The sequence below is a fragment of the Coffea arabica genome, chromosome 9c (assembly GCF_036785885.1).
Source record: "Coffea arabica cultivar ET-39 chromosome 9c, Coffea Arabica ET-39 HiFi, whole genome shotgun sequence".
Lineage (NCBI taxonomy): Eukaryota > Viridiplantae > Streptophyta > Magnoliopsida > Gentianales > Rubiaceae > Coffea > Coffea arabica.
In genome coordinates this window covers 7,969,482-8,041,570 of record NC_092326.1, presented here as the reverse complement: position 1 = coordinate 8,041,570, position 72,089 = coordinate 7,969,482, and the positions used below count along the sequence as shown (strand labels likewise).

The window sequence follows — 72,089 nt, the reverse complement described above, 5'->3', positions numbered from 1 at the left end:
TGGAATATAGGAGAAAAATACTTCTCGATTTGAACATATGTGCCAAGTAGCCCCAGAGTCTACTACCCACTCTTTCACATTGGCTGCAATGTTGGCTTGAGGGATGACTGCAGCAATTATATCATCTCCTTCGGTTAAATTAACCTTAGGAGGATTGCCATTTGTTTTGCCACCTTTTTTTGTGACTGCATTGAGCGGCATGGTATCCTGGTTTTCCGCAAACATAGCAAATGTCTTTCTTGTTCTTAAAGTTGGGATTATTGGACTTGTAATTCTGAGATTTATTGGAGTACCTTTAATTGTTGCTTTGAACCAGATTAGCTTTGAGAGCCATTTCCTGAGTTTTGACAATCCTTAACTTCTTCCTGCTGGAGTCTTCAATCAGAATATGTTTCACGAGCTCATGAATGGTGTAATTTTTTTGCTTGTGCTTCAAGTTGTTTTTGTAGTCAGTCCACGGCTCGGGCAACTTTTCAATTAGCATGCCAGCAACAAATTTTTCAGACAAATTTATGTCTTCATTTTTGAAATCTTCGAGTAGCATTTGGTACTTCGTGATTTGCACTTTCATTTCTTTGTCTTCTGTCATCTGTCATTGGTTGTATTTTTCCACAACAAATTTTTGTTTGGTGGCGTTTTTAGTGGTAAATTTTGTTGTCAAGGCTTCCCAAATTGTCTTAACTTTCTTACAGGTACAGTACACATCAAATAATTCTTTTGAAAATGTTTGTAAAATAGTATGCTGACATACCTTATTAGCATATTGCCAAGATTCTTGTGTCTTGACATCTGTAGTTGCAGTTGGTTGTGCTTCTGTCAGTGCGAAGGCAACTCCATGAATATCCAGTAGAGAGTGCACACGTTCTTGCCACCTTTTGATTCATTGATAAAAACTTCAATTTTGGAGACATCTGGAAAAGGTCTTGCCAAAGGTAGCGTGATAGCAACTAAGTCGGATGCAGCTTGTGAAGTGTTAACATTGCTGAAGGCCATAGTTTCTTAGATTGTAGTAAAAAATAGCCAAAAAAATAACATTAACTAAAACTAACAAAATGTAACTTGAGTCGTGTTTAAAAATACTACCCTAAGAAACTATTTCATGAAATTGAAATATTTCTTCAGAATTAAACAAAGCTTCTTCTTATTTATAACAAGAAAGATCAGAACTTTAACAAGTGTTGGCTAAATCCAACAGAAAGGGAAAGAATGAGAAAAAGAGAAACAGAGGAAGAAAGTTGTCAAGAAGGTATATGAAAGCATAGCTGCTATTTATACGCAATAGAAAATGTATGTAAGTCCCAAAGACAACCAAGAGGGGGGGTGAATTGGGTTGATTAAAATCCTAACCAAATTTATGCACTTTTTCTTTAATAAAAATTTACCTTCTTTTCTAGTAATGATTAACCAAGTAGATTAGAAGACAGGAGCAATATTGATCAGAAAAATAAGTATAGAAAAGCAATGAGAATTTTATTAAACAGAAAAGTAAAATAGGGAATCAAACCAGGTGTCTACCAAGCTATCCTCAAACTTGAAGACCAAACACTAGGAAGAGCAACTTCTCTTTGATGAAAGAAGATCAACTAGATGTACAATGGAGGGAGCACTTCCTCCTTGCCCTAAGCCTCACTTAGTCAACCTAAGAAGTTTTGCAATCACTCAGAAAACCCTCAACAAAGCTACACTAAAGATCCTTTCAACCACAAAAGAAATGCTCAACAGAAATTCACACCACTTTAATACAAATCTGCTTTGGAGACTATTTTCTAGCTAAAATATCTCTTGAGAACTTGTAAACAAAGTGTGCAAAAGTCTTTTACTTGGTTCAGACCAGTTTGATTTTAAAGGGATCCAGAAATGGGCTTCATCAATGCTTCCAAAGGATAGAAGGCAGCTGAAGAGTCAACTAGCCGTTGGGGCTGTCGGACGTCCGACGATCGAATCATCGTCCGAACCAATCGTCCGATGATAGCCAAGTTGAGGTTCGGACGTCCGATAAGTTTTTTGTCGTCCGACAGCACAGCGTCTGACCTTGGGCCGAGAGCTAGCAAGTTATCTTGGAATTTTTCGGACGTCCGATGCGGTTGATGAGCGTCCGATGGCAAGCGTCCGATCCTTCCGGACGTCCGATGCTTCCATGTGAGCGTCCGACGGTGCTTTCTTCCTGATGTTCTTTATCTTTTCGGACGTCCGACAGTTTCCTTTCGGCCGTCCGACCTGATTGTCCTGTTTTTGCTTCTCATTTTGGTTGTTTTGCATTTCATGACATATTTGAACCTGATTCTTGGATGGACAAAAAACACTTGTATTTGAAGAAGGTTAGACAAATATTTCAAAGTACCAAGAATGACAAACTAGACATACTTAAAAGACAATATCTTTGATCGAAACAAAACAATGACTAAATTCATTCATATTATTCCAATTTTGTTTGCCACATCCAAAGCAACGTAGTCAGGAGATAAACAAACATATGCTTTCTTTGTTCCAACAGACCTGATCAAGGTGTTCACTTTCTTGGTCTGTATAAACAAACTTTTGTGATCATCAAAACCAAGAATAACATTCTCCCCCTTTTTGATGATGACAAAACAAAAGTTTGAAATGAATTTTGATTGATTGCAATGAAAACTCCCCCTTTCTAAATAGACTAGAACTCCCCCTTTCTTAGTGAATCATAAAAAATTTGAAAACCTCCCCCTCACTAGGCTGCCCAACCGAGTTCCAAAAACATGACAATTAAGCAACTCACAACCAACATATTACCAGTTCAATCCATCATCAAAATCCAATTTTAATTAAACCATCAATCAATTCAACATATCCAACATCATCAAATCCAACATATCAATCATCAATCAGATCTCTCCCCCTTTTTGTCATCACAAAAGGGCAAACCAAAAACATCCATCTTATACACAAATACATCTTATCCACAAATGCACACCAAAAACAATTCATTCCATTCACACAAACAGAATAGACAAACATCACCAGTACTTAAACATCAGATGACTTAAACATAAACAAGAATATCCATTATATTACACCACAGTACTTAGAACATCCATCAAAACACACCAAAAGAAACTTAGAATATCCATTACATAACATATTCATTGTTGAATTCCACAAACACCTAAAAGAGACAAACAAAATGCAAATGTCCTAAATGATGATCTAAGTAGATCCAGGTGTCCTCCGAGAAAGCTGATATTGGTCGAGATCCTCCTCTTCAGTTTCTTCATCATCTTCAGCAGCTTCTACAACTGGTGCCTTGCCTTTGTCTGATGTGGAAGGGCCATGAGGAGTCACAGGAGTTGATGGATTCGGATCTGGAACAGATGAACCTGGATCAGTGGTTCGAGGTTCTTTGACATGTGAGACTTCCTCAACCACAGGTGGAGGAAAAAGAAGGTTCTTTTTGTCAAGAAAGGCAGTTTGTTGCTCAGAAGACATGGTGAGCATTAGGCCATGTTCTAGAAGAAGAACATGCTGTTTGAGTTCATTAAGAAGCTCAATTACTTCATTACTTGAAGATGAAGATGCTTTAGTGGCAGACCTCCTAGGGTGAATAGGAGTGAGTGAAATGGGAGAAGGATCATGTACAGTCTTAGACCTCTGTTCACTAGATTGTGCCCCCTTATATGCCCACAAATTATCCTTATAAACAAGATTTTTCCTTTCAAAATATGCCTTGGTAAAGACATAAGAAGATGCTTCTTTTGGACAAACACCTAGAGTTGGAACTTTGTAAAACTCAAAAATCTTTTGAAAAAACTTGCCATAAGACAATTTTCTGCGAGAATCAGTGGTGTAACGAAGTAAAAACTTGCACATGACAAACCCAAAATCAATGCGAATTTTTTCTCGAAAACAATAAAACAGATACAACTCCATTTTATTTGCATCAGTTCTGTGTCCATCAGTGGGTACAAGTAGGTTTGAAATGATTGAAAAGGCAATAAGATTCACCGGAGCAAGATCATTTAGTTTAGCATCAGTGGGTGAGGAAAAACTTCTTTTGAAATAAGTTAACATTTTTGTCCCATCAAAATGATTAGCAGTAGTAGGGAGCTCTTCATATGAAAAGAAATTAGCAACTTTATCTTTGCATAAACGTTCAATGGTAGTATTTAAAATTGAATTCACAGTATCAGAATCAAAGAGTATGTCTACCCCATTTACCCTGGACATGATCTCAGTTTCATCCGTGCCTTTCCTAAGATTTGCAAAAAATTGATGCAGCATTTCAGGATAGTAGACATTGGGCATAGAGATCAGATGAGACCATTTTTGAAAAGCAAATAGACTCAGAATGGAATCTAAACCTATGGAGCGAAATTCAGAGGGGTTTACAGTTCGTTGAGGAATGATACCCTTCTGGGATATCCAGGAGTATTTTTCTTTCGCCGCATCATCAAAGAAAGTAGGGAGAGTGGCTGATTTTGGAGGCGGTTGAGAAGATGTTCCCTGACCAGATTCAGGCTGAGATGAGGGTTGTGGTGTAGGCCGTGACATTTGACCCTTGATAGCTCCCCTTTTGAAGCGTTTGGATGTCCGTTTGACAGTAGGAAGATCCTCATCTTCATCCCTGAGTGGATGCTTGCGTCCGGCAGTAACTTTTCCTCCTCTAAGATTCACCATTGTGTGAAATGTATGGAATGCAGGATGCAAATGATGCACACAGTAGTAAGGAAGCGAATCGCACAGAAATTGTTGGACAAAAAAGGGTTTGAACAAGATTTGTCAGAGCGGTTATAAGAATGTAGGGTTTAGAGGAAAATTTGGGAATTTGTGAAATGATAGATGATTCTGTGAAATGATCAGGAAAAATGACTCGCAATTGATCAGGAACTGTTTTGGTTGAGTCAATTTTGAAATGAGGGTCTCAGAATGATGTGAATTTGAGAGTGAGAGATGAGAGGGTTTTCGTCCGAGAGGAAATAGAATAGGAAAAGTCTGAAGCAAATGAGGAAGAAAGTAATTTTAAAAAATGAGCCGTTGCACTGTCGGACGGCCGAACGAAGTTGTGCGTCCGACAGTTGCGTCCGAACAGGCGCAATCTGGAAAATGGCTGAAGAACATCATCGGACGTCCGTTCATCCTCTTTCGGATGTCCGAAGACAATGAAAAATTTATGATGATTTTTCGAACATTCCTAATTTTGATCTTAGATGAATGAATTGATCTAATGGCAAAGCTTTTGTAAAAATATCAGCAAATTGATCTTTAGAACAAACATAATTTACACAAATTTCACCTTTTTGAACAAGATCACGAATAAAGTGGTGCTTTATTTCAATATGCTTTGTCCTAGAATGCTGAATAGGATTTTTGGTCAAATTTATAGCACTAGTATTATCACAGAATACAGGCATGCAGTCATACAACAATCCATAGTCATTCAGGGTATGCTTCATCCATAAAAGTTGAGCACAACATGCACTAGCGGCAATATATTCCGCTTCGGTTGTAGACAATGAGATTGCATTTTGTTTCTTGCTAAACCAAGAGACTAAACAATTTCCAAGAAAGTGACAAGATCCACTAGTACTCTTTCTATCTACACGACACCCTCCAAAATCAGCATCCGAATAACCATATAGTGCAAACTCACTGGATTTAGCATACCAAAGACCATAGTCTAATGTACCTTTCAAATACCTAAAAATTCTTTTTACAGCATTCAAATGTGATTCTTTTGGACACGATTGAAATCTAGCACATAAGCAAACAGCAAACATGATATCCGGTCTACTTGCAGTTAAATAGAGTAAGCTTCCGATCATACCTCTATAATGCTTTTCATCCACATGATTACCTTCTTCATCTTTGTCAAGCTTTGTAGAAGTGCACATTGGAGTTCCAACTTGCTTTGAGTCCTCCATGCCAAACCTTTTCAGTAATTCCTTGGTATACTTTGCTTGATTTATAAAAATTCCCTCAAGAACTTGATGTATTTGAAGTCCAAGGAAGAAATTTAATTCTCCCATCATACTCATTTCAATTTCATTTTGCATAGTGGTGGAAAATTCCTTACATAGATACTCATTAGTAGCACCAAAAATAATATCATCAACATATATTTGCACAATAAGAAGGTCATTCAACACATGCTTAGTAAACAGTGTGGTGTCCACAATACCTCTTTTGAAACCTTTTTCAATCAAGAACCCACTTAATCTTTCATACCAAGCTCTTGGAGCCTGCTTTAAACCATATAAAGCTTTAGAAAGTTTAAACACATGACTTGGAAATTTTGTATTTTCAAAACCGGGGGGTTGATCCACATACACTTCTTGATCAATAAAATCATTTAAAAAGGCACTTTTAACATCCATTTGAAACAATTTGAAACCTTTGAAGCAAGCAAAAGCAAGAAGCATTCTAATAGATTCTAATCTTGCTACGGGAGCAAATGTTTCATCAAAATCAATGCCTTCTTCTTGTGCATATCCTTTAGCAACTAATCTGGCTTTATTTCTTACAACAACACCTTTATCATCCAACTTATTTCTAAAAATCCACTTTGTGCCAATGATAGGTTGATTTTGAGGTCTATCAACAAGTGTCCAAACTTCATTTCTCTCAAATTGATTAAGTTCCTCTTGCATTGCCAAAATCCAGTTTTCATCCTTTAAAGCATCATTGACATTTTTGGGTTCAAAAAGAGAAACTAAAGCAAAATTGTCAATCAATTTTCTAGATGAGGAACGAGTGTTTACCTTCTCGGATGGATCACCAATTATAAGCTCTTTTGGATGATTTTGGCTGAATTTCCAAGCCTTGGGAAGATCTTTGAGTGGATCATCATTTTTGTCTTCATCTTCCACTTCTTGATCATTATGAACTTCATTTTCCATTTCAGTTGCTGCTGGTTTAGAACTTCCTTCATTTCCAATTGATAGTTTTTCCATTCCTTCTCGAACACCTACATCATCATCCTCACACAAACTTTTGGAATTATCATCATTGGCTTCATCAAATGTTATATGTATAGTTTCTTTAATCACAAGTGTTCTTCTATTAAAAACTCTATATCCTCTTTTATTCTCACAATACCCCAAAAATATTCCTTCATCAGATTTTTTGTCAAACTTACCAAGATGTTCCTTTAGATTCAAAATAAAACATTTACAACCAAATGCTTTGAAATAACCAACCGTAGGTTTCTTATCAAAAATCAGTTCATAAGAAGTTTTCTTCAAAATAGGTCTCAAGAGGATTCTGTTCATCACATAACATGCGGTGTTTACCGCTTCAGCCCAAAGATATTTAGGCAACAAATAACCAACCGTAGGTTTCTTATCAAAAATCAGTTCATAAGAAGTTTTCTTCAAAATAGGTCTCAAGAGGATTCTGTTCATCACATAACATGCGGTGTTTACCGCTTCAGCCCAAAGATATTTAGGCAACCTACATTCATTCAACATAGTTCTAGCAGCCTCTTGGAGAGTCCTATTTTTCCTTTCTACAACACCATTTTGCTGTGGAGTTCTTGCAATAGAAAACTCATGTGTTATACCATTATGATCACAAAATTCTGGAAAACCACAATACTTGAATTCCGTCCCATTATCACTTCTAATCCTAACAATTTTTAACCCAAGCAGATTTTGCACTTTAGCAAACATTGAAGTAAAATTCTTGAAGGCATCATCTTTATGAGCAAGAAATATCACCCAAGCGTATCTAGAATAATCATCAACAATTACAAAACAATATTTCTTACCTCCCAAGCTAGTGATTTGAGTGGGACCAAATAAATTAAGATGCAAGAGTTCCAAAGGTTTTGAAGTAGATACACACATTTTTGGTTTAAAAGAAATTTTAGTTTGCTTCCCAAATTGACATGCATCACATATCTTGTCCTTGTCAAAACTAATTTTTGGCAAGCCTCTAACCAACTCCTTTTTCGAAATTTCCTTTAGTAAATCCATGTTAAAATGACAAAGTCTTCTATGCCACAACCAAGGATTTTCATTTGAAGCTTTAAGACATTTTAAGCTAGAAGAATCAACTTTATCGAGAATCACAATATATATGTCATTAAAGCTCTTACCTTTGAACACAACATTATATTTGGAATCAAGTACAATGCATTCATGCTTTTTAAACAACACATACAAGTCTTTATCACACAATTGACTAACACTAAGCAAGTTATAACCTAAATTATCAACCAAGAGCACATTATGAACAAAAGTTTCACCATCCTTACCAACATCACCTATTCCAATTGTCTTAGCTTTCACATCATCACCAAATGTTACCTTTCCACTTGATTTTGATTTCAGCTTTATGAACAAGGAAGGATCACCGGTCATGTGCCTTGAGCAGCCGCTATCAATGAACCATTTGGACTTGTTTGAGCATTTTTCCTGAAAAGAAAAGGTGTTTGGTACCCTTTTTAATTTTTGGGTCCATAATAGTTAGCATTGTATCTAACTAACCACATGCACTTCATCCCTTTGTTCAGATTTCTTTTCACATAGCAATTACCTTTCAAATGCCCTCTTTGACAACAAAAATCACACATAATGGAAGAGTCCTTAACATGTACTGGTTTGATATATCTCAATCCACCTCTTCTATATGTTGTGAAATCATGTGCAATTTTGTTGTGTGCAAATGTTCTTTGAAAAGTAGTAGGATGGGTAAATAACATATTCCTTTTGCTAAACTCCTGCTTTCTTGCTTTCAAAGTCTCATCCAAGTTGTCCATTCTTTTTTTCAAATCACCCTGTCTTTCCTTCAGCATTTCACAAATATTTGTCTTTCTATCAAGTTCATCTTGAATATTACATCCGGCTCTCACTAGACTTTCATTGTCGGTCTTTAGTTGTTTATTTTGTTGAAAAAGACTTGCATTTTCTTGAATGAGAAAAGCCATTTTCTGTTTTAACTGCTTGTTTTTATCATAGGATTCCTTCAAGGCATTATGCAGTTTTTCAACAAAAGATTCAAGATCATCATCTTCATCATTATCACTTTCAGATTGAGAGTGTGTGGAAGTTACCTCATTATTTCCAATAGCCATGAAGGCCATTTGAACTGATTCTTCCTCTTCTTCAACTTCCCCTTCGGAGTTGCATTCATTCCAAGTAATCTGAAAGTTGTTGAATCTTGGCTTCCGATCAGCTTTTCCATCTTTCATCTTCTTCATGGGGCATTCGTTTGCATAGTGTCCAGGCTGTCCACATTCGAAGCATTTGTCCAACTGTTTTTTGTTGAAATCTTGTTTTCCTTTGTACTTTGTGATAGATGGCTGATTCTGGAAATGATTGCTAGGTCCTCCCCTTCTAAACTTTCTTTTATTCAAGATTCTCTTGAAACCTCTGGTGATGAGAGCAAGATCATTATCATCACCATCTGAGTCTTCATCATCCAAGTGAGCTGTATCATCTTCACCTTGAGTAGTCTTTAAAGCAATGTTTCTCTTTACTCTAGCATCCTCTTCCTCCTGCACTTTAGATTTCAGTTTCAACTCATAAGAGGTTAGTGAGTTAATGATAGATTCAATAGGCACAGAACTTAAATCCTTGGCCTCCTCTATTGCAGTCACTTTATTTTCCCATTCTTTGCCCAAGGCATTGAGAATTTTTCTGTTCTTCTCTCCCAAGGTGTACTCTTTGCCCAACGCCTCGAGATCTTTGATCAAGTCAGTGAACCTGCAATACATTTTGTCAATATCCTCAAGAGGTTCAATTTTAAATGATTCATATTTCGTGACCAAGATGGCCTTTTTCTGTTCTTTCACATTGGTGAAAAATAATATCTAATAATGTAAAAAACATGGCTAATTTTCTGTGTAACTGAAAGTAACGTTGGAAGATAATATCTGATAACATAAAGCGTGTGTAACTGAAAGTAACATTTAACTTATGATAACAGATGGTAATATTAAAAGGGAAAGTTACAAAACATATCAGTCTTTCGTAACCGATGAAATAAATAATGTTAAAGGTGAATGTTACATAACGCACCAGACCTTCGGTTACGATAAAAATTTATCTTCTTAGGGAAGAGTCAAATTTTGATATGTAAAATCAGTAAAACTCACTTGGGTTGCGTTTAACCCACGCTCAGGAGGGGGAAATCCGTCAGTTTGTACTGAAATGGCCCAACTCAACTTCTCTCTCATGCGCGCAAGCCCACACTAGTTACCAACTTAACATAAACCCAATAACAGACTACACATTATAAATGATGAGAGACCCTTTTAGTTTTTCAATGTGGACAAGATCTTTTGAAATATCCCTTTTATTTACAACATCGTATGCATCCCTATTCATGACTGTATGAAACACACAATTATGTGTAAAAAAATAGCCAAAAGATAAAACTAATTATGGTTCTAATACTTGATACAATCTTAAGGGAAAAAAATAAAACAAAGAACCTAAAAATGCATCGATCAACAGTAGCAATAAACTACATCTAAACCAATTACATCCAGCAAAAACCAAAAAAAGTCGCTAACATATATGCTATTACGTATGTAAAATTATCCCTACAGTTAACATTAGGGCAAAAAGGAAAGGTTAATCCTCTAGAAAACAAAGGCAAAAAACTTCATTAGACCAGTAAACTATGCTTGGTATAATTTGGTAACTAAATTATTCTTGATATCAAACGGTCCACTCAATTCACAAAAGTGATATAGTAATGGTCATTTCATCAGTTTTTGCTATTAGGTTTATGTTTTATAGTTTGTTTTTAAAATTTTATTATAGTATTTATCTATTTCTTCTTTTGACCTTTTCCTTGTTCTTAATTTTTATTGCAATTGGACCCCTATTTTTCCTCCTTTTCCTTAATATGTGTGTAAATTTTATAATACAAATGTAATCAATTGACCCAAATACCCTTGAAAACTAATGAAAAATCATACATCTAATCGCAATTGGCACTATTTCTATGAGTTGAGAATTGATTTGAAACAAAAATTATTAGTGATCAAAGGTATACTTGTGAAACAATTTAATGGCTATTTATTTTTTTTCCTAAAAAACAAACCTATAAGTGCAATCCAAACAAAAACTAATGCAAGGGTGAACAAAAAAGTGACCATTCAATCCTAATTAAAAAGCAAAGTGATATCCACAGAGAAAGGGAAAAAAAAACACTGTGAAAATAGCTTACAGAAATGGATTAAAAAGAGAAGAGATTGTAGCTTCAAGGCTAGAATTAGAGGTTAAAAATAAAGGAGGTATAAGCAAACATGAATGAATAAAGAGAATTCAAATTGTAAAACCCACGTTCTGGCACATATGTTTATTATTTTATTTTTTCCAATTAATTAAATATATATATATATATATAGAAAAATTACTATGGGTAAAAATAATAATGATAAAAGTAATTTATTAGTAGGATAGGGTAAAGGATTTGTTACGGGTTAGTAAGGGGATAAGAATTCATAATAACCTTTCCTTTTTGCCCTAATGTTAACTGTAGGGATAATTTTACATACGTAATAGCATCTATTACGTATAAGTGCAATCCAAACAAAAACTAATGCAAGGGTGAACAAAAAAGTGACCATTCAATCCTAATTAAAAAGCAAAGTGATATCCACAGAGAAAGGGAAAAAAAACATTGTGAAAATAGCTTACAGAAATGGATTAAAAAGAGAAGAGATTGTAGCTTCAAGGCTAGAATTAGAGGTTAAAAATAAAGGAGGTATAAGCAAACATGAATGAATAAAGAGAATTCAAATTGTAAAACCCACGTTCTGGCACATATGTTTATTATTTTATTTTTTCCAATTAATTAAATATATATATATAGAAAAATTACTATGGGTAAAAATAATAATGATAAAAGTAATTTATTAGTAGGATAGGGTAAAGGATTTGTTACGGGTTAGTAAGGGGATAAGAATTCATAATAACCTTTTCTTTTTGCCCTAATGTTAACTGTAGGGATAATTTTACATACGTAATAGCATCTATTACGTATAAGTGCAATCCAAACAAAAACTAATGCAAGGGTGAGCAAAAAAGTGACCATTCAATCCTAATTAAAAAGTAAAGTGATATCCACAGAGAAAGGGAAAAAAAAACACTGTGAAAATAGCTTACAGAAATGGATTAAAAAGAGAAGAGATTGTAGCTTCAAGGCTAGAATTAGAGGTTAAAAATAAAGGAGGTATAAGCAAACATGAATGAATAAAGAGAATTCAAATTGTAAAACCCACGTTCTGGCACATATGTTTATTATTTTATTTTTTCCAATTAATTAAATATATATATATAGAAAAATTACTATAGGTAAAAATAATAATGATAAAAGTAATTTATTAGTAGGATAGGGTAAAGGATTTGTTACGGGTTAGTAAGGGGATAAGAGTTCATAATAAACTACGACTCTTATCTAAACCATCTACTAGTGGGTAGTTCTAGGGTTTAGAGTTTTATCAAAACAATAGAGAGAAAAAAAATAACACCATCCCTACCTTTCTTTCATCTGCCTCCCCTAGAGCAAGAATCAATTAAGAGTAGGGGAGAAGAAAAGGACGTCGCCGTCGAACAAGTAGACGATTAAACGCTTAGACCTGTAAGTTCCGAATGCACGCTAAAATTCTTTTTCTCTTAAGTTTATTTAATTCCATGAATTATTTTGAAAATTTCATGTATATGTATGCATGATGATATATTTAGGCTTGTAGGAGAAATTTAGAAAGATTTATATTTTGATAGATAGGAATAGGGTGCTAAAATTTAGCTATCGAGTAGGATGGAATTGAAATCTTCATTTTGTTAAAAAAAAAAAAAGGGAGAAGAGGGGGTTGGAGTAGCGGCCCCGCCGCCTCTGTTGTGCGCCGTTGTTGAAGCGCAATGCAAAAAATTTGGTGTGTGAAGGCAAAGCTGCCAGCATTTGCTGGCGAAATGAAAAGGTTGGCCAATAGGACAAAAAAAAAAGAAGCAAGGGAGGAAGTCGCTAGCGCATGGCTGGTGACTGTAGCCATTCCAAAGGTCGGCCAGGGAAGCAAAAAAAAATTTGAAGTCAAGAATTGCGGTGCTGCCAAAGCTTGACAAAAGCTTTGGCAACGCCAAGTGAAGTAAGAAACAAAAAGGGCCAGGCAAGGATGGCCAAGGAAAAAAAAGTAATAGTATAATATATATATATACACATTTATAGATAATAGAAATTATATTTGGATTAGAAAGATAGCATGGGCTTAGTGGATATGCAGTAAATAAATTGTAGAAATAAATGGACTTCTACGGACTAACAAAGGAATTTAAAATTTCAAACCCAACCTAAAGATAATTCTGATCGGTATCAAATGGTCTAAGTGATCAAGCCCACCTCGGCAAAGCAACCACGAAAGAATCTCTTCCTCTGCTACTTCAACACTTAAAGATTAGTTATCTGAAATTGTACTTAATTGATTAAGTCTAAGATACTTAAATAGAAATTTAAAACATCTTAATCTAACCTTATTAGATTAATTTAGACAATGTAAGATGAGTTTTAGATTGTTAAACAAAATTCTTAAACTCATAATAATAATAATAATTAATAAAGCAATGATAGTAATAATAATAACAATATAGATATGGTTGAAATAAATTAAGGTTATAACCAAAATAAAAAGATAAATACAAGTGGAATAACTTAAGACAATAATTATAATAATAAGTCAATATATATATGTATACATAAATGATAATAACACCTACACATGCACAAAAGTGGAAGTAAAGAAAAAGATAATGGTAACTGATTAACAAGTATATATAAGTAGTAATAATATAAAATAGCTGTGATGAGGTTGATAATTTTTTTTTGGCAAACCCCGTCTGCGGGAAGGGACGCCACCCCCACTCTTATTCATAACAAACTGAGGTACAAGAGACACCAATTTGAGCCCGTTCGAGGTCAAGGGTTTTTGCACCTTCCTAACAGAAGGTAGTCCCATGCTATCGAGTCGAATTCTCCCGTGAGCCAAACGTGGCCAGTCACTTCAATGCTCATATATCTCAACAGCTTGGTGAGGGTGAGCTACCCCTACATTAGTCAAAATATTTGCCACTTTGTTTGCCTCCCTAAAACAATGAGAGAGCCTAGTCGGTTATGCTATCAACTTCCATATTTGCCGGACCTCCCACCGAATACGCCATGGACAATGCAGCCGACGTTGAAGAACTAGAGAATCTAACTGAATGCTAAAATTTGTAAACCCCCTCTGAGCACATATTCGAAATCCTATCAAGAGAGCCAGTGCTTTGGCATGGAGGCTAGACGTCTCCCCGAAAAAAGCTAAAAAACCCAACAAGGGGCGTCTAGTTGCATCCCGCAAAACTCTTCCGCCACCACATGTCCCAGGATTACCCTTGGACCAACCATCTTTGTTCAAGGTTAACCCCCGCCCCCACTTCAACTGGCTTCCAACAAATCAATGTGAATCCAAACTTCCGGCCCGACTGAGACGACTAGTCATACAACTGCATAAATGACTGAGTACCACTATGCTCCTTAAAGTGACCTTCAAGCAGCAATTTAGTCTCCAAAATGATAGCCTGACAGATAGAAGCGGAATGCAGCTTGATACCTTTAAATACTGCCCTATTTCTAGCCTTTCAAAGATGCCAACAAACAAGACTCGGGAGAATATAGTAGATAGCCCACTGTCTCTCCGAGTTAGGGGAGGCCAACCACCCAGAGGCCAGGCGGGCCCGCACCAATGGGGCTAAGCTAATGTCGCATAACCCTCCAAAGTATGCCCAGATCTCCATAGCAACCTGACCCGTTGTAAAAAAGTGTTCAAGTGATTCAATCGACGTGCACGGACAACACACACATTTTGAAGGAACATGGAACCCAAACATTTTGAGCACAGCATCTAAGGGTAGACGCCCCAATAACAATTGGGCCATGAAGAATGACACTTTCAACGGAGTTGGATTCTGCCAGACCCTAGATAGCATAATAGAAGTATTACATACTTGACGTACATCCTGGAAGGCCGAGTCTAAGGAGAACCTCCCAGACCGTGCGGGCATCCATACCACCTCATCCGCCTGCTATTCAGTCGAGATCGGCTTTCCCAAAATAGTAGGTATAACGTCTTGTGGGAGTACTTGAGACAACAGTTGTGCGTTCCAATGACCCTGAGTGATGAAATCTCAAAAGGAAAGATTCAAGACAACAGGAACACGGAGGAATAACGCTCCTCTATCCAACCAATTGTCATACCAGAAGTGACACGACCTATCCTGCAACAACCACAACATCGAAAGCTCCACCTGTCGGCTAACATCCAGCATCCATCGCCAAGTCGCTGAAGCAAAAGGCTTGAGATCCACCTGGCAAGGATGAACTCCCCGGCAATACTTCTCACGTATAAACGCGGCCCAAAGCGATGAGCCTGTCCAAAACTTTCACCATAACTTATACGAGAAAGCTGTATATACATCCCTGAGTCGTCGAAAACCCGTTCCTCCTTCCTTAGGCGGAAAACACAATTTAGACCATCTAATCTAATGGTACCTCAATCCCTCCTCCGAAGAACAAAAAGTTGGCACAAGCTCTCTCTATAACTCTGAACACAGACTTGGACATAACTGCAGCCGAGAGCAAGTGAATCGAGATAGCTGCAAGAACATGCTTAATCAAAGTGAGCCTTCCCCCCGAAGATAAAAACTTAGACTTCTAAGACAAGATTTTTCCCAAAATACTCTGACACACCTCCGTAAAGTAGGCCGTCTTACACCTCCCAACATACAGGGGGAAGCCTAAGTACCGAGTGGGAAACACCTGCCGTGACAAACCCGTAATACGCTCAATTACCCTACCTCTTGCACTGGATAAGGACGGGTGAACCAAGTAGCCACTCTTTTGAGCATTGAGCAGTTGACCAGAGAGCGCTGATACATATCCAATACCCTCATACGGTGTAACGAGGCTGTGGACCCATTAGCTAAAATTAGCATGTCATTCGAAAATGCCAAATGAGTTACCCCAGGGCAGTCCTAGGGCACCTCAAACCCCTGGAAGCATGGTTGTGATGCAAGGTTGTTCAACGCTCTCGATAGAACTTCCGCTCCTATTACAAATAAGGCAGGAGAAAGCGAGTCCCCCTGGCGGAGACCCCTGCTGGATTTAAAGAACCCATACGCCGCCCCGTTAACCATAACTGAAAATCAAACATTTGAAACCAACCACCAGGTCATATCAATAAAACACTCGCCAAACCCAAACTTCCGCAAAACCCTAGTCAGATGAAACCATGAAACTCGATCATAAGCCTTGACCATGTCCAGCTTTAGCGCTACGTTCCCCCTCTCGACTTTTTCCCAATGCTTGCTAAAACTTCCTGAGCTAACAGATAGTTCTCTGTAATATTCTGACCCCTGACAAATCCTGATTGCTGGGGAGAAATAATTCTCGACAGCAAAGCCGCTACTCTATCAGACAAGATATGCGAAAACACCTTATTAATGAAGTTGCAATGGCTTATAAGCCGAAAGTTAGAAAAATCTTAAGGGTTTGGGATTTTCAGAATGAGAACAATAGAAGTCGAAGTAATAAAACGCGATAGCTCCGCCCCACAGAAGAAATTCACCACAGTATTACACATATCCCGGACAATAATATCCCATGCAAAGGTAACTTACCAGTAAAGCCATTTGAACCCGCCGCACTGTCCCCATCCATGGCATGTACCACCCGTTTCACCTCCTGCAACGAAGGGACGTCCTCCAGGGCCAGGTTGTCCTCCAGCATGAGTACGGGTGGGATAAGCTGAAGCAACTCAAAATTGGGTGCCACAGACTCGGAGTACAAGTCGGAGAAAAATTGAATAGCCTCAGAGGCAATGTCCCCATCACCTTCTACCTAAATTCCAGCCGCCGTTTTAATTCGATGAATCGTACCTTCCACTCTTCTTTGTTTAATCGCCGCGTGAAAAAACTTAGAGTTTCGGTCCCTACATGAGAGCCATTTGACACGAGACTTTTGACTCCAAAACTGCTTCTCTATTGCCAATGCGTGACGAAATTTTGCCTTCGCCTTTTGCAGCCTGATGTGAGCCTCCTCCGAGTCCTCGCTCTTCGCCTTCATTTCTGCCTGTACCAACTGAGACTTTGCCCCCTTAATAGCCTCAAAGACATTCCCAAATGAGCACTTATTCCACTGCTGAATTGCCCTCCTCGTAGCCAGTAGCTTGGCACACAACACCCGCCAGGGAAAACCAGTCACGGGCAACACCCATGCATTTTGGATCACTTCCAACAGTGAGGCCTTTGACTTCCAAACATTCAAAAATCAAAATGGGTGTGGCTTATTATCCTAGCGAGTGGCAAACATGATTTTCAGAGGCGCGTGGTCCGAAGGTTGTCTAGCCAAATGGAGCACTGAAATAGAGGAGGAAGATCTGCATATTTGCCATTTACTCGGAGCCGATCCAACCACTTCCAAACCTGAAAGTTTTCTTATTTTTATCTTATTTTACTGGTTTAATTAATTAGTTATTCACCCATTTTCTTTGAATAAATTATTTTAACCCTTTTTGAACCATTTACATGGAACTATGATTTACATATATTTTTAAAAAGTTCCGTTAATAAATTTAATTTTTGAAAGCTTGTTTAGTGAGATTTAGCGAGTACGCGTTTGGAGGCAATATTCGATTTGAGAGTACAGTGATTTTGGAGATTTGAGAACGCATGCGTTAGTCTTAAGATAGTTATTTTTATGATTAAATACCCTAGTATTAGTTAGTTATACTATCGTTATAAGAATTTCTTAGAAATTTCACTTTATCATGCACAAGTCGGGAGTTCGCGTTTTCGCATGCACGACTAATTGAAGGATTTTAGAAATTATTGTTAGACTACTAAGAATGGATTATAATAGTATTAAAGGAAGTGTATTAGAGGTTTAATGTACAAGTGAAACAAATCCGAGAGAAAACGGGCACGAAACGCTCGAGTACGCCCACTATTGAGAGTTGACTTTTGTGCTCAAAAAGGTCACCAACTCCCAAGCTTCCTCAAGAAGCCACACAACACTCTCCACTCTCTTCTCTCTCTCTTTCTGGTCGGCCAACCCAAGGAAGAAGAAGGAAACTTCATCTCATTTCACCTCATTTCTTTCATCAAATTCACTCCAAATTCACCACACAAACCCACAACAACTTGGAGCTTCACTTGGAGCATCATTTCCACGGTTTCTTGGAGCTTCTAGGTGACCGAAATTTCTGAGTTTCAACACCCAAGAGGTAGTGAATGATCTAACCTTCTAAATTTGATTTTTGTAAGCTAGATTGGACTTGGAAGCTTGTAGCTTCATGTGGGTAAGTTTGGTTGGCTGGAAATTACTTGAGTGGGCTCTATGAAATCCCACAATGGGCATGTTAGACTGATATGATGATTTTGGATATTATTTATGTTGATTAAGTGTTAAACTAGTGGTTATATGTTGAAAAAAGTGAAAAGAAACTCAAAGAAAACCAAAGGGAAGAAGGGCCAGATTCTGCCCTGTTTCTGCAGAGGCCTTGGGACGATTTTTTTTGTGGTTAAATTGCCTTGATCTTGATGTAGATATGTTGTATAGGTTGTGTGAAAAGTTTTCACCAAAAAACACTTGATTTGGTTGGGTAAAAGTTGCATTTTCAAAAACTGTTCAAATCTGGAAAACGTGTACTGAGGTACTCTGGAACTTTAAATGATCATAACTCTTTGCTCCGATGTTGAAATCAAGTTGTGTTTCTGGCATTTGAAACTAGACACTTACAGTTTTCTAATGGTTTAAAATGCATCCCTGATTCTACTTGAGTAAGCCGTACCAGTTCTTCAAATTTACCCATCCTGTTTCACCCTTGTGTTAGAGAGTCAATGAGGTGCTGGGACTTGTTGCTTGAATTTGAGCTAGTTATGGACTGAATTTCAGAACGATTTCTTTTGATGAATTGTAGATTTATGAATGTAGTTTTCAATTCCACCAACCATGCCCAATTCCAAATTGAATTGACTGAGTTATGGCTAAATTACAGAACTGCATCAGTGGTAGAAAACCCTAGTTTTGGGCTAGCCGATGGCTTAGCTCGAATTGGGACTTGTTATTTTGAAACTTTTGGTGTTAATCACCTACCAAATGTATTTTTAATGTTTCTTATACTTTCCTTTCATAAATGAACCATGTTTGAGATGATTTCTTTGGCCAAAGGTTCGAAAAAAAGGAAAACAAAAGCATAAGGCAGAATTGCCTTGTATATTCCTAGAACTTTAGTGGTCTTGTTAATTGACTTCCCATACGAATTTGTACATGAAATTTGACAGAGAAGTAGCTCTTATATGGTAGTGTAATCATACCAAATTTGGTACTATTCCAAGTCTATCTCGATGCTCAACTGAAGTCCCAAAGTTTGTGTTTCAAATCTGGAAAATTGCCCAATGATTTTTATTTTGAACCAATTTTGAGCTGCTATATCTTGGCGTTCAAAACTCCGATTCATGTTCTGTTTGTTGTGTTTTAAACTTTGATTATAACTCTAATTGAGTTTCAACTTTGAGAGGCCTATTCGCATTCTATGAATTTTGCCGAATTTCCAAATTTTACCAAAAACCAACCCCGAATCTGTCTTGGGAATCCAAATCAGCAACTTGAAGCCAAAATTTGAGTGTCTTCCATTTAGAATCATGGAAAAGTGTCTTCTAGGAACTTTTAGTACTTTGAAATTAGTTTCTAATGGTACCAAGTTTTCAATTTTGGACCTACGAAGAGTGAGATGTGATTTTTCAAAGAATGCACCTCAAATCTGAAATTTTCAAAATTGACGGGAATTGAGTTTTTGGAGACTCTTCCCTATCCTTCAATACTAATTGACCATTTTGGACTTGTTTTCATGAAGGAAATCAGTTTTTCCTTGTGTTATTAAACACCACCTTTGAACCTTGAATTTTGAGCAAGTAAAGCTCTACTTCGTGATATTTTCTTAGATTGTACAAGTGTACAATCTCTCTCTTGATAAGAGAGGATTTATAAGTGATAGTTAACTATTGTTTGCTCAGGCATTCAAGAGGACCTTCAAGAGGATCTCACAAGGGACGTTTAAGTACTTGATCTGTGCAACATACTCTCCTTTTGTCTAGGTGAGTGTCAAGCGTATGTAAACTTGTTGCGTGCTTAATCATTATTAGTGATTGAATATTTTGAAAATCCTGAGTCGAGTGTGTACTTTACCATACTCGTTCTCATTTAAGTAAAGTGTACTTGAATTACTTGACGTGAAATACTTGAAATAAATATTTACGTGAAGTGTACTTGAATTACTTGAAGTGAATTGCTTGAAGTGACTTGTTAAGTGAACTGTTTCAATGATTAATTATGCTATGGCTGCATAAGTCGATTGGAGTGAATCTTCTCGACTCCTAGTGATACTAGTGGGAAACGTTCAAATCTCATCGGCCGACCTTGTGACTCGAGCCGGCATGGGCACGGTTGAGATGCTCGGTGAGCCATGAGAAACGTGTATAAGCTTGATCTAATAGGAGATCTTGCTTGGCATATTCGAGCAGTATCACCTCATATAAAAGACAGGTAGGCCTGGTACAGGGGTATGTAATGGTGATCGGGGAACGAGTAAGTGAAGTTCTACGGATTATAACCTACCCGATTGACGAAGTGTCAACTTGTGGAGGTTCTGGATCATGCAAGTGGGAAATAGCTCCTAAGAGCTCTTATATCCTTGAATTGTTTTTATTTACATTTTCTAGGCCAAATTGTTATTTACTTGAATATTACCGTTTTACTTGTTAAATCGGATTGTTACTTGGACAACATGCTAGCATGTGTGTTTCTTGGCCTCACGAGCAATTGCTCACCCCGTAGATTTGTTTTCCTTAACAGGTTAGATTGGAAGATTTTGGAAGAGCCGGCTAGTTTATACCCCTGATTGGAATATTGGTTGTAAATGTTTAATCGGCTTTTAATGGTTGTATTTTGGGACTTGATGTATTTTTTGAGAACATGATGTAAGATTTGGATATTCAGTTAAGGAAGCGACTTCTCTTCATTTTAGACTTGTATTATTTGGTATGTATTGTTAAGTTTGAATTGAATTGTCTTGAGTCATGGCGAGAGTTGGTCAGGAGTTCCGCGGATACTCTTGGGTTCGCTCTTAGGAAAAGTGAAAGTGTTACATCCGAGCTCTATCTTGCCTATTGTTACACCAAGTGAAGCTGGACCCCGAGAACCTTGCATCAAACACCTCAGCATCCTCCATGAATGACATAAGGTCCAACCCTTCAGTAGGAACAAAAGAGCACCCCCTCGCTTTTCAAACGGGGCCAAGACCACGTTAAAGTCCCTGCCCAATACACCATGACGGCAACCGTGGCTTGTTAGCTAACAAATATCTCTATAAGTCCTTGCGAGCCTCCACCAAGCACCTCGCATGGACCCAAGAAAACACTAGAGAGCTAGGCAGTAATAGATGGTGGACATCTAACGTAATGTGTTGGTCAGAGATTCCAACAAATGAACAAACAAACGGCGACTTATAAAAAACCCAAATATCGGCTGACGGGTTGACCATTACATAGTCAAATGAAATCTACAACCGTATGGTTTCAACTTTTGATACATCTAGCTTAGGTTCACAAATGGCAAGAAACTGAACACCATGCATACGAATTAATCTACGCAGCCTTCTAAGATTAGGAGCTTTCGAAACTCCTCTAATATTCCTAAACAAGGCATTAACCATGATCCAACACATTAAACATATTTTGAGAAGATGTTGAAGAACGAAGTTGTCTATCTGAGGGGAATTTAGCATGAATACCTTTTGAATTCACCTGTGTAAATCCCTTCTCAATCTCCATGGCCTGGTCAACATTAAGTGCCATCAGCAAATGAACCTCTGGACATCCAGGCAGCCTGCCTATCCTTGGAGACAAATTTCTAGCAACGCGCGGCAACGCAACATCCTCCTCCCCCCGCTAAAAAAGGATGCACCGCACCAAACAGCAACTCCACTAGGGTGTCCAGCCCACGCTCCAAATCTCTCTCACCCTCGTATTCGTTTGCACACGCAAACCTCTACTCCCCCAACTGCATCAGGATTGTTCACCCCACCAGAGCATTGAGAGACTCCTTCCGACTCTGCAGCAGAAATAGTGCCCGTCCTGTCCATCATCTCCTCGATAGGCCCATCTCTCTCCACAGCAGCTAACTCCCCCACACCGTGCTTGTGGTCCGGAGCCACTGCATCCACAGGAAGCAGAGCCTCCTGTTGAGCAATACCATCAAAAGGCACCTGTTCTACTACCTCTTTCAACCTTCCACCCATGTCATCATTTTGCATAGGAACATACATCTTGGTTCCATCCTTGTTGCAGGGTCGCGGGTTATCAGCCCCTACCAAGATACATGCATGTTGAGACCGATGCATAGCTGCCATGCTATCCTTTTTACAATCTTTATTGGAGTGGCCGAGCCTCCAATATGACGAACAGTACGAAGGCAGGTTCTCCACCACAATGTTTTGCCAGAACCCAGCCTCTCCTTCCACAGCCACCCACACACGCGGGCAAATGGGCTTTAGCAAGTCCACTTCCACACAAGCTCAAGCCACGCTTGGCAGTGTGCCTAAAGTAGTGGCCGAATCCAGAAACAAAGGCGTTCCTACGGGTGATAGAATAGAGAAGAGCAAGTGCTTGTCATAGTAGTGGATGGGTAGCGCTAGCAACGAGACCCAAACCGGCACCAGCAAAATACTCCCTGTGGACGTAAAAGTCTCTCGTCCAGCGAAATACTCTCATAGAAAACTTCCCTAATTGCCACAACCCACACGTCCAAATACGATTGAAGTCGGCTTCAGCCGAACACTTCAACAACACATGTCTATAGTCCAGCAACCCAATAGAGATGTGGTCTTTCAGATTTAGCGTTGGAAATAACTTCCGCACTGCCTCCAGGGAAGGGTGGCCATGCGAGAATTTGCCCACAAGAGCCCAGCGAAAAGGGGCAGCCAGCTTGTCAGCCTCCTCCTTAGAGAAGACAACTGCTGCCTCCTCTTTGTACATTGTTGTTGGCCGCAGATTGATAGGAGAACCTGCCGGCTGTGAAAAGAGTTGAGAGAAGAACTTCTTGGCCGTTGGAGTGACCGCCTGTCCCTCAACCTCCAGCTGAAAGGCGGCCATAGGCTGCCAGCCGCCTGTGGAACCCTAGTTTTCTATATCTGCCAACCAGTCCTCAAACTACGAGGATGATAATAAGAATGGATAATAATGAATTATAAATATGTATAGTAAGATAATAGTCAAGATAATAAATATGATTATGAATAATTATTTTCTTCTAAATTAGGAAACTTTACAAAAAGGAGAACTTTCCAAATTAAGAAACTTTCTAAAATTAGAAACTTTCTAATTTAGAAAACTTTCCAAAAATAGAAATCATTCGATTTGGGAAAATGCTACTAGGGTTCATATTATGGTCTAGACATAAATCTTCGACTTGCTCAGAGTCTGTTTATTTATGTATCTATAGGAAATATCAACTAATTAGGAAACCTATGCATTTGATAGGTACGACACAAATTTAAAAGATCTAAAGTAGTCCCACTCGAGCAGCTAGACAAAGGTAGGTGGTACTTACCCTTCTGAGATTTCAAAGGTGCAAAATGAAATTTTTGTTGTCAATCATATTTTGTTGTGTTGACTCGAAATATATTTGATTGAACGTTTTACTTGGATATTTATAAAAGTTATATTTTTATTATACGAAAATGGACCATGTGACTTATTTGAAATATTTTTGATATGTTATTATATACCAAACGAGCTATATCTTTTATGAAATCAAAGAACTATGTATGTGATGTGTGAAATAATTTTATGACAAGTAAAGCTCAAAACAATCATGGAATAGACGGTAGGGGCTATAGTCCTGTCTAATGGTCATGGTAGTCTAGTATAGAGTCTGGTCGATTGACAAAATCATGATAGCCTGGTATAGAGTCTGACTGATTGACAAGATCATGATAGCCTAGTATAAAATCCAGCCGATTGACCCATATATGTAATGAGGCCAATCGGTAGTCATGAAACCTATTGGTCGCACACCTAAAAAGGGTTTAATCTCTAGGTTGAGTACTTAGTAGCCGGTCATTACATGTATTTGTTATGAGCTGATATGAAATGATTTATGACACTACAAGAAAATTTCCCTATTATGGCATATTTGTTAGGGCACTATTTAGTAAATGCCTCAAATAAACACTTATTAAGGCATTAGGTAGTTTCTGCCATATTAGCACTTATTAATTAAATAAAAAAGACAATGTATAATGGACAAATCTTATAAGAAAAACTGAAAATAAAAGAATATAAAGAAAATATTTGTAGAGGCATTTTAGAGATGTACCTCAACAACTATTAGAAGGAAAAACAATCGCAAATTGTCCCATGAAAAGAAGTGGCAAATTGTTTCATCAAAAAAAGAAAAAATGCCTCAAATTGGCGCCTAAAAGTAGTAGCAAAATTGTCCCAAATCCCAAATCCCAAATACCCATCTTTCTCCCTCACTCTCCCTCTCAGTCCTCTACCAATCTACCATCTCCAACACTTTCATTTTTCATTTACCCATCTCTTTCCCTCACTCTCTCTCTCTCTCGGTCCTCTACCCTCAAATTTTCCTAAAAATCATTGTCGGCTCTAACTAGCTCTCTATCCTCTCAATCTATTTTCTTTTGATTTCTCAAATTCATGTTGATTATGGTGGATCCTAACTCAATCTCATGAAGTTGCTCCTAATTCTGTTGATTGCATGTTGTGTCGATTGAAGGATTGTAGGACTATCATCACTCACTCTATTGTGCTTGAAATTAGAGGTATGTTTATATATTCATTAATTTTAAAATTATTGATTTTGGGAAACTTCAATGCAAATCGGCTTGTTTTGAATTTGTCTTCCACTTTTTTATAGTTTAAGTAATGTAAGCAAACAGGTATGCTTCAAAAGAGCTTATAGCTTAAAAATACAGAATTAGCTTATTATAATCCCACAGAAACAATCCCCCCAAAACAAACTACTTTGGATGCCTTTCAGTTATTAGGTCCTCTAATTAGAGTAACCATGTCGCATAGATGACTTGCCAAGTCTGGAGGTGTAAACAGCCATTAGCAGAATTTTTTTTTTTTTTGAGGAAAAATCTGGATCAATTGGTTCGAAATTTGGGGAAAAATTAGCCATCATCCGATAAATGTCTTCGCTTGTCAACTGGTTACCTTTGTTTCTATCCAATCCTTCATTTGACCATATTTGCACTACTTCCAAGCCCATTTGCTCCCTCTGCTTGTTCATGGTGGCTCCATAATCTCATTTTGCAGAATATTTGTTGGCTTTGAATTCTACAGGAGTAATTAAGGTGCATCATTTTCGTTGGTAACCTCCTTAACAATCTCCTCAATCTTTCAGGTCCCAGATCATTTACACGGCTCTCAATGACCGTTTCCCTCACATTCCTTTCACCTTCAAAAGTTCTGAGAAGGTTCTTTTGTGCCTCAGCAAGAAAGTCCTCAACAGCCCTCTTGGTTATAACCTTCACAGCCACAGGAGTCGGTGGGAACATGTTCAGCAAGTCCTCATATGCAGTGGCATAAAACTGTTCCATGCTCAGGTGTCTTCTCCAAATAGGCTCCAAGGAAACTTCTTCTTTGCTTGGATTCTAAGTTCTGCTGATTCCAATTGTTTTTCCTTTTGTTTTCCTTCGACAATGATGCTTCCGATGGTTTAATCCATTCAGCTTCTAGCTATAGTTGTAGTAGTCCCTCCATCAAGTACCATTGCTGAACCGCAAATTACTACTCAATCCGCTATTGTCCTTATCAAAGTACTAGAAGGCAGAGTAAATGTGCTCTTCTCTGTCCATTCTATTCAAGTAAAGGTAGAGTGAGTCCGTAATGAATTTGTCTTCTACTTACATGTATATTTCCATTTGCATATGAGAATGAGCTATTTGATTATTTGGATGTTGTGTTATATTTGACTTTATTTTTATTAGGATTTCTTTTTTTCTGATGCAAAAGGGGTTCCTGGAATTTCAGTCTCATGTCATTCCACAGCTCATTTATTTATTCCAGAGTCTTTTTTCAACAAAATGTTAAAATTACCCTTTTCAAGTTTAAAAGCAATTTGGGAGAGAGCATTTTACTATTATTTAAGCGTAAACTTGCTGTGGAAATAAAATATGAGCTGTGGCATTTTGTCATTTGCCATTAACATGTCGCACTTTGACATATAATGAAATATCTGTATAAAATCTTATATGCTCAGATTGTCACTTCTCTTAGGACTTGGATGCCATGGGAGTTCAATGTTTTGCCTAGTTGCAGCACCGTTCACCATGTGAAATAATAGCTAAGGCAACAGATGCAATGAATTTTTTTAATTCTGTATTTGTTTGATTTATGTATTTTTTGAAATCGACCTAAAGCAAGATGAGGATGGGTTCATGTTAGCCAACTTTTTTAATGTAAAGCGGCACAACGAACCTTATATTCTTGCTGTTCAAGCATCACAAGTATTTTATGTGGAAGATCCCCTTCAAAATGGGTGGCATGTTGTTATCACCACAAGACCAAGAGCTGAGTACAACATGGATCATGCGGGTGATGTGGACATGTACTTGCAAAGTCCAATTTCAAACATACAGTTGGAAGATGACAATGGAGATGTTAGCTACATCTGTGATGATGTTCAAGGAGTCGAACATGGACTGGAATTTCGATGTGACTACTTTTCTTATAGCTAGTTTTCTGATGTTTTGGGTTTTGCATTTTCATGTAGGAAGGAAACTGGATTTCTCTTTTTACCTTAGATGAGCCAACAAAAGTTGTGGCAGTTGGACGGCTTCAATCCCTTGATCCTTCTACAATAGTTGGGGGCCAACCACTAGGTTTGAATTGGTGTGAAGTGCTAGTTCAAGTTGTGATTGAACGTGATGAGCATTTGATTAGGCCTTATGTGCCTTTGCAGACAATTGCTGATTTAATCGGTGCTCCTATAGCTTGGCCAACAAAACGAGTATGTTTTTCCTTTTCTAGCTTTCAAATTATGTTAATTGTTAATATCTCATATGTTTGTCTCATTCGATAATTATGATGGATTTTAATACATAATATACTTATGCTATAGGTAAAAATTTGCGAGGATTGATGTGCTAAAATTCAAAAGTGGACAAGTTGTTGCAGCATATGGATACTTATCCATTAATATGGAAGTGCTCTAACTGTAAAAGGACAAAGTGTTGCTGCATATATTACAAGAAGTTGGTCTACTAGCAGTTTAGTTGATTTTAATTTTTCTGATGCTATTTAGGTGAAATCATGGCAAACAATCAGTAGGACATTCTAGCTATTTCATGAATGTTGCCTCAAATTTTTTTTTTTTTTTTTTTTGCAAAGATGAAGGTTTAATTGGTTGGTTGAAAAACTAGTAGAATTTATGAGTACTTTAATTGTAATCATTGGTTATGGCGATAATTTGAAAGTAGTTTTTCAATCAAATATTGTTGGTTTTGGTCATTGAATATGAGATGTCCAATATGAATGTATGATTATATTGATACAATAGGAATGTTATATTCACAGTAGTACCTGTGACTGGGCATAAAAAAAGAAAAAAAAATCAAGTCTATTGAGGCACTTGTAAGTGTCGCAATAAGGGTTTTTCATGGGTTAATACCACTTTGTCCCCCCAAACTTTGAACGATTACCCACTTCAGTCCCTAAACTTCAAAATGGGACACTTAAATCCTTAAACTTATAAATACCTCCCACTTAAGTCCCTAAACTTATAAAATGGGACACTTAAATCCCTAAACCCTCATAAAATGGGACACTTCGACCGCCAACGGCATTCAGGATTTGTTAACAATTTTCCTTAAGTAGGAGGTATTTATAAGTTTAGGGACTTAAGTGTCCTATTTTGAAATTTAGAGACTGAAGTGGGTAATCGTCCAAAGTTTGGGGGGACAAAGCGGTATTAACCCGTTTTTATAGTAGAAATTTTCTTGTTACACAGCAAGTTTTTGAGGCATTTTAAAACACCTTTAAAGGTTAATATAGAGGCACTTATAAGTATCTACATTAAGAAATATAGTGAGATACTTGCATGCGTCAATAACAACCATTTTTTGACATTTACTACTATCTCAAGAATGGACTGTTAAGGCATTTTTAAGCGTCAACTTAAAATTAAGATGGCATTGTTTTGTGCCCTCTAAAAAGTTGAGTTTTTGAAAGTTGAATCCCAATTAAGGCATTTTTAGGTGTTAGCATTATAACCTTGTTTTGGCACCTCTAGATATCTGAATTATTTTCTATGTCGTGGCACTTAATTGTGCCTACAAAAACTTTTGTGATATAGGTTTTACATAGCACACTAAGTATGTGCCTCAATATATTAAGTGCCTCAACAAAGTGTGACTTGTGACATTTTGATGCGCCTTTATAAGCTATTTTTCTTATAGTGGTTCATGAACTGATATGAAGAGACCTATAAATTGATATGAAATGATTTATGATTTTATGATTTTTCATGTGTAGTTTTCAATAAGATGCTTTTAAATTACTTGTCATTCTTTACTACTGATTGTTTCATAAACAACGTCACTTTCATGATTATGGATGTGAATGATGTGCAAATGATTTTATTTATATCTATATAAGTATCTATAAAGTTATGAATATATGGTCCAACAGAGGGATAGATACTACCTACTGAGCGACTTATCGCTCAACCCATTTTTTACCATCTTTGCAAATTCTGAAGAGTATGAGTTGATTTAAGTAGAAGACCCTAAGGATGACTTTTATTAGTTTTTAAGTGAACAGAAGTTAGCAGGCTAGCTACTTCTACTTAATTTTATTTACTTTGTTTCTGCTGTTTCAACCAAAGAATAAATGTATGAATTTATTGGATATTCGTAGACTACCTTTTATATGATGTTTATACCGCACTTTATTTAGTCATATTATTTAGTAGTTTTAAAGTGTAGTATAGTTAAATATTGCCTTGTATTCTTGAGCGGAATTTGATAATAAGGCGGATGTCACATGACGGGAGCGTGCGGGTTCGGGACGTGACATTTTTAGTGGTATCAAAGCTTAGGTTCAAAATAATACCATAAGGTAGAATAGTTTAAGAAATGAATGGTAGTAATTAGTAAATTAGGCTTGAAAAGATCTGTGTACCTTAGAGAAGAAGAAATCATGACTGATAGTGTTCCATTTGGCATTGTACGAGATGGCCAAACCGATACACAAGGAGCATTAGGATTGCGACTGCCCAATTCATATGACGGGATGCAATGTGGCCCGTCTTAGGAAGAGACAGAGATTCTATAGGGACAGGTACCTTGAGGAGTTAGAGAGAGCCACGAACGAAGCTACAAAGGCTCATGCGTTGGCTGATTGAGTAGCTGACCAAATGCACGAGATCTCGATGTTAATAGTGTCGAGGGAACACATGAGACAAAACATGGAAGGCTGGCGTGGAGAGGTCCTCCGTCTACGAAAAAAGGTCAATAAGTTGAAAGCGGAAATAGAAGTACAGAAGGGACTAGCTGATATGTATAATGAAGGATTTGAAGAAGTAATTTCCTTACTCCAGAATTGAGATGCGGAGTACCAAACTTTAGCATTAAAATATGAAGAGAGGAGACAGCGCATGATGAATTGGATAGATGACCATAACCCCTTGTACTCCAAATGCCTGGGTGGAATCACCTGTGACCTAATAGTGACGTAAAACTAGATGACGACCCCGAGGAGGATCTTGAAAATATGCCCGTAGAAAATCATCAGGGGAAAAATGGAGTTGAGGACCAGGACGATACTGAAGGGGGTGTAGGAGACGGAACAGTTGTGGATGCAGACCCACCAGCGGATGAGTAGTAGAGTTGGTCTAAGAAAGATTCTATTTAATGATTCATTTGTTTTATTAGTGTTATGGAATATTATTTCAAGAACATTAGTAGGTTGGTTAGTGATTGTTCGCATTGATTAGTTTTTCTATCCAATCATAGATTATAATTAAACAGTTTGGACACTAGATTCATTAGATATTTTTAGACTAAGTTAGGATATTGACTTTGATGTGTAAGAAGTCGATCGTTCTTTTCATCCCGAGTGAGTGAATAAAATCTCTATTTTAATTTTATTATTTATTGTATTTTTTCATTCATCTATTTTATTTATGAGATAGTATGCATAAAATATACAAGTAGATAACTTTAGTTGTGTCGTCTTAAAATTATATATTCATATATATATGTAATAATCATAAATAAGAATAGAATACTTACTTTAGTATGGAACTTATCTGTTTGATTTAGGAAATGGTCCCAAACACTAGACGTGGCGGAAATCACAATGACAGCCCTAATGGTAAGAACGATCACGATAGTCATAACTAAGAACCATATCAAGAAAATAATAATTAGAATATGGGTTACCAAGGAGTTAGATCAAGTAGGCATCAACCCTACATGATATTACTCGCATAATTAGTGACTGTACTAACCGTGGTAGCCCAAGCATTACAAGCCCAGACACAATTAGCACAGATTCAGGCTGTTCAAATCTAGAATCATGGGTAAGAGGGATCAATCATATTATGAGAAAATGAAAAGGGTCCATGTCCCTACCTTTGATGAAACTCTTGACCCGGATTTGGTGGAAAAGTGGTTAGATAAAATAGAAAATAATTTTACACTTTTCCTGATGAGAATATAAAGACCAAGGCCCATTCAAGCACATGGGGAATTGGAAGATTCAAGTGAAAACTAGTTGATTGCACGAATGCTTGAGTTTAGTAGGATTATATGATTTTCCTCGTTGATTTTGGTTATTTCTCGTTTTAAAAAGTCTAGGTAATTAAGATAGTTTAATTGCGGCCCATTTGTTAATAAGTAAGGCCCAAAATCTTTCTTAAGTATGTAGGGTAGTTTGGTCAACTTTTGGATTAGGGTTAATGCTTGTAAGCGCTATAAATAGCCTCACTTCCTCTTTGTTTGGGAGGAGTTTTTGGCTATTAAATACAATTAGTGAGTTTTCACTTTCTCTTTGGCAAGAGAGTTGCCTTTGAATACTTGAAAATTTTCTCAAGTTATTCACCCGAACTTATCAATCGAGTATCTCCTTGATTGTGGCGTTCTACTACCTCCAATTTGGTTCGTTAATTCGAGTAGTTACGGGTTGAGATAATATCAAAATTGTTCGTGATTTCTAGGGATTAGTTGGGTCAAATTTCCGCTGCCTAAGCCATGGTGTTTTAGTTGTCTAGATCAGGGTTTCACATCAGTTGGTACCAGAGCTAGTCGACAACCACCAGGTTATATCTTTTTTTTTTCTCTTCGTTTATTTCGAGTCATATATGTTTATCCCAATCTGTTCGTTTGTTTAGAACCAAAAAAAAAATTTATTACTGTTCATCGTACTGTTCACCGTTATTGTTCACCGACACTGTTCACCGTTACTGTTCATAGTTACTGTTCATCCGAATACAAATCTGTCCAGCCTTGTTGTTTGTGTTATCCAACTTGTTTACTTGGTTTTCAAATCTGAATTTGGCAAAACTTGTTGGAATTTTGTGAATCTTGAAGAGAACTTACAATAATCTTGAGTTTCTTGCATTCTTGATCACAATTTTGAAATTTATGAAGTTCCTGACAACTTCCTTGAAAGTTCTTGAAAGATCTTGGAGTTCTTGGTAGTTATTATTTGTGGACTTCCTTGTTTTGTGTCGTGGTTGATAGTTGTAGTCAAGAAAAAAAACAGAAAACAAAAATGAAAAGAAAAAGAAAGAAAAGAGGAATCGGTTGGCAAGAAAAAAAAAAGGAAAGAAAAGAAAGTGGCAACCGAATTGTTTTAAATAGGGGACCAAATCTGATTTGTGCAATCTTTCTTGGAGTAGAATTTGGAAGTTACCTAAAGGTTGTTTCAAGAAGGTTACCAAAAGTTGTTTCAAGAAGATTACCAAAAATTGTTTCAAGAAGGTTACCAAAAGTTGTTCAAGAGGAAAAGGATTTTCAAACGGTTTCCAAAAACTAACTTGTTTCCAAAATCAATTAGGAAACTAAATAAAGCACTTGGATAACTCTTTGTACTCATTTGGACACTCTCTCTCCTACCTTTTTTAGGAAGATTTCCCAAACTCTCTCATCCATTTTTTTTTTTTTTTTTGAAAATTTTCCTAAATTCTCTCATCCATTTTTTTAGGAAATTTTCCTAAATTCTCTCATCCATTTTTTAGGAAACTTTCCTAAACTCTCTCATCCATTTCTTTTGGAAACTTTCCTAAAGTCTCCCATCTATTTTTAGGAAACTTTCCTAAATTCTCTCATACATTTTTAGGATCTTTCCTATATTCTCTCATCCACTTTAGGAAACTCTCCTATATTCTCTTCCTAGATTTTAGGAACACTCTCTTACACTTTCTCGTATATTTTCTCCTATATTTTCTCTTAGTTTTTAGGAACACTTCCCTACACTTTCTCCTACATCTCCGTGATTACTCTTGAGGAAGAAGTTGGTGACAATTATTTGGGCTTGAGCAGCATTTCTCAAACTACCTAACCCAACAGGTAAAGGTGTTTGGTAAGTCCATTGGAGCGCTTTGAGTGACATACACGAGGGCGAGTGGATACACGTAAGGGAGCGTGAAAGGCAATATCTTCGGTTTCGTTGCTAACTTTTTGCAGGTTTCCTCATACGTCATGGCGAGTATAAGACGCATAAAAGCTAGCCCACAACATTGTCTTCTTGATCCTAAGGGAGTCAAAGAAGTGGCATTACGTGGTGTAGATGAGCAATTGGATCTCGTCAAATCTCAGTTTCTTGGTTGGTTTTATACTCGTTGCGGTGTCAAAGATAAAATTTGTAGCTTGGCCATTGATGGTAGTTGTGAAGTCAATCTTACAAGTGCTATCATGGTTGAGAAATTAAATCTTCCAACCATTGATCATCTTCAACCGTACAAGTTGACGAGCACTCATAGGGATGTTTGGGTTACTAAGCACACACTTGTACCTATTCAAATCGGCAAATATATGGATGGGGTGTTGTGTGATGTAGTCCCAATTCAAGTGACACATGTGTTGTTGGGCAAAGCATGGATGTCGAGGCGAGAAGTTAAAATTGATGGACATACTAATAAGTATTCCTTCGTATTTAATAGTCGTCGTCTTGCACTTGTATCACTTACTTATGACCAACTTTGTATTGATCTAGCATGCATGAAAAGTGAGCTTGAGAGTTATAAAATGGAGAAAAAGCTAGATGAGGGAATTGTGCCTGCAGAGGTAAAATCCGAGGAAGTTGAAAGTAATGAGATAAAAGGGTCAGCTGTTGAACTAGAAAAAGAGATGGAAAAATCTAATGACATGGGTGGTAAAAAGGAAGAAAGAAGAGAAAGTGGGCTGATCTTGAGCAACCCGGTGAAGGCCTATTATTTTCTTAACAAACATACATTTGCTTTGTTTAGTGTTTCTTCTTTTATACAGATCAAGCAAAGGCAAGTTGAGCTGATCTTGGTGTGTTCCATTCCAAAATCAATTGTAGACGTTGCAAGCCTCCATGGAGTTGGTACTCCAAGAGTTAAACCCCCTTGGTATCCATTCATGGAACAATGTCAACTCAAATCAGTCCACACCAAAGGGGAGTTGATTCGAGCTCATCTTGAAGGGAACACTCCATATTTTAGGGATGGTTGTGTACCAAGGGTTCGTTTAAAGAACAAGTACCTCAATGACCATTATGATTTTCGTCTTGCTCTTAGTCCACATGCAGCTCCAACATCACCAAATCCGCCTTGGTGCCTTGCAAGTGTGTTCGAGCCGGAGTTCGATTTCACGGGATACACTTCATACCACTTTGAGGACCCTTACCTCATGACCACAAACAATAAAGTTGAGCATACATTGAAGATGGTTTGTGAGAGTCAAGGTTCGACGAGGGTTATTTTCCAACTTAGCACATGGGCTTTGCATTGGATGCCATCTGTAGCCATCATAACAAGATTGAGTCGAAGGCATGTAACTCGTCTTGTCACCATTCGTGCTTCAATTTGTGGGCAAATTGCTTTTAAGAGGAGGGGAATGATGAGAATATAAAGACCAATGCCCATTCAAGCACATGGGGAATTGGAAGATTCAAGTGAAAACTAGTTGATTGCACGAATGCTTGAGTTTAGTAGGATTATTTGATTTTTCTAGTTGATTTTGGTTATTTCTCGTTTTAAAAAGTCTAGGTAATTAAGATAGTTTAATTGCGGCCCATTTGTTAGCAAGTAAGGCCCAAAATCTTTCTTAAGTATGTAGGGTAGTTTGGTCAACTTTTGGATTAGGGTTAATGCTTGTAAGCGCTATAAATAGCCCCACTTCCTCTTTGTTTGGGAGGAGTTTTTGGCTATTAAATACAATTAGTGAGTTTTCACTTTCTCTTTGGCAAGAGAGTTGCCTTTGAATACTTGAGAATCTTCTCAAGTTATTCACCCGAACTTATCAATCGAGTATCTCCTTGATTGTGGCGTTCTATTACCTCCAATTTGGTTCGTTAATTCGAGTAGTTACGGGTTGAGATAATATCAAAATTGTTCGTGACTTCTAGGGATTAGTTGGGTCAAATTTTCGCTGCCTAAGCCATGGTGTTTTGGTTGTTTAGATCGGGGTTTCACATCATTTCCAAGTGGTGGAGAAGTTGAAACACTTAATCATCAAACCCTTTTTAGTAGGAAAAATCAATAAGTGGTAGGCAACTCTGAAACCTATCGCCGCCCCACCAGTAAGTTGGACAAAATTTAGAGAGGAATTCCTGAAATACTTTTTTCCACCGGCTATAAGGATGCAGAAGGTAGATCAGTTTGAAAATTTGAAACAAACTCCATGAATGTCTGTGGTGCAGTATTCGAATAAATTCACAGCGTTAGGAAGGTTTGTTTCATCAATAATGGCAGATGGAGAGTTGAAAAAGTATAAGTTTATAAGTGGGTTGTCGACTAGAATTCACACTAGGGTGAACACCTCTTACACCCCTATGTTTAATGATATGTTGGACGCCAGCGTTAAAGTTGAGACTGATTGCAAAAGATTAGATGAAAAGGGTAGGAGTAAAAGACTTAGACTAGGGAATGAACTTGCAGTGGCGGGAGCACTGAAATCTGGAGGACGGTTCCTGGAGGAAACACCTTTCCTGTGTGCAAAACTTGTGGAAAAATGCATCAGGGAGAATGCCGGCTTAATGCGACTGTCCCCACATGTAAAACTTGTGGAATGATGCACCGAGGGGAATGCCGAGTTGGAACAGGAGCTTGTTTTGAATGTGGACAGCAGGGGCATAGGGCTATGAATTGTCCAAATAGGAAGGTCGAAGGAGATAAGAGCGGAAATCTCACTGATAAGAAGCCAAAGGTTAACGCGAGGGTTCATACCATGACCGATGTTGAGGCGGAGGTGTCAGGCAACGTGGTCACAGGTACTCTTCTAATTAATTCTGTGCCTATATACATGCTATTTGATTGTGGAGTTAGTCACTTTTTTGTTGTTAAAAATTTTACAAAATACTTGTGCATTTCTACTGAATGGACGGACCACCCTTATCAAGTGGCTACTCTAGGAAATAGAATCCTAGTGTCTCATACTAGATATCCAAACTATAATGTGAAATTGGAGGATAGGGGATTAGAAGTGGATCTGGCACAAATAAATATGAGTGATTTTGATGTTATCTTAAGAATGGATTGGCTAGCTCGATATTTTGCACAAATTGATTGTAAGAAGAAGAGGGTGTTATTCATGAAACCGAACGAGAAGGATTTCTCTTATCAAGGAAATGTTGGTGATAGGAAAATTCATAAGTTACCTCTTCTATCTACCATGCAGACATATAGGGCAATAAGAAAAGGGTGCGAGGCATATTTGGCTTATGTTATAGATACGGAGAAAGAGAAGACACCTTTAGAAAAGATTCCGGTTGTGAAGGACTTTCCTAACGTGTTCCCGGAAGAGCTTCCTGGTCTACCTCCGAATAGAAAAATAGAGTTTGAAATAAATATTATACCTGAGACGACTCCCATATCTAAGATCCCCTATAGAATGGCGCCCGCAGAATTAAAGAAACTTAAGGAGCAATTACAGGAACTACTAGATAAGAAGTTCATTAGATCTAGTGTTTCTCCTTGGAGTGCACCAGTACTCTTTATAAAGAAGAAGGATGGTAGCTTGAGATTGTGTATCGATTATAGGGAGTTGAATCGAATCACAATAAAGAACAAATACCCCCTTCCGAGGATAGATGATCTTTTTGACCAATTGAAGGGAGCTAAAGTATTATCTAAGATAGATTTGAGATCTGGATGCCATCAATTGAAAATTAAAGTTGAAGACATCCAGAAAAGTGTATTTCGTACGAGGTACGGGCACTATGAGTTTTTAGTAATACCCTTTGGATTAACCAATGCTCCGGCAACCTTTATGGATCTGATGAATCGGTATTCAAACCGTAACTAGATCGTTTTGTGGTGGTGTTTATCGATAACATTTTAGTGTACTCCTCAAATGAAGAAACTCATGCTACCCACCATAGGGAAGTCTTAGAGATACTAAGAAGAGAGAAATTGTACGTTAAATTTAGTAAATGTAAATTTTGGTTGAAGAGTGTGGCGTTCTTAGGACATGTAATATCAGTTCAAGAGGTGTCTATTGATCCAAAGAAAGTGGAGGCAATTGTAGACTGGTCACGACCCACTAATGTAACCGAAGTAAGGAGTTTGTTGGAGTTGGCTGGCTATTATCGAAAATTTGTGGAAGGCTTCTCCACCCTTGCTATGCCTTTTACTAGGTTGACTAAAAAAAGAGCAAAATTTAAATGGATAGATGAATGTGAAATGAGTTTTCAAAAGTTAAAGGAGAAACTAGTGTCAACCCCAGTACTTACCCTAGCCTCTGGAGCGGAAGGATTTGTGATTTATAGTGATGCCTCTAAAAATGGTTTAGGATGCATTTTGATGCAAAACAGGAGAGTAATTGCTTATGCTTCTCACTAACTAAAACTTTACGAGCAGAATTATCCAACGCATGATTTGAAATTGGCGGCTATAGTGTTTGCGTTGAAAATATAGAGGCATTACTTACATGGTGTGCAATGTGAGATTTTCATCGATCATAAGAGTCTCAAGTATTTATTTACTCAAAGGGAATTGAACATGAGACAGAGAAGGTAGTTAGAATTAATTAAGAATTATGATTTGACAATCAATTACCATCTGGGTAAGGCAAATAAGGTAGTAGATGCTCTCAATACGAAGTGAAGAGTATTAAGAGAACCCACGGCAAAGGATCAGATGGAGAATTTTGAGGTGGAAATGATGGACTCCACGGCTCAAATGCTAGCTGCCTTAATAGTTGCACCTACTTTAATAGATAGGATAAAAGAAACACAACATTCTGATGACGGGTTTGTAAAAATTAAGAAAAAACTTAGAGTGGAACCCTTCGATGGGTTTGAATTAAAAGATGATGGGAGTTTGTGGAAAGATGGTAAATTATGTGTGCCAAGGGATGACGGATTGAAGAAGGAATTGCTAAAGGAGGCATACAATTCAAGATTCTCAATTCACCTTGGTGGGACTAAAATGTACCAAGACTTAAGAGGAATTACGGGTGGAAAGGGATGAAACGAGAAATAGCGGAATATGTAGTGAAGTGTCTGGTATGCCAACAAATAAAGGCCGAGCATCAAAGACCTGCTGGCCTATTGCAACCCCTAGAAATTCCCCAATGGAAGTGAGAACATGTGACAATAGATTTAGTGGTAGGATTGCCTTGAACAATTAGGAATAACAATGTCATCTGGGTAATAGTCGATCAGTTAACCAAATTTGCCCACTTTCTACCACTGTCGAATGGGGTGACAATGGAGAGGTTGGTAGAGATGTATATGGAGGAAATTGTATGTCTTCACGGTATTCCAGTAAGTATAGTATCTGATCGAGATCCCAGATTCATGTCTAGATTTTGGTCGACCTATCAAAAAGTTATGGGGACTGACATGAGATTAAGTACCGCCTTTCACCCTCAAATGGATGGACAATCGGAAAGGACCATACTGACACTGGAAGGCATGCTCAGAACTTGTGCTCTAGACTTCTCGGGTAGTTGGGATAGGTTGGTGAAACTAATGGAGTTCTCGTACAATAATAGCTATCATAGCGGTATAGATATGACACCGTTTGAAGTGTTGTATGGGCGAAAGTATAGATCTCCATTATATTGCGATGAAGTAGGGAAGCTGGTCACTGGCCCCGATTTGGTGGAAAGAACCTTGAAGAAAATTAAGGTTATTCGAGAAAGACTAAAAGTATCTCAAGGCCGGAATAAGAGTTGGGCGGATTCAAAGAGCAGACCTTTAGAGTTTCAACCAGGAGAAAAGATATATTTGAAAGTATCCCCTGCCAAGAGAGTGATGAAATTTAAAAGAAGTGGCAAATTAAATCCGAGGTATGTAGGGCCTTACGAAATACTGGATAGAGTTGGACCTTTAGCATATCGATTGGCTCTCCCGCCAACTTTGTCAATGATATATAATGTTTTTCATGCCTCCCAATTGAGAAAGTATGTATCGGACCCAAGTCATATTTTAGAGGATCAACCCATCGAGGTGAGGGAGAACTTATCAGTGAAAAAAGTTCCTTTAAAAATCGTGGACCGGAATGACCAAATTCTAAGGAGAAGGACCATATCCTACGTCAAGGTGTAATGGACAAACCGAACCATACACCGCGAGAAGCAACGTGGGAGTTGGAGGAGGATATGCGGAATAGATACCCATATCTTTTTTTATCAAAGTACGTAAGTTTCGATGACGAAACTTTTTGTAAGGCGGGCAGAATGTAAAATCCACGTTCTAGCACATGTGTTTATTATTTTGTTTTCTTCAATTAATTAAAATATATATATAGAAAAATTACTATGGGTAAAAATAATAATGATAATAGTAATTTATTAGTAGGATAGGGTAAAGAATTTGTTAGGGGTTAGTAAGGGTATAAGCGTTCATAATAAACTAAAACTCTTATCTAAACCACCAACTAGTGGGTAGTGCTAGGATTTAGAGTTTTATCAAAACAATAGAGAAAAAAAAATTACACCATCCCTACCTTTCTTTCATCTGCCTATCCTAGAGTAAGAATCAACTAAGAGTAGAAGAGAAGAAGAGGATGTCGCCGTCGAATAAGCAGACGATTAAACTCCTAGACCTGTAAGTTCCGAATGCACGCTAAAATTATTTTTCTCTTAAACCTATTTAATTCCATGAATTATTTTGAAAATTTCATGTATATATATGCATGATGATATAGTTCGCCTTGTAGGAGAAATTTAGGAAAATTTATATTTGGATCGATAGGAACAGGGTGCTAAATTTTAGCTATGGGATAGGATGGAATTGAAATCTTCACTTTTGTTAAAAAAAAAAAAAAAAAAAAGAGGGGGAGAAGAGGGGGTTGGAGTTACGGCCCCACCGCCGCTGTAGTGCGCCGTTGCTGAAGCGCAATGCAGAAAATTTGGTGTGTGAAGGCAAAGCTGCCAGCACCTGCTGGCGACATAAAAATGGTTGGCCGAATAGGACAGAAAAAAAGAAGCAAGGGAGGAAGTCGCCAACGCATGGTTGGCGACTTCCTCCATTCCAAAGGTTGGCCGAAAGAGAAGCAAAAAAAAATTGAAGTCAAGAATTGCGGCACTGCCAAAGCTTGACAAAAGCATTGGCAACGCCAAGTGAAATAAGAAACAAAAAGGGCCAGGCAAGGAAGGCCAAGGAAAAAAAATAGCAATAATATAATATATATATACACATTTATATATAATGGCAAGTATATTTGGATTCGAAAGATAGCATGGGTTTAGTGGATATGCAGTAAATAAATTGTAGAAATAAATGGACTATCTTCTACGGACTAACGTAGGAATTTTAAATTTCAAACCCAACCTAAGGATAATTCTCGGAGTTAAAGATTAGTTATCTGAAATTATACTCAATTGATTAAGTCTAAGATACTTAAATAGAAATTCAAAACATCTTAATCTAACCTTATTAGATTAATTTAGACAATGTAAGATGAGTTTTAGATTGTTAAATGAAATGCTTAAACTCATAATAATAATAATAATAATAATAATAATAATAAATAAATGATAGTAATAATAATAACAATATAAATATAGATGAAATAAATTAACGTTATAAATGAAAATAAAAAGATAAATACAAGTGGAATAAACGAAGACAATAATTATAACAATAAGTCAATATATATATGTGTATACATAAATGATAATAACACCTACACATGCACAAAAGTGGAAGTAAAGAAAAAGATAATAGTAACTGATTAACAAGTATATATAAGTGGTAATAATATAAAATAGCAATGACGAGGATGATAATAAAAATGGATAATAATGAATTATAAATATGTATAGAAAGATAATAAATATGATTATGAATAATTATTTTCTTCTAAATTAGGAAACTTTACAAAAAGGAGAACTTTCCAAATTAAGAAACTTTTTAAAAATAGAAACTTTCCAATTTAGAAAACTTTCCAAAAATAGAAATCATCCGACTTGGGAAAATGCTACTAGGGTTCATATTATGGTCTAGACATAAATTTTCGACTTGCTCAGAGTCTGTATATTTATGTATCTGTAGGAAATATCAACTAATTAGGAAATCTATGCATTTGATAGGTACGACACAAATTTAAAAGATCTAAAGTAGTCCCACTTGAGCAGTCAGACAAAGGTAGGTTGTACTTACTATTCTGAGATTTCAAAGGTGCACAATGAAATTTTTGTTGTCAATCTTGTTTTGTTGTGTTGACTCGAAATGCATTTGATTGAATGCTTTACTTGGATATTTATGAAAGTTATATTTTTACTATACGAAAATGGACCATGTGAGTTATTTGAAATATTTTGATATCTTAATATATACCAACCGAGCTGTATCTTTTATGAAATCAAAGAACTATGTATGTGAAGTGTGAAATAATTTTATGACAAGTAAAGCTCAAAATATTCATGGAATAGATAGTAGGGGCTATAGTCCTATCTAATGGTTATGGTAGTCTGGTATAAAGTCCGGCCGATTGACAAAATCATGGTAGCCTGGTATAGAGTCCTGCCAATTGACAAGGTCATGGTAGCCTGGTATAAAGTCCGGCCGATTGATCCATATATGTAATGAGACCAATCAGTAATCATGAAACCTATTGGTCCCCAACCTAGAAGGGGTTTAATCTCTAGGTGAAGTACTCAATAGCTGGTCATTACATATACTTGTTATGAGCTGATATGAAATGATTTATGAATTGATATGAAGAGACTTATGAGTTGATATGAAATGATTTATGACTTTATGATTTTTCATGTATAGTTATCAATAAGATGCTTTTAAATTGCTTGTCACTCTTTACTACTGATTATGCGACAACCCCACTTCTCCTTAGGGTGAACCCTAGGGTTTCGGCAGACCGCCTGCCTAACTCTCGTTAGGACTCGATACAAGTCAAATTTAAATTTAAACCTAATCAACCAATAGGAAAATCAATATAAAGAAAATTCACTTCCTTCAAATTGTCATTCAATTCTTACATCACAATGTTTTCAAGAGGTATATCAAATTTCCCAAAAATACAACCACCCAAAGCTGACTAAATCATTTACATCCAAATTCGGATCAAAATATAATCAAGCCAGCTTCTCCAAAATCTTTCCACTCCCAGTTTCCTGTTAAGAAAAACAAACTATAGGGGTGAGCTAACGCTTAGTGAGGTCAAGAAAAAAAATAGGCAAGCAAGCAAGTACAACAAGTATTAAACTTGTAAAAGAAAGGCAGTCATAATATTCATGAAATTCACAAAAGAAAACAAGACACAATCATTAAAGGATACGGAAACTCTCAGGAGCTAACTCCACACTGCTTTGCCAAGGTCTTGATCCAAAATTTCAAGTGTTGACACTCCGTCAACCGAGCAAGTATCAAGTCCGTAGAACCCCACTTTTCACCAAATTTTCATCCACCGTCACGCCCCCTATCGGGTCCGATCGTCAAACAAGTTTTTGATATTATTCGAGTATATCCAAATCAAGTATATGTCTAAGGTTTACCAAACTCCTCAACCAAATCCTTGCTGACTTGAGTTGAATGGCTAGCCATTGGTTTTGTGCGTCCCCACAAGTTCAAGTATAAGTCGATGAGATTGCTCTCAAATCGACGCGAAGTCAATCACAAGTATAATTGTCAAGTACGAGCAGGTCAATTATCAAGTCAAGTAAAAGAGAACGAGTGCGATAAAGTACACACTCATCTCGACAAGTCCAATTCATATATTCAACAAGAAGTAGTTCAAGTATTATGCAACCAGTCATGCACTTAACACTCACCAACTTTAAAAGCAAGTGAGCAAGAAATTCCTTTAAAGTTCCTCGCCAGAATTCCTTTCGAACCCCTCTTGAGCACCTGAAGAAATATTAACCAGCCATCACTCACGGATATCCTAGGTCACTTGGCATACAAGGAAGAAAATTCATTTGCTTAGAACTTAGGACAACGCTTCAAAAGTGTTTTAATCCATAGAAAATCGAGATTCAAAAATGAAGGTTCAAAGTCACAAGAGAACTTGTATCATCTATGAAATCAAGTTTGAAACGGACTACCAATCTCAAAAGAAAGCTGGAAGTTCTTAAAAGTTCATTTTGTTGGAAACCAATTTGAAAATGCAGCAAAATTCATAGGAATTGAACTAGCCTTTGAAATTTATAACACAGAAAGAACTTAGTCAAGTTTCAAACGCAATAAATGAAACTCAATTTGTATTTTCCATCACCAAGATATAACAGTTTTAAGAAAACTAGTTTTTGCAACCTGTTCCTCAGATTTTCAGTCATAAAGCTTCAGCACAGTGTCAAAATCAGGCCATAACTAACGCTACACAAGTCCAAATTGGGAATAGTTTATGGCATTGAAAACTATATTCAAAATGCTATAAATCATGAGAAGAAATCGTGTTCAAATTCTTTTCACAAGAGGGAAGAAATTGAGCCACAAGATGCAACTATATAATTTTCTTGGGTAAACAAGTGAAGCAAATCAGTCCACTTTGCCGGTTCGCTACGGCTCACTCAAAACGAATTAGCAGGGAAATTTTATACCGTTGGAAAGCTCTTGGTGTCTAGTTTCAAATGCCATAAATAGAACTTGATTTCAACTTTTGTACAAAGATTTATGCACAGTCAAAGAGCCCTTGGTCGGCTGGCCTGGCAACTTTACCAGTTTTCTTTCTTTTCTCAAACTCAAGTTTTACCCAACCAATGGAAACAATTTTTGAAAGATAATTTTTACACACACAATACAACATATAACAAGCATTTTTGCAGCTATTTGAGCAACAAAATTCGAAATTAAAGTAAGGGAACAAGACAGCAAAATCCCCTCCCATTGATTTCTTCAAGTTTTCTCTCCACTACCAAGCCAAATATCAAGCCATAACTCACAAGATTAGCAACCAACAAGCAAGAATTCTCAAGTCCTCTACCTAGAAGTTCACCTCAAAGGCCACTACCTAAGATATAAAGCAAGAAACAAGGGTTTCCTCAAGTTCTCTAACTTAGGTTTTTGGTTAGGGTTTTCAAATCCATGCAAAACAACCACTAACCATTACTAATCCTTGTAAAAATTAAAGATAAAAAAAGATGAGCTTGTTACCTCTTCAAGTTTCTTAAACCCTAGTTGGAGACAAGTTTTTTGTTTCACCAACAATCCACCAAAAACTTCCACAAGATAGCAACTTTCCTCTAGCTAGAGCAATATCCAAAGGTCTTGAGGGTTAGGTGTGGATCTTTGAGCAAGATTAAGGCCAAAAGTTGAAGTTTTTTCTTCTTTCTTCTTGAGCTTCAAGTTCGGCCAAGAGAGAGAGAGAATTAGGGAAGATGAAGTTTTGATTTGTGGTGTAAAGGTAAGAAGAAAAGCTAACCTTTTGTTTGGTGAGAAAGTCAACTTTGAATAGTGGTGTAATAGTACCATGCACTACCAATTTCCTTCTTGTTTGCTACACTTAAATACGAGTTCTCCAAAGTAGTTCCTCTAGCACTACAAATGCTCATTCTTACTAGTCTAAAATTAATTCTCCAAATCTCCGATTAGTCGCGCCGGTGCGACTTTTGAAAAATTTTGACGCGTAAATGATAAAAGTATAATTTAAGTAAAATTCATGCTAAAATAATAAAATTAAATAACACCAATGCAAATAATTTAAAATAGGCTAAATTAAGACTAAAAATATGAGTCCTCACAGATTGTTTTATAAACGACGTCACTTTCATGATTATGGATGTGAACGATGTGCAAACGATTTGATTTATATCTATATAAGTATCTATAAAGTTGTGAATGCATGGTCCAACAAAGGGGTAATACTACCTACCAAGCGATTTGTCGTTCAACCCACTTTTTACCATCTTTGCAGATTCTCAAGAGTATGAGTTGATTTACATAAAAAACCCTGAGGATGACTTTTATTAGTTTTTAAGTGAACAGAAGTTAGCAGGCTAACTACTTCTAATTAATTTTATTTACTTTCTTTCCGCTGTTTTAACCAGAGAATGAATGTACGAATTTATTGGATATTCGTAGGCTACCTTTTATATGATGTTTGTACTACACTTTATTTAGTCATATTATTTAGTAGTTTTAAAGTTTAGTCTAGTTAAATGTTGCCTTGTATTCTTGAGCGGGACTTGAGAATACAGCGAATGTCATGTGACGGGCGCGTGCGAACTCAGGATGTGACAGAAATGCTTTTTTTTTTTTTGTGTTTAAGGGAGACGATGATCGTACTCAAACCTTGTCAGCTATGGGCATGGCCATTGTTCCGATTTGAACCAGGAATTGGACTAGAATCAAACTACTTGAAATCAAAATCACAACCAGAAGCATAATTGAGAGCGAAAATAGGGCGGTGAATCTACAATTAAAATAGAGATTCCAATTAAAATTCTTGAAAAATCAGAAACAACAATTAAAATTGCAACTAGAATCATAATTGAGAGCCGAAATAAGGTGGTGAACCTTGAGAGAGATTCCAATTAAGATTCTTAAAAATCGGAAACAACAATTCCGTTTTGGTTCAAACCGTTACATAAAAGGAAAAAATATGGTCACATGGCAAAAGGCACTTAGTTACCTCATATTTTCCCTTGTTTTATTACCATAATTTACTTACATAATTCATTGAATACTTTTAAATTTCACCAATATTAGTTGTAATATTTCTTATATAGAATTTGTCTTATCTTTCTTTTCCTTGTTTGCTAATAATAACATGAAAGTTTTTTTTTCTTCTAAATTTATTATTTTTACTTTCTTCTTATTTGGTTGATTAAGTGTAACGAAAAGGAATTAGAACCGTAGTTGGAAAGAACTGTAGTCATAACTAGAAAAAAAATTTTGAAACCAAACCCAAAACCATATTTGTATGTTCTAGAATTGGAACTAGAGGTTCCAGATTTGCAACCATCATGGCAAGATTCAATTTGAGTTTCATTTAAAAAAATTTAAAATTAGTGGTTCTGAATTTGTAATTGATGATTCTAGAACAAGAACCATGCCTAATCAACCTAATGAAGGACAATCAAGCAAATACTAGATATTTTGTTCCTCTATATTGTACTAACAAACATTTTGAAAAGAACAAACATTTTGTTCCTCTATATTGGTTGATTAAGTGTAACAAAAAGGAATTAGAACCGTAGTTGGAAAGAACTGTAGTCATAACTAGAAAAAAAAATTTTGAAACCAAAACCAAAACCATATTTGTATGTTCTAGAATTGGAACTAGAGGTTCCAAATTTGCAACCATCATGGCAAGATTCAATTTGAGTTTCATTTTAAAAAATTTAAAATTACTGGTTCTGAATTTGTAATTGATGATTCTAGAACAAGAGCCATGCCTAATCAACCTAATGAAGGACAATCAAGCAAATACTAGATATTTTGTTCCTCTATATTGTACTAACAAACATTTGCTCAACTACCTCCCGAGCAAAGGTAAAAAAAAAAAAGAAAAGAAAAAGAAAAAAAGGCATCCCCATGTCATCAAATCCAACCAAACTAAACACATCTCCGTCTAAGCAAAACAAGCAAAAAATAGTAAAGGAGAGGAGAAGTTTAGTCCATTTAACCAGATTTCTCAAAAAACCAAAAAAAGACTCATTCTATCCCTGTAAAAGCTTGTCATTACCCAAAAAAAAAGACTCGTTATTTCACTTATTGCTAATTGTATCCCAATAAAAGCTCATCACTTCACCCAAACTTGTCATTTGTCAAAATGGGTTTAGAATGCTTTCTACAATCCAAATCAGACGAAACTACTATCAAAATAATTTGATCAAGTCACATCAGCTTAGTTTGATCTTGAACATTCATTTTAACCTTTTTTTTTTAATTCTGAACCAAAAGGAGCTTGGTGCACCAATCTTTTATCCCACCAAGACTCTTCAAGCCCCTTCTATATGGTAGGTGTGGAGAGGCCAATTCGCCAAGGCCACATGTCAGTTCAGACAGGTGACATGTCAGTTCGTGCAAGCTAGATCGGACTGTTACGAAGGCCAGTTCGGGTAAGACCACCGCCCCCTAGCTGGATGGGCCGAGTGGGCCGGAGCTCCCGAGCCTTTGGGAACTAGCAAACGGAGTCCACTACTAATAGCCTATTAGGACTCATAATCCTATAAGGAAACTACTATCCGGAGTCCTATAAATATAGTACAACAGGACAAAACAAGGTACACCATCTACAGTAACTATACTATTGCTCTACTCGTAGATATCACTGATTTAACCGTCGAAGTAACAACGGGGAGCTAGTCCCGCTATTCATCCCTTTGCAGGTCAGTTCAGGACCACCTTACTGGCACCAGTTCGCTCAGCCCCCTGCTGCTCTATTTGGATCGTGCTCTCGGCAGTCGCATCATTTGGCGCCGTTTGTGGGACGCAATTCTTCTCTTGCAAAACATGCCGAGGACTAGATTTCAGAGGAACGCTGCTGAACCCAAGGGGAACGAGCGGAGAGATCCCCAAAATCCTTATCAGGGACCAACCCCTGATGAGGAGGGGTCGAGCCCTCGCGGATTCTGCCTGAACAACTGGTACAGGCGGTGGCGAACAACCTGCCAACTTTCAAGACAATTGTGAACTACTTGAAGGGTCGGATCGGAGATCTGCGTGACCCGGAGCCGAGGGGCAAAAAGGTGGGAAGATTGGAGCCGTCAGAATCTAGGATGGGGAGCCTCAGTCCCTGACAAAAGCGGAAACGGAAGGAGCCCCTTCATGAGCCGATAGAAGTTCTGGAGTCCTCTGGCGGGAACTCCCGAATAGACCACCATGAATCCTTTCGGGGAATCCCTCAGAGGGAGTACTTTCCGAGGAAATGAGAGTATCCAGTTCAGGATGAATTGGACCTGTTGTTAGATCCGGAGGGGAACAAGTATTCTACCTCCCCCTTCGTGCAAGACATCGAGAATTACCCCTTACCCGCTAAGTTCAAAATATCAAGTATGAAGTCCTACGATGCGACTACGGATCCGGAGGATCATCTGTTCTCATTTTTGAATCTCATGCGCCTACAAATGGCTGCTGATGCAATCTGGTGTAAAACTTTTCCTATGTTCCTCAGAAGAAGGGCACGTCAGTGGTTCCAAGGGTTGCCCCCACGGTCTATTCGGTCCTTTGCTCAGCTCGTGCATCTATTCGCAACTCAGTTCATTTCGTCACAAGCCTTCTCCAAGAACACAGCTCACCTGATGACAATTCAGCAAAAGTGAGGAATCCCTGTGCGCGTACATGGTGTGGTTTAATGATAAATCCCTTTAGGTCAGGGACGGGGGTGACAAGGTCGTCATGGTCGCCTTCATCAATGGGCTGCGCGTGTAGAAATTGTACACCGAGTTCGTCGAAAAACCTCCCAAGTCTATTCGGGAGATGCTGAACCATGCTCATGAAAGAGTTAACGCCGAAGAAGCCCGTCGTCTGAAAATCGAACAGGAAAGACTGAGGGACGAAAAGAGAAGAAAGAATGTGAACCTGAGGGACGCACGAGGAGGTCAGGCGTAGAAGAATACCATCGACCGTTTGCCAAGGAGCAGGCTCTTCGAATGCGAAAGGGGATGGACCCCTCTAACGACACCAAGAGCTCAGGTCCTCGCGGTGATGGAACAAGAAGATCTCTCTCGATCTCCTAGAAAGCTGGCCGGTAATAAGAGCAAGAAGGATCAACGTTTGTACTATGCTTACCATCAGGGCGTAGGACACGATACAGAGGATTGTCGGGATCTCAAGAAAGACATTGAAGGGCTGTTCAAACAAGGACACCTAAGACAGTTCATACAAAACGAACGAATTGAACAGAGGTGAAGGGAGTACAAACGAGAAGGTATGAACTACTCACGAGACCGACCCCATAGTCGTAGGGACCGAACTCACGAACAGGAGACTCGGAACTTGGCGGGAGTAATCAACACTGTAGCAGGAGGACCTGTCGGAGGTGATAGTCATGCAACTCGACGAAACAACTACCCACTCCCTAGTGGAGAGAATCCGAGTAAGCGATTAAAAATGTACGAAGAAATCATCTATGGACCTGATGATGTAGTTTCTCTCATTTCTAATAACCATGAAGCTATCGTGATAGAAGTCATAACGTGCAACTATAAAGTGAAAAAGGTGTACATAGACAATGGGAGCGCCATTGACATGTTATATTACAAGACTTTCAAAGAGTTGCAGTTGGAAGACAAGCAGCTCATCCCAATCCGAACTCCCTTGATTGGTTTCGTAGGAGCACCGATAAAACTTGAGGGAATGATAACTCTCATGGTCACAGTGGGGGTGCTGCTGAGATGTCGAATTGTCCCAATGAATTTTGCAGTGGTGAAGGAGCTATCATCGTATAACATGATCCTAAGACGGATTATCCTGAAAGCACTTCGAGCTGTCTGCTCAACTTTGCACCTTAGTATAAAATTTCCTACACCTGCGGGAGTAGCTGAGATGCTAGGGGACCCAGAGATAACGCGAACCTGCTATATCGCAACTCTCAAGGGTAAGGAGAAACTGGTGGCTCAAACGACCTATTTGGAGCCTTGGAAGCTAGCAGGGAAGAAAGAAAGACTGCAGACAGATGAGGGGCTGCTCGAACTACCGATTAGCAAATGACAACCAAATCGTGTGGTCAGAGTCAGCTCATGCTTGGGCGAACAGACCAGGAAGGTGTTCAAATCCCTTCTAGCGGAATATGCTGAAATCTTCGCATGAAGTGCGGATGATATGCTCGGAGTCCTGCCCGAACTGGCTGTCCATAGGCTACACGTAGATCCCAATGTCCGACCTGTGTAGCAGAAGAAGAGGAACTTTACACCAGAACGGAATGAGGTCGTCAAGAAAGAGATGGACAAGCTATTGGAGGTTAGGATCGTAAAGGAGGTCTACTATCCGACCTGGCTGACCAACCCAGCACTAGTAAAAAAGGACGACAAGGTTTGGAGGATGTGTATGGATTTCACCGATCTGAATAAAGCCTGTCCAAAGAATTGTTATTCCCTGCCTCGGATAGATCTACTCATGGACTCAACTATGGAATATGAGATCTTCTATTTCTTAGATGTCTTCAAAGGATACCACCAAATAGCCATAGTTGAGGAAGATTAGAAAAAGACCTCATTCATCACAGAGTACGGTATGTATTGCTACGTCGCCATGCTCTTCAGACTAAAGAACGCAGGGGCAACATATCAAAGGTTGGTGAATAGGCTGTTCACCAACCAAATAGATCGAAATATGGAGGTCTACGTGAATGACATACTGATTAAGAGTACAACTCAAGAGCAGTTCATCACGGATCTTAGAGAAATCTTTGACATCCTTCGGAGGTCACGGATGAGGTTGAACCCCAAGAAATACACTTTCGGAGTCAGGTCGGACAAATTCCTAGGGTACATGATATTCAAAAACAGAATAAGAGCCAACCTTGATAAGGTGAAAACCATCACGGATATGGCTCCCCCCAAAAATATTAAGGAAGTGCAGCGGCTAGCTGGTAAGATGGCGGCCTTGAACAGGTTCCTATCGAAATTTGCAGATCGAGGTTCCCTCTTCTTCAAAGCTTTAAAAAAGAGGTCTCCAATTCGAGTGGACCCCTGAGTGCCAAAAGGCATTCAACGAACTGAAGGCTCACATCGCCGAACCGCCAACCTTAACTTCTTCCAAGCATGGCAAAACTCTGTTTATCTACTTAGCTATAGGAGAGGAGGCAGTCAGCACGATATTAGTTCGGGAGGAAGGCAAGACCCAAAAATCGGTGTACTATGTCAGCCGTGCTCTGCAAGGGGCTGAAACCCGATATTCTGCGGTAGAGCGATATGTCCTGGTGCTTGTTCACATAACTCAAAAACTCAGGTCATATTTCTAGACTCACCCCATCGTGGTAGTGACCAATCAGTCTTTGAAGCAGATCTTGTCTAAGTTTGATATGTCAGAGAGAATGGTCAAGTGGGCTGTAGAACTGTCCGCGTACGATTTTAGTTTCCAATCCTGGACGGTCGTCAAAGCCCAAGCACTAGTTGATTTTATAGCAGAAAGAGTTTCCTTCGGGCCACAGAAGACTGAACAGGCCATGGGGGAGTCAAACGCCGAACCGAATAGCCCAAGGAAGCGGCCGAACTGGCTATTCCGACCTGGACTTTATATGTTGACGGAGCCTCAAGCAAGGAAGGGTGTGGAGTTGGGCTCCACCTCATCAGTCCCACGGGGGAAGAGCTAGCCTACGCCTTGAGATTCGACTTCAAAGTATCCAATAATGATTCTGAATTTGAGGCTCTGATCACAGGAATGGAAGTGGCTAGAAAGATGGGGGTTGAATTGCTAAAAGTCTAGCGATTCGCAGCTGATAGTGAATCAGGTGTTGGGGAGTTACAAAGTCAAGAAAGAGCCATTAAAGAAGTACGCCGCCAAGGTGTATGAACTGAGAAGCCTGTTCAGTCAGTTCATTCTTGAACAGGTTCCTCGAAGTCAAAACAAAAGAGCTGACGCCCTATCCAAACTAGCCTCTACTTCCTTTGGCTCTTTGAACAAGCAAGTATCAGTGGAGATCGTTAAAAGGAGAGCGTATGAATAGCTGGACACAGCAGTGATTCAAATGGTGAACTTATGGTTGGATCCTATCGTGCGGTATTTGGCTAATGGGGAACTCCCCTTGAATAGGGGAGAGGCCCGAAAACTTCTCCTCAAATCACAAAGATATGTGCTCGCGGATGGAGTGCTATATAGGAAATCGTACCTAAGTTCGTAGTTGAAGTGTGTGACACCTGAGGAGAGGGATTACATTCTACGTGAAATATATAAGGGCATTTGTGAAAATCATGTTTGCTCGCGGGTTCTGGCCAAAAAGAGGATACTATCCGGGTATTACTGGCCTACCATCTTCCAAGACTCGGCTGAACTGGTAGTGAAATGCAGGTCATACCAGCTGCACGCGCCAATTCAACACGGCCGAACTCAGCAGATGGTTCCCTTCAAAGTCTATGGCCATTCTTCCAATGGGGAATCGACCTACTCGGACCATTCCCTTGAGCTCCAAGAGGTTACAAACTCTTGACAGTGGCAATAGACTACTTAACTAAGTGGGTGGAAGCCGAACCACTCAACCCTATCAGCAGCAGGTCGGTCCAGAAGTTCTTTTAGAAGAACATAGTCTGTTGGTTTGGCATGCCACAAGCTCTAGTCTCGGACAACGGCCGACAGTTCGCCGACAACACTTTTCGGGATTGGTGGTCCGAACTCAAGATTCAACAATACTTCACTTCTGTAGGACACCCTCAAGCTAATAGGTAGGTGAAAAATATCAACAGAACTATCTTGCACAGCTTAAAGACCAGAATAGTCTGCCCAAACTGGATGGATAGATGAACTGCCTAGCATATTCTGGACTTATCGAACTACATGTCGAACTGCCACTCAAGAAACTCTATTTGCCTTAACTTATAGAGTGGAAGCAGTAATTTCGGTGGAGATTGGCTTGCCATCAAACAGGGTGCAGAATTTCATAGTCCAAGATAATGGGGGTGAGATGCGGTTCAACTTAGACCTGCTCAAACAGAAGAGGGAGGAAGCAGTCATAAGGATGGCCAAGTACAAAGGGCAGATCGCATGACACTATAACGCTAAGGTGAGACACCTCTCTTTTAAACCAAGGGATATAGTTCTTCGAAAGAACTCAGTAAGTCGAGTCCTAGGCACGAACAAATTGGATCCGAACTAGAAAGATCCCTACGTGGTAAGGAAGGTAGATCGAGCAGGGTACTGCAAGTTAACTCATCTCAATGGAGAGGAAGTCCCGCGTACTTGGCATAATTCGAATTTGAGAATTTTCCGTTAAGAGTTCATTTACTTTGTTCATGTATGGTTTTTACTATTCTACTTCAAAAAGCCCGAATAAGCGAATTGGATAGAGTGCAGTTCACGCAAAGACTGTTCGTACAATATCACAAGGAAAACACAAATGAAAGTTTGGCTAAGTGTTGAAAGGCAAGAGAATTTTCATTCATAAAGATTGAAATTACAAAAGAAGAGATTGTACAAAAACGAACTGATCCTTCTCAGTTCGGCACCCTACTCTACATCCTACGCTATGTTCTATTCAGTTCTTCCCTTGATTCTCCTAATCGGGCTCGAGAGAGGTCGCAGGCAGGGAGGGATCAGCCACGAGGTCAGCCAGTTTGCGCTCATGCGCATACCCCTCCACCAGCCGATCTACCTGCTCGAACGCATGGGGGTTGTAGCTAGAAAACCTCCTAAGGTCAAATCCTAGCAGATTCAAGACTTGCACATCGTTCATTACCTGTGTGTACCTGATTTGTAGAACGGGGGTGTTCGGGATGGCCAAGTCATTTAGGAAGTCCTCCGACCTCTTAAATTCCTGGATACCCAGCTGGCGACCCTCTTCTCAAGCAGCCTCAATCTAACCAGCCAGCTCGCCTGCCTTCTTTTGCTCACTCTCCAATTGGGCATTTTGGTCGGAACTCTTCTTTTTCTCCAGCTCACAGTTGGTGTGGGCTTGCGCGAACTGCTTCTTCAAGAACTCCACCTCTATTGCAGCAGAGTCGAGCTGGTTTGATAACTTGTCCTTAGCCGCCTCAACTTGAGACAACATTTCAGACATGCTTTCAAATCTCCTGGCCAGTTTGGAGCCAGTAACGTTCAACTAACAGTTTAGACATGAGAATCAACATTTCGAACAAAAAAAACTGTATTGGAAAGGATCGAGCAGGGAGTTCGGGACCGACTTGAGCCGTCCCCAGATAATAATGTTGAAGCAGCTCGGAGTTCGGCGCCATCCTGATGAAGTTGTAGTCATGGGAAAGAACCGTGCCTCGAAGAAGTTCTCGAACTACATCTGGATACTGAGCTCAGTCGTTAATTGACAACCCCCACTGTGGATAGAAGTGCATTGGGTGGGGGTATGAGGTCAGCTTGGTCAGCTGCTCTAGGGGAACTGAGTTCCTGAACTGCCACATCTGAGAAGGAGCTTCCGAAGAGGTCTGCACCTCAGCGGTGTTGACCCCATACTGGTCGAACTGGGAAAGATCAAAAGTAGGTCCTTCCTTTGGAGTTGGAGAAGAAGTTGTCTCAGTTCTGACCCTCTTGGCCATGGACTTCTTTCGCTTCTTTTTTCCGTGCTCCTCAACGAGGGACGATTGAGCTGGAGTCGGCTGAGGAGACAGAGGAGGAGCTGAACTGGCTAGCACGGTGGAAGACGCAGGGGTAGGCGTGCTCGAACTGCCAACTCCACCCAGGGATAACAGTTGCGAGAATCTCTTCACTACAAGAAAAGCAGGGAAATGATCAGTGCTAGAGCTAACAGAACCCTTCAGGTCACAAAAAAAAATATTTAGACATAAGTATTTATGGGTGGCCAGGTCATCCGGGGAGAGAGATCTGAGGTCGAGGGTAGGAGCAGACACGTCTGCTCGGATTAGGCTAGCAGCCCAGAGTTGGGCGTTATTAAACTCCTTCATGTTCAGCCTTATGTCCGAACTGAGCAGGCAGTCCAGTTCGGTTTCATACAGAGGAGAAGGAACAGGGTCAGTGACCTGGGTCTCCTCCCTCCAGGTCAGTGGGAGAAACCCAATGTTTTTCACATAGAAGAATTGGGCTTTCCATGCTCGAATTGAGGAAGAAACACCAGCAAACAGCTTGCGGGTGGGATACTTCGCTCCACTCCTACAAGCGAAGTAGAACCAACCCGGAACATGGCCACTGATTTTCATATGGAAAAATGACCTAAATAAATCGGAGTAAGGGATTTCGAGAACTCGGCATAATATGAAGAAGCCAAGGATAGAACGAACTGCATTGGGAATGAGTTGGGTTATTCGGATGCCCCAGAAAGGTAGGATTTCAAAAAGGAAGTTGGGAATAGAAAGGCGAAAACCAGCTATGAGCTGATTCTTGTATATGGCCACAAACCCAAGGGAAGGTCGGCAAGCGTACTCCCCAGATCGGGCAGCCTTAACTTCGAACTAGACGGGAATGTCGTATTTCCCCACCAGTTCGTCCACACCCTCCTGCTCTAGAATAGGAGAGATCACATCGACTTCACCGAAGTCGATATTGGTCCCCTTGGAAGTCTCTGCCACAGCCTAAACTGGAACTGCGTGGGTGGCAGGCCCCGCTACAGGCTAGGCAGGCTGTTTGGGCGGATTCACCATTTGAACAGGAGGATGAGCAGGAGAGGGGACGTACTCAGACCCTGACGAGCTAGGGGAAGAAGAACTAGAAGGAGAAGATGAGAATATTATTTCTACTGGGACAGGTCGGGCTATCCTACGCTTAAGAGCTGAACTAGTGATGTCAGATCGTTCGGAAGAAGACATAAAAGAAGGGAGAGGAGACTTACTAATGAAAGATGGAAAGGTAGCTCGGGCGCTAGGTGCTGCCCAGAAAGGAGTACGAACTGACTCTTGACACCTAAGGACAGGACGCACGAACAGACTCTTGAGAGAAGTAGAAACGTACGAACTGACTAAAGGATTTGGAGATTGAACAAAATGAAGAGGAAAGTATGAGAATGATGTCTGGTGGGGCCCATTTATAGGGGACCACCAGAGCGGGAAGATGAAGTGTCCTGAATTAAATTTCGAATTTAATACCAGCAACCACTACACGACGTAACGGTTGAACTAGTAACTGTCATTATGGAACGACGTGATGATTGGAGTGACGGTTACGTAAACAAATGTGACGGTTATCCCAACAGACGTGGCGATTACAAAACTGTGGGCCCCACACTGAACTGACGCGCCTCTCGAAATTTGGTCTAGACTCATGCGACTTTTTAATGACTCTAGACTCCAAGAGGGCTAGTATCCAAGGCCACTTGTCAGTTCGGACAGGTGACATGTCAGTTTGCGCAAGTTAGCTCGGGCTCTTATGAAGACCAGTTCGGACAAGACCACTGCCCCCTAATTGGGTGGGCCTAGTGAGCCGGAACTCCCGAGCCTTTCGAAACCAACAGACGGAGTCCAAAAAGGAGTCCACTACTAGTAGCCTAATAGGGCTCATAAATCCTATAAGGAAATTACTACCCAGAGTCCTATAAATATAGCACAATAGGACAAAACAAGGTACACTATCTACAGTAACTATACTATTACTCTACTCGTAGATATCACTGACTTGACCATCGGAGTAACAACGGGGAGCTAGTCCGTTGTTCATTCCTTTGTAGGTCAATTCGGGACCACCTTACTAGCACCAATTCGCTCATTTTCAGTTCGTTCAGCCCTCTGCTACTCTGTTCAAATCGTGCTCTTGACAATCGCATCAGTAGGAAATTACCTTAACTCGGATGGCTATTGGACACACTATATGATCAACGACATGATCCACAAATGATGCTTTTGACCAATTTTTTTTTTCAAATTTCTTTGCTTTGGACTTAAACCAAATATGAATATTTTTTTTATATAATTAAACCAAATAAGAATCTAAGTCCATACCACAATCGTCAAAGTATCTTCTTACATGTAAGAATATCTAAATAGTACATGATTCATGATCGGGATCCATACCAAACTCAAAAAAATAACCTTTCATATAACTTTCGGACAGACCACAAGTCCGCATTCACGCAAGAGTTTTGAGGGAAACTCCAGACCAAACTTCAAAGAAATGACAAGCCAAATATATGTGTAAGAAGAATTTCCCCTCCCTATTTACAGCCTCTCTCCACTTATAACCCTTTTTGTCCGTTTCACCTTTACCCTCAACACTTCCTAGTTCCTATTGCGCCCCTTCTTCTTTCGCCACCGCCCTCAACTCCAGCAACCCAAGTGCAGGGACTGATCGACCCCGTCTGAGTTTTTATTAATTCCCTTTTCCCCCAGGTATATTTCCCTACATGCCCAAGAAATTCTTTACTTTGTTTCTGCAAAAAGCTTTCGTAATTCAGGATAAGGGGATACGTTGCAGTTCACTGTGGCAGTAGGAATTTATGTTCTTTATTGATATATAGCAGGAAGTGAATTAGAGCTAATTTAGAGTATTCTTTATTCTTGACCCTCTTAAGGATCTGAATCTTGTTGCATTTTGCAATTATGCCCTAAGATGTGAATTGGGGATTTTCTTTCTTCCTTTTTTTTAACGTTGTTGTGTGTGTGTGTGTGTGTGTGTTTTTTTTTTTTTTTTGGGTGGGATCTGTTATGATGTTTGAATCATGAATTTATACAATTCTATGATTCACTAGTTCTGGCTGTCCAGTGGAAATGTTGTACTTGTGATTCAGTGGTGGATGGACTGATAAACAGAAATTTCTGAACCCCTTTAATTTGTGCGTAAGTTTTACTCTAGATTGTCTTAACATGGCGGCGAGTTTTTAATCCTATAGACGTTCATGATGATTTTGTTTTTTTCTCTTGGTTTTTGAAATTAATTGTCTATGATTTCCTATTTGGATACAAAAAAAAAAGGAGGAGGAGGAGGAGGGGGGGGATGGTTAATGTGGGGCTGATGCATCTGTGTAAATGGCTTGCCTTTGCTTCCATTGTGTCTTAGTAGTGAATGTGGAAAATTGAATGCTATGTTTAACCCAAAGGTAGAAGGGGCTAAGAGGAGGGAGGAGGGAGAGTGAGAAGGGTTTCTGTATGATGACTAGCTTAGCTTAGCTTCTTGGAGTACAATAGCATATTAGATAGTAACAGGATATTACACTTGTATTAAACTACGTGTCTTGATACTAATGAGAATCATAAAATTTTTGAATCTTCAAAGAACAGGTATTACTTGTAGTCTGTTAAAGAAGTAACTTATATTTGTAATCTCACTCTGATTATTCTGTAATTGATGGGTTGAAATGTTAGTATTGAATGATGGGATATTTTTATGTTCTTGCATTAGATTTGTTTCTCATTGAATTCCCCTCCTCCTGGATGGTGAATAGTATCTGTTCTCGTACAATATGTAGAATTTAATGGTAACAGTTTTTTGATAGGAAGTTAGTTGTGATGGACCCAAATTTGAAGCTGGCCGGCAGTAGAAGCTTCGCCAGTCCCAAACAACTGCATATTGCTGATAGTAGTGATATGATTAGCAACTTGCCTGATGCTGTTCTTGGTTGCATTCTATCACTAGTTCCAACAAAAGATGCCATGAGAACAAGTGTCCTGTCAAAAAGATGGAAAGGACTGTGGCTTTCTGTTTCTCATTATGTGTTTGATGAACATTCTCAAGGAGACAGGATGCTGTTTGTGAACCTTTTGAACAGAGTGATTCATCGAGAAACATATATCGATAAACTGTCAATTTCATGTCGTGACTTACATGATCCATTGCTTCTTCATTTGTTCCTGTGCAATGTTAGAGAGCTTAATCTTAGTTTTTCGGAATTTGATGGCCCATTCAACTTTCCTAGTTCTGCATGTTCTCTTGAATCTCTCATTTCTTTCAAACTGAAGCTATGCTATAATGTTCTCAATCTTCCATCTAATATCTGTTTTTCCAGTTTGGAGACCTTACATCTTGAGTGCATAACTTTTCCAGATAAGCCTTCAAATCAGCAGCTATTTTCAAATTGCTGTATGCTTGAGCATTTAGTTTTGGATAAATGTCGATGGACAACTGATAATAATGTCATCCATGCTCCCAAAGTTAGGAATCTAACCATACATGACGAGTTGATTGAACGTTTTACCATAAGCAAGTTTGTGATCACAATCATTGGATCAGAAATTCAATTCCTTAAATACGAGGGTGGTCTTGAGAATGAATATATCCTCGCAGACCAGCCATCATTAGCTGTAGCAGATATCCATGTTGCTGAGGTGCCACGTCTCTTTGACAATGACAGAATCGTTGCCTTCCGTGCATTTCTCCTTCTCACAAAGCTGAAGAATGCAAGATGTCTAACAATTACACCTGATACTGCTGAGGTATTTATTATTTCCCCGCTCGTTTCTTGTGCTTATTCGAGCCCCTTCCAGGACATGTTGTAAAATACATTCTCAAACATCATTTAGTTATATTTGTTACTTTGCATTGTGCCTAAAATTTTTAAGTTGATGCTTGAAATTTTTCTGTGTTTCTCCCTCTTAGGTCATTACCAGTTATGAACGTGAATGTCCTATTCCGTGGCCTGACTTCAACAATTTAACCAAACTGGAAATTACTGAATCTTCAATGGATTTAACTTGTGATTTGTTATTATTGCTCATCAGTAGAGCACATTGTCTGCAGTCTCTTGCATTTTCCCAGGTACTTGAACAATTAGGATCCCCAATAAATTTTTCATTTGCTTCAAAAGAGCAATATTTCTTTTCTTTTTTTTAAAAAAAAAAATTGACTGGTTTTTCATGCATCTAATTAGGGAATCTTTGTACCTGAGGATGAAGACTGGGAGTGGGATCATGTTCCTGAGTGCTTCTCAACACATCTTAGGAATATCCATATTGGGGATCTGTGTGGATATCCTTATGAGCTCTCTATACTAGGTTTTTTCTTGAAGCACGCAATGGTTCTGCAAAAGATGGTTATATCTTTTTCGGTTGACATGACAGAAAGCTTAGAGAAGCAGGGGGTCATACGTGCAAAGTTGCTAGCGCTTCCGAGAGGCTCAATTTCATGTGTAATTGACTTCTGCTAACTTTTTAAAGCTCACAGTTTGAGTTTGCAAGGAAGCTGTTTACATTTGCCTAGGGGCGAAGGATTTTTGCCTGATCTAATATTACTTTGATAGATGCATCTCTGGAGTTTTCGCATTGCAGTGGAAGCCAATGTACCGGGGGGCCTCAGAAATTGTTTGCATGTCTCTTTGCTTGGTGATGATGTGGGTACATTTGCCAAGGAGGCAAAACTCAAAATAGTTATGAAAGAAAATGTGATGTCCCCACCCTAATGCTAAGTTATTTTTCTCCTTGTTCATTTCTTACACCATTCGATTGCATTTATAAATTAGATCACAGATGATGTTTTGAACAAATAGCAAAGACAGAAAGAAATCTCCTGGTATGGTCATTTTGTACCAACTTTCGCAGCTTACTTGGGGGTAGCAACCCTATATAGCCCATTGGAGCTCAGTGTACAAATGACCTGAACGTGTATGTGCAAAACATTAGTACATTCTTTGCTTATATGTGTATAAATATAAGCATTTGATTTGTTAGTGCGACATGTTCATCATATATCTTGTTTAACAAACATAAAATATTAATTCTAAAAACTTCAACTCAATTGAGTTAAGTTTAATCGAATTTGAACTCGAACTTGACTTAGATAAACAAATGATTAAGCTTGTATATGAGTTCAAATTTTAGGAGTTTGGTGGGCTTGAACTTTAAGCGTTTAGTTTGAGTTGAATAGTGCACGTTGGAATTCAAATCAAGTCGTTTACATCCCTAATTTTTACCAATGCTACTGAAGAGAGGAAATATTTCTAGCTGAAATAGCTTGACAAGCTGAAGTTAGCCTACATTTTTTCAGCTGATATACAGGTCTGGATTAAGTTAACTAGCAAAACCTACTTAATTGCTAGTCTACAAAGTACCATCCTCAAAACACTTTCCACCAAAGTATTTAAGAGTCCTGCTAAAGTATTTAAGACTCCTATAAAGGACTACGGTAGCATATTTTTGTCCTTTCATCTATTTATACTTTCAGAATACTTCCTCAGCCATAAAGAGAGTCAATTTTAGGTACTTCTATGCTGAAATGATATGACCCAAAGGAATCCAGTCCATGTCAAATGCCCATGGGTGAATTTTTGACATTTTATACTACTAGGGACTTGAGTCAAAATATGAAACATGAATTGTAGGAGTCAATATCAAAACTTTAGAAAGTGTAAGGGTAAAAAAATTAAAAAAAAAAAAAAAAGAGTGACTCAATTACATTTTATAAGTCAGTAATCTTCTAGTAGGGTCATTATAATAGTTAAAATCTAGCCCCTGGGTACATTACCAATCCTATTATAATAGGGTACTTGCCACATGTTCACATACTTGACTTTAATTATCATTATAATGTTTTTTGGGACATTACTTGTATCTGGATCATTACAACGTTTCCGCTAAATTTAATGAATTTTGTCATCTTTACAATTTAATTCAAAACATGAGTTGTCATGTTGTACGTTTTGAAACCACGGGAGGTTTTTGTGTGTATTAGGTTTATCACAGAGAGTTTTTTTGTTTTTTACTTTAAAAAATATATAAATGAGGGACAAGTAAATAATAATTAATATGAAAAAAGAAATTAAATAATAATTAATATGAAAGGGACATTTTTTGCTCTAAAAATTAAAGCAGAAGGGCAATAGACCTATTTATTGAGTTAAAGGAAGTGCAACTGAGAGTAAAGGTTAAGAGGGTTTAATACTTTTAACCCTTATAAGACAAATAAAGTTTGCTTGCAAACATTTGTACCATCTACTGCTTCACTTCTTCACTTGGAAGTACAGAGTCAAATTTACCATGACCAGTGAATGTGGTTAAATAAAAAAAATGATCCATCAAAATTAAAATGGAAGATTTGTCTAAATACATATAATACTTTACCAAAATGTCAATACACTGGTATGATTTTTCCAAAATGTCAATTTGCCATATAATTTTATCTTGCACCAAAGTAACCATAACATTTCCAAAACGCTCGATGAATGCGGAGAATAGATAACCTAATATGCACTTATTTTATTTTATTCTATTTTTTTTCTTTGTTTAAAAACGATCACTTAAGAACTACCCATATTGAAGCAAAATGCAATTCCAAAATTTCGAAATGGTCAAATGTCAGTGCGAGTGATAAGCACGCGAATATCATAAATGTCAATCGAATTAATTTACTGTACTCTATTTGAGCATAACTATGCAACTCTAGTTTCATGGGTGTTTTGTAACTGTATGCTTGTATTAAGGACTCACTTCACTTTGCACCTCAAAATTTTCCAGTAAATCTCATTTTGTACCATCAACTTTTATTTTAAACACATTGCAACTCAAAATTACCAATTGCAGTCACATTACATGTCTAGAACACCTTACATACAAAATTTGCCAATTCACATTCAAGTAGTAATATTATGTGCAATTAATGAAAGTATACAAATATATCTTGTCTATTCAGTGTTGAAAAAACTCATTAATCTTTGAAAATCTAAAAGAAAAAAAAAAGAGTGAAGGCATAATCTTTTTTCACTTTCATTAACAGTAAAACTCATTGGGGAACCTAAGGTAAAAAAAGCCATTGAGGGTGATTAGGAGTATTTCGACAGGATTAAGGCACAAAACTTCTAAATAAGGAATTAGATGCGCAAAGTGGAAATTACTGCAAAATTGGAGGGTGTAAAGTGCAGTTAATCTTTCTGCAAAATAATCACAGATTAATTATCCTAGTTGCTAGCCTCAGCGCGTGAGGCGTTTTTGTGATGAAGAATCGCTGCGGAAAGGGATTAGTTGATAATAATCGCATTGGAAAGTGATCAGTTGGAAAATAACTAGAGTAAAACTGATAAATACTGAATATTCCAGCAAAGGCTAGTAGTGATCTAGTGTGCACGAATCACCGTATCAACCTTAATCCAAGTTGCAATGGTGTTCAATTTCGCATTCAACACATGAATCTAGCTGATGATCTATTTTGTGTATTATAGATATCCATAGATTTTGCTAAATTGGAGAAAGCTGCAAAGGCCATTTATTTTCGTACGTAAATCCAAATTTTGAATGCGCACGGCTTAAAGTTTCCATCTCTGAAATATAAGCTCATAATAAGCATCAGGCTACTCAAACAGATCCTTTGTTGCTCAGCCCGCAATTGTGTCAAATTATCTATTTAGACCATATTTTCAAAATCAGCAACTGGACTCACTCTGTCTAGAGAGCTTAAACCCCCAGACAAATGCTTTTCTGTCGGAACCAACCAGCTACTAGTAACAAACACTTACCCAGAGACTGACTCCAGATAAAATAGAGGCCAACTATTCTAAAAGCTAGATATGAGAGCACTCATTCGCAAGACACATAAAAGGAATGATAGCGTTTGATATCCTTTGAAACCAAAATAATTAACCATCCACAGCAATATAAAGATCTTTCTCACTCATTGCAGCGACCTAGTCCAGCAAATAAAAGTACTTAGAACTACAGCAACAAAATTGCAGAAATCAGTCACAGGCTTACTCATATCCAATAAGACCAAACATGTTACATAAACAAGTTGGGTTTGGATGCCTTGTATGTGGTCTTCAGCTTTCGGCTAGGTGGCCTGACCTTCTTGAACACTAAGGGGAACCTGATTTTGGAGTTATGGAACTGCTTGGTACTCTCCCTCTTGCAAAGCTTAGCAGGAACAGTGGCTGTCTTGATGATCTGAATGCAGTGATAACGAACCCTGTGACGTGAAGCCATTTCAGTGTACATCTGTTCAACAGCACCATTCAAAGTGGTATCACGGTACTCCTTGTACATGTTGTGATAGCCAGTTCTACTCTGATACCTCAACCAGATTCCATAGTTCTTAATTGTGGTTGGGTTCTTCTCAAAGATCTAGAAAATATTATGCAAAAAGACAGACAGAATATGTCAATTTCCATTCTCACAAATGTAATATTTGCACTGGAAAATGAACGACCAACAGCAACAGAAACTTTCAGCAAAAGAAAAGCAGGGAAAACATTTTCCTTGTACTTTTTTCTCAAGCAGCCCCTTGGTGGGATAACTAGAGGTAAAGATTTTTATAGCTCTCCCTGTGTGAGATCTGGTAATTGAGAACTAGCCATACTAAAAAACAAGACGTGTGATCCTATCAAGCTGATAATCCATAACAAATTAGAAACCAAAAGGATCAGAGAAATTATTAATCAGCACTAATTAAACAAAAGACTGATTAGTCAATAGCAACAATTATCAACTTGTAAGACAAGTATCTGTTGCAATGCTACATACCGTACTAATTTATCCACGAAAATATATATTTTTCAGATTTAAAACTGATTACATTTTTATTTCCCAATATACCTCATACAACTCAGACAAAATTATAAAGGCTTTTGCCTATGAGATAAATCAATACCAAAATACTTGGTACAGCCAAGTCGCCAAGGATGAAACACAGAAGCCTCATGAAAGCACCAAAATGTAAACCATTGAAGCAAATTTGAGTGCACTGTTAAGCAAAATTTTAGGGTCTCTAACTCAGACAAATATCAAACTGGAAAAATACCTCATTAATAGCAAGAACCTGGCCATTGCTCTTCTTAACCTTCTTAAGCTTCCTCAGAAAGTACCTTTTCACATCAATCCATCATAAACCAAATAATCAGAAAATGATTAAAAAAACATAAGTTCCGAACTGCATCAGAAGAAGACATCTTTTACAACTGGAAAGGTCAACAACTCTCTTGTAGCTATATAAACTACACTAAACCCATTTTTCTACATTAACATACCAACACTTTAAGCAATATCAACATTACAAGCTGTTCAAATTTACATGCATTTATCATACAACAAGAACACTTATCTTCATATAATAGAATTCTGAGTACTGATGATCCAAAGAAAAATATTGACCATCTCCAACCCAAAATTGGGCAACCAAAGTCTATGATACCCACCTCCCCTGTTCCTCTGATTAATACTATTTTCACCTTTTCTACACTAGTGGACCAATTGTCAAGTTATCCATGCCAAAAGAAAATTTAGAACAATGACAAAAATCAGTTACTATAAACAAATAATATCTTAAACAAAGCAAGTCCTGCCACCAACCCCCACCCACTCTCAAACACACACAAAACCCAGGTTACAACCCATGGTATCTGAACTACCACTTTGAGCTCATATCACTCAAACCCTTAAAAGTTAAAAAGCCCAACAAAACATTATCAACTATCCATGCATATCTCAACATGTGTAAGCCACATTTGTGAGTCAAAAAGATTTCAAATACAAATGCATTTCCCACATAAAAACCTCAATAATTCCAATCTCAACTGAAAACCAAATTCCACTAGTAACAAACAAATCCACTATTACCAAACATCCACAAAACTATTCTGGTACACACACATTTCAGCTATAAATAATGTTACACCTTAAACAAGAGTACTCTCTCAGTAAAAGAATAGCTTTATAATCCCAAAATACGCACCAAAACTTGGACTTGGCGCGGACTTCATTGGTCGCCCAAAGCTTCATGCGGTAGATCTTGGGATGCTCATCGGTCTCCGACGGCAAAGCTCTGCCGACCACCTGGTACTGATGAAACTACACCCACAAACACACAAATTCCAAAAACACATCAAATAACTCATAATTTCAAAACCCTAATTTATCAACCGGCCAAATCCAGGCAAAAAACCGTCAATAAACCAAAAGAATCAGTAGATTTAGGGTTTCTGAGAACAGAAAGACGGTAAACGAACCCTGTAATTCACCATTTCAGCGCTCTCCTCTCTCTCTGTGCACTGTGTATTGTGTGTACCGGGGTGCGTGACGGCGAGAGGCGTTTGAAAAAGAGAGAGAAGGGTTTTGTTAGGGTTATATAGGAGATGCGGAGGCTGATTACTCAGAAAACCCTACGCGCCGTTAAAAATCGGGTTAATTACATTTACCTCCCTCAAAGTTAGGCCAAATTACAAATTGATCCTGATGTTTGACCATGTAACTTTTGTCCCCCTATCAGTTGCACCGTCCAAATGTTAGTTAACAAACAAATCAAAATGACACAAAGTACCCTAGTGCTAAAAGAATTGCAATACAATCAAAGAATCTAGAAAGAGCCATTCTTATGTGAAAATGAAACAAGAAATTCAAACAAAGGTCGTAGAACAGTGGAAAAAACTAACAACCAGATTATAAGGAAAAAAGAAAAATATATTAAGATCAAACTTTAAATACGGAACCAAAACAAGGGAAAGAGGACAAAAAATGGGTTTACACAAACCAAGAAAAAAAGAATTAAAAAAAAAAGCCAACAACAAAAGAACATCAATAATCAAGGGTTTGAAAATTTTCAAATTCTATTTGGTTAAGTATCCTAAAGTATATAAGCATGCAAAATTTTTCGACGTTTTCTTAACCTAATCAAGGGAATAAATTTGTGTGCTACTAGTCAAAAAAATAAAAAGAAAAGAAGATTTGAATATTGAGTAGAAAGATACATTCGCCATTGAAATTAGGAGATATTTTAAAGAGTTTGATCAGGACCATTACTCAATGGCCTCACATGGCAAATACGGATGCCAGCATTGGCATTGAAAAATATGTAGGAAAATTTTATGTCTATCATTTGAATCAATTTCAACATGCATCATCCTCTTGGAGTTGAATCTATTATACAAAAAGGGAGAACCGTGTAATACCACTTCAACACACATATATGCATAAATCAATGCAATATAAAATTGAACCAAGTTTGCTTCAAATCTGAGAGTTGGGTCCTTGTTGATTCATTTGGCGTCGCCTGAATAATAATTCTAGCTTGATTTACCTATATGTACTTGATAATCTGTTCAAAACTTTATCTTATTTATTTCAATCAAAACTATGGAATTTATATGTGGACATAAGTTTCCGGAGTTTGGCATGAATTTGGCGGTGGAAGAGGTAATATTGGGTTTAATCTGTATGAATTTCATGGTTAGTTTTTGGTAGATTTCATGATAATAAAACTTGTACACAATAAATTGAGTACAAAGATTTTTTTTCCTTTGAAAGAGGATTTAAATAATTAAAGACTGAGGTTGCGAGAGTGGTGGCTCTAATCATTTGCCAAAGACCAACCGTCGCCTATTTTGATAAGGCTAGAATTTTGGATGTTGGTAGAACAAGGAATACAATTTAGGCTTGAAGGGTATTTTAGGACCTCAACATAACTTTTATACTAATTTCGTTTGAATGTCAGTGGTCAACGCTAATTGATTGACGACAAGGGTGTAAACGTTATGAATTTTTTGTATTTGGAGGTCTTTCGGTAATATGGTCAAATCTAAGGGTCAAGATAGTAATTTGGCAAAACCTAACAAGAGGTAAACATAATGAGTGTGTTTGGATTGTAAGTTATTTGAAATATTTTTACTGTACCATTTTTTGTGATGTGATGTATGTGAGATAAAAAGGTAATTGGGAAGATAAAAAGGTGTATTGGAAATTGTAATGGTGATGTCAGCAAATATATTTGGCCAAATAATTGGCTGTCCAAACACACTCATAACGGAGGGTTTTGGAACGGAGAATTGATATAAACTCCATAATTATTATTTAGATTACTACTATAGAAATTGGAAATTTGAAATTATTTCTAAAAATTCGAAGTTTTCCAATTTTCCAATTTCCTAGTAACCTGGAGGGTTTGGGACAAAACTCAAGTCTAATTCCCGTTTAGAAATGAGGCCCGTCCCGTCACCCATTAAAAAAATTAATATATAATTTTACACATATATAAAATCATATATCAAATATATATATTATAATTATATATTTTATTATAATGTTAGTATAATTATATAATATATTTATAATTATTATAATTATAATTATTATATACACATATATAATATATTATATGAATATATATTATAATTATTTAATTAAATATAATTATATTTATATAATATATATATTATAAATTTATGAATATTATATAATAATGTAGTTATATTATTTATAAATGTATATTATATGTGCATAGAATTATTATATAATTATAATTATATATTTATATTATAATAGTTGTATAATTATATTTAATTATATATATAATATTTAATTTAATTAGTTACAAACTTATAATAATAATATTATTATTTATATATATTATATAATGTATATTACTATATGTAATATAATTGATATTATCAATTATACATGTTTACTAATAGAAATTATTAATTAGTTATACTAAATTTACTAATATATTTATTCTAATACATTTAATTAGTAAAAATTTCTTATATTCCATTTTGAAAGAACCAACGAACCAAACATCAATTATAGTAATGATATACATTCCTAGTATTGAACCAAACAGATGTATTGGAATGACTGATTCAATTCCAAATTTAATTCGAATTCGATTCCAAACACGAACCAAACGTCACCTTAGATGCCGGGCTTTTTTCAGCCGTGGGTTGAGTTAGTGGGACCTAATTAATACATGGGTTGTAGCTCCATTTAAGGATTATTGTTAATTGCAGATTGGTTAAACCTTGAGCTCGCCCAAATGTTTATTGAAATTTGAACCCAAAAAAAAAGGACAAAGAAAAGATAATCTTTCCTTTATTTAAATTTAAGTTTCTTTTTGACATATGAAACAAGATTGTACCCTAAATTTGTGGGAAAGAATAACAAAAAAATGAAAAATATTTGTTGAACCTTAAAAACTTAGAAAAAAAAGGCTATAGGGTTGTTTTCTAAACCCAAAATTTTTGGGCTTGATTAACATCATTTTAATTTGGTGGATAAATTCTAATTTGGGTTTTTTTTTTGGCGCAAAAGAGGCTATAGGGTAGTTTAATAACAAAATCATATTTTGTGTGTAGAAAATTCTGACATCAATTGGGAAATATAGGGTCGATTGTGGTTAGACTTGTACAATTGTAACCGCAACCTCTCATTGAGTGGTTTTTTTACTCTGTAGCACTACCTATATCTCCAGATGAACAAGAATGAATCAAATTTACAGTCTAATATATTTCTCCTAACATAAATAAATTTAACCACGGTAACAATTTTTAGCGCTGGAAGCAAATTCTAGCCAATTCTTAGCCAGATATTACCAAGTAATAAATAAATAAGGTGTGGTAATAAATGCAGAAAAATTTGAGAAATTCTAGTTAGAAATATGAATTAGTTTGTCGAGCAAAAGATTTGCATTAATTTTTAGCGATGAAATTATTTTTCCCTTTATATACTACTTTGAACTCCGTCATTGAATTCCGTCTTTTGTAATGATCCCAACAAAAGTCAAAGTGGGAAATGTCTAGTTATTAGTTACAAGCAAATTTAGTACTTTAACCATCCAATAGTATAATTAAAGGATTAATCTATTATATTAGATGAATGACAACTAATGTAAGTTTGAACTTGAAATTCAAATTTTGGACATGTGTAATACATCTAATGGTGATAGTGTATACATTATCAGTGCATGTAAGATTTACTCGTAATTAAATAGTGAAGAAATCTACTCAATCACCCACAAAACGACCTTGTATAGCTTGGTATACTTCTTTTGTTTTCTTTTATAAGAAAGGCAAAAAAAAAAAATGTTTAACAAGAAAAAAACAAATGTTTAACACAAGTTCACTGCAGCTAATCCAAAAATTGAGCTTTGAAGGCGGAAAACATGATGTGTATAGACATTGGAATTCTTTGCTTGGAACTTGAAGAAACATTTGGGAGCGAGAGGGAGGAGCAATTCATATTTTTGATGGACCTAGTCATCTATTTTCTGATGGAAAAAAGTTTAAAAATCTTGGAGCTGCTCCCCAAGTCGAAATTCCAAGATCCGCCCATGCAAATTTAATGTGTCTCCCACAAATAACTGTCAACGTGAGTTACTACTTACTAGTAATTAGATTTAATAATTTTGGGCGTGTAATTTATGCTCAAAAGTAATTCTTCCACCATTGTGCATTGGGCGTTAGAATTGTTGACAAATCTCGTGTCCTCCCGTACAAAGGTTTTAAGGGGATGAAAATGCCATGCCCCGCATCCCCTAATAAAAGGATTCATTTAGTTAATGGATTAAATGATACGGAACGTCTCATCTTTAAATTATGGAAGTCATCCTGGGGTTCTAAGTCCCACTTGTCTAGTGTTGAGTTGATTTAATATTGGATGTGATACATATATTATGCCCTTGTACCTATAGTATAAGGGTTCGTTGTCCTACTTGTCTAGTGTTCAGTTGATTCAATATACCCTTATAGCTATAGTATTGTTTTTGTTGGATAATTCAATAGTTTATCAATGAGCAAATTGCCCAATTGGCCATTAAATTTTTATTTTTATATTTTTTTGGCCCTTTATTAAAAGACTATACTTATCCATCAGATTTGTTAGGTGCATATTTTTCATCATTCCCTTCGTTTCTATCATCAAGTCCAACAAATCAAGAAAATGGAGGATAGATTTGTCAACACAACATAGTTTTTGCTTAAAAGTTTAATATTTAATTACACTTTAGCCTTTTCGGTCAAATTATGAGCTCATTCGTAATTTGATAGGTCAAAATAAAATTTCTAAAACTTTTTTTTCAATCTTCTGGTTCCACCTCTCACCATGTCACTGCTACAAACACTCCAATCGTCTAGTGAGCTCTTAAAATTACCACTACTGCTGCCACTTGGAGCCGAGCCAGTCCATTGTTAGCAAAACCCCAACTGTTGACACCTCTAGCCGCTCTTCCCTAGAGGTGTCAAAATGGGTGACTTAGACGGGTTTGGGTTGGGTAAAATGGGTAATGGGTATACGTGAATCAACTCATTTATACCCATTTAATTAGATGGGTATAAATGGAAAAGTCAAAAAATGAATTGGGTAACCCAATTACCCATTTATAACTCATTTATTTTAACTTTTTGCAAACTTATTTAAATTCATTTTTGTAAACTAGGTTATCAATTTATACCACTCTTTGTACCCATCATTAGTTTTAAATATTTACTTATAATGTTCAATAAACTTAATTACCAATTTTTTTCATTTATACTCTATATCACAAAATTACCTATTATTTAATAATTGAATAATACGAATATAAAAATTTGAATTAAGTACTATAAAAATTAATATAAAAATTTAATCCAAAAATTTTGAACCCCTAACATTTTTTTCATATATAAATTTAAATTTTCATTTTATAAAGATAAGAAAATAGACTAAAATTTATCATAAATTGGTAATGCTAAAAAATGAGCAAATAAACAAACTAAGAAAAAATAAAATAATAAGATAAAACCAACAAATAATAATAATAATAATAATGTTAACATCATGACAAAATGAAAAACTTGACAAAAAAAAGGTAGGGGAAAAGAAGAGACTTGGGGGGAAGAGAATTTTAAATGGGTTAATTGGGTTTGATGGGTTACCCAATAATACCCATTTATTAAATGGGTATTATTGGGTAACCCATTTATACCCATATACAAAAATTTAAGATACCCATACCCATCTATTCATGAACGGGTATGGATAAATCTAGTTAAGTGGGTTGATTTGCCACCTCTACTCTTCCCATTGACTCTCCTTCCAAAATCCTTCCTATAAGGAATCAAATATGTATATGTAGCGAAAATTTAAAAATTTCGATTCTTTGAATAAAGAGGTTAGTTAAAAAGATTATTTTCACTGGATAAAGATCCTTTTGTTTGATGAAACCATGGATGGTGTGATCTAAAAAATAAAACGTCCTATTGTCTAACAAGTTGTTCTCAAGTATTTGAACATCTTTAGTTGAAACCATTCAGAGTTGCAAACAAATGCATTCATCAGTTAATCAGTAGTTGACCTTTTAAGAGTAATTGGTCTTTCTATTTTGAACTCATTTTGAGAGTGGTAGAGCGACGAGGAAAATGAAGAATGGGGACTGTAAAAATGAAGCCTTCGTTGTAAGAGCAGGAAGTAGACCTTTTAGCCACTGTTTTCATATTTGCGGATTCTGGAGATTAAGATGATGCATTTGCATGTAATAATAGTGGGACCACTTTCTCTGCAAATGAGTGACATCCTTGGTTTTGTTGCCTGGGATCTTTAGCAAAATGAGAAGCTATAAAGCTTTTTTGTCCTTATGTAGGAAACGGTTTCCATTGTGAAGTCCAGTGTCAAATCTGGTCTTATTGAGTGAAGATCATGAAGTAAATGAGAGCCACCAGAGTAGCTGGATGATGCCATTTTTGTCCTGTTTGAGAAGAGGTTAAATTGATTGATTTTTTATGGTTGAGGCTGCAAGCTATCAAGAACTCTAGAAAAGTTGGAGGAGCAGATTTGCTATACATTTTCAGCAGAGCCGGATAGAGCTGATTGCAAGTTAGCAGTGAAGTTGGTGAAATTCCTGTCATGTTGATGTTATGAAACAGAATCAGTAGTAAGAACCTTGATCGTTTCTAGGAGACACCAAAAGCTGCTACTAAGAGGGCTGTATGACTGTCATAATTGCTGGAGTGGGGTAGAAATGCCATAACTCGATTGAAGTAGTAATGAATAGGGAGTTGCCTGTGTCTTGATTCATTCAGGGCATAATGTCCATTAGGATAAATTAGTGATGGACCACAATGGCTGAAAGTGGATTCAGGGCAGCAGAAGTTTCTGGCATGTTGCCGCTAATAGTAGTCTCAAGTGTTACCACTTTGGTTTGCTAGGATAAGGCGCTTGTACGAGAATCACGGTCTGGTGTAGTCTTTATTAGGATATACTCCCTCTCCAATTTTGATAGTCCTAGTATTTTTTTCATACAGTTTAAGAA

At 37.5% G+C, this 72,089-nt stretch overlaps 4 protein-coding genes across 6 annotated transcripts; 3 read left to right on the top strand and 1 right to left on the bottom strand.

The window, feature by feature from the left end:
- The first annotated feature begins 35,299 nt into the window (after positions 1-35,299).
- On the top strand, positions 35,300-36,532 carry LOC113708352 (uncharacterized). Its single transcript, XM_027230814.1, has one exon. It carries the CDS (start codon positions 35,300-35,302, stop codon positions 36,530-36,532), a length of 1,233 nt encoding a protein of 410 aa, XP_027086615.1.
- Positions 36,533-48,689: 12,157 nt separating this feature from the next.
- On the top strand, positions 48,690-49,289 carry LOC140014105 (uncharacterized). The gene has a single exon (XM_072064503.1). It carries the CDS (start codon positions 48,690-48,692, stop codon positions 49,287-49,289), a length of 600 nt encoding a protein of 199 aa, XP_071920604.1.
- Positions 49,290-56,207: 6,918 nt separating this feature from the next.
- On the top strand, positions 56,208-59,647 carry LOC140014350 (putative F-box/FBD/LRR-repeat protein At5g22670). 3 transcript variants are annotated; one of them, XM_072065097.1, is made up of 4 exons: positions 56,208-56,515; positions 57,623-58,555; positions 58,719-58,877; positions 58,990-59,647. In XM_072065097.1, the coding sequence occupies exons 2-4, from the start codon at positions 57,632-57,634 to the stop codon at positions 59,263-59,265; spliced, it is 1,359 nt and encodes a 452-aa protein (XP_071921198.1). In that variant the 5' UTR covers positions 56,208-56,515; positions 57,623-57,631; the 3' UTR covers positions 59,266-59,647. The 3 variants fall into 3 exon arrangements, with proteins under 3 accessions (XP_071921198.1, XP_071921199.1, XP_071921197.1); XM_072065098.1 differs by having other exon boundaries at positions 57,608-58,555; XM_072065096.1 differs by having other exon boundaries at positions 56,209-56,515; positions 57,619-58,555.
- Positions 59,648-62,639: 2,992 nt separating this feature from the next.
- On the bottom strand, positions 62,640-65,193 carry LOC113708868 (large ribosomal subunit protein eL20). Its single transcript, XM_027231536.2, has 4 exons — positions 65,044-65,193; positions 64,770-64,885; positions 63,840-63,903; positions 62,640-63,163 (listed from the first exon to the last, which is right to left on the bottom strand). The coding sequence occupies exons 1-4, from the start codon at positions 65,056-65,058 to the stop codon at positions 62,822-62,824; spliced, it is 537 nt and encodes a 178-aa protein (XP_027087337.1). The 5' UTR covers positions 65,059-65,193; the 3' UTR covers positions 62,640-62,821.
- Between the last annotated feature and the right edge of the window lie 6,896 nt (positions 65,194-72,089).

What these genes read in the sequence shown, in the direction of transcription:
- LOC113708352 (XM_027230814.1), top strand. Translation starts at nt 35,300, where the DNA reads ATGCACCGAGGGGAATGCCGAGTTGGAACAGGAGCTTGTTTTGAATGT.
- LOC140014105 (XM_072064503.1), top strand. Translation starts at nt 48,690, where the DNA reads ATGTACGAAGAAATCATCTATGGACCTGATGATGTAGTTTCTCTCATT.
- LOC140014350 (XM_072065097.1), top strand. Translation starts at nt 57,632, where the DNA reads ATGGACCCAAATTTGAAGCTGGCCGGCAGTAGAAGCTTCGCCAGTCCC. An exon ending in TTACACCTGATACTGCTGAG is followed by an intron (nt 58,556 to 58,718) that starts GTATTTATTATT and finishes TCTCCCTCTTAG; the next exon opens with GTCATTACCAGTTATGAACG. An exon ending in AGTCTCTTGCATTTTCCCAG is followed by an intron (nt 58,878 to 58,989) that starts GTACTTGAACAA and finishes GCATCTAATTAG; the next exon opens with GGAATCTTTGTACCTGAGGA.
- LOC113708868 (XM_027231536.2), bottom strand. An exon ending in CGCGCCAAGTCCAAGTTTTG is followed by an intron (nt 63,904 to 64,769) that starts GTGCGTATTTTG and finishes TGATGTGAAAAG; the next exon opens with GTACTTTCTGAGGAAGCTTA. An exon ending in AGGTTCTTGCTATTAATGAG is followed by an intron (nt 63,164 to 63,839) that starts GTATTTTTCCAG and finishes AATATTTTCTAG; the next exon opens with ATCTTTGAGAAGAACCCAAC.